This window comes from Achroia grisella, unplaced genomic scaffold, assembly GCF_030625045.1.
Source record: "Achroia grisella isolate CSIRO2021 unplaced genomic scaffold, CSIRO_AGI_Agris_v1 utg544, whole genome shotgun sequence".
Classification (NCBI taxonomy): Eukaryota; Metazoa; Arthropoda; class Insecta; order Lepidoptera; family Pyralidae; genus Achroia; species Achroia grisella.
This window is the reverse complement of record NW_026712929.1, coordinates 1350264-1422352: the sequence shown is the minus strand read 5'-3', so window position 1 is coordinate 1422352 and position 72089 is coordinate 1350264. Positions and strand designations below refer to the sequence as shown.

The 72089-nt window shown below is 30.1% G+C and overlaps 2 protein-coding genes across 2 annotated transcripts; both read left to right on the top strand.

Moving 5' to 3' along the window:
• The first annotated feature begins 34607 nt into the window (after nucleotides 1-34607).
• On the top strand, nucleotides 34608-55243 carry LOC131847829 (lachesin-like). The gene is made up of 11 exons (XM_059197490.1): nucleotides 34608-34840; nucleotides 43069-43128; nucleotides 43763-43866; nucleotides 44170-44377; nucleotides 44903-45058; nucleotides 47505-47633; nucleotides 48305-48442; nucleotides 50685-50849; nucleotides 51252-51326; nucleotides 51612-51695; nucleotides 55047-55243. Exons 1-11 carry the CDS (start codon nucleotides 34771-34773, stop codon nucleotides 55148-55150), a joined length of 1293 nt encoding a protein of 430 aa, XP_059053473.1. The 5' UTR covers nucleotides 34608-34770; the 3' UTR covers nucleotides 55151-55243.
• Nucleotides 55244-64626: 9383 nt separating this feature from the next.
• LOC131847870 (luciferin 4-monooxygenase-like) lies at nucleotides 64627-71257 on the top strand. The gene is made up of 9 exons (XM_059197559.1): nucleotides 64627-64777; nucleotides 65122-65329; nucleotides 65663-65981; nucleotides 66709-66868; nucleotides 67142-67287; nucleotides 67658-67790; nucleotides 67871-68092; nucleotides 68191-68361; nucleotides 71059-71257. Exons 1-9 carry the CDS (start codon nucleotides 64661-64663, stop codon nucleotides 71164-71166), a joined length of 1584 nt encoding a protein of 527 aa, XP_059053542.1. The 5' UTR covers nucleotides 64627-64660; the 3' UTR covers nucleotides 71167-71257.
• The last annotated feature ends 832 nt before the right edge of the window (nucleotides 71258-72089 follow it).

Below are 72089 nucleotides of genomic sequence, written 5' to 3'. Positions count from 1 at the left end.
AATTGTTTTCAAATAATTTCAGAAAGTAGGAAGTTTTCAAGTGTTCTTCCGTATATCATCTGCTGCATAATTACCTCCATAATTCTGTCATTTTATATATTATTGTTACAATTTATTGTACTATTAACTATTCATGCTCTACACATATTATACAAGTATTGTTGGCAATCGTTTTTTGGAAACAAATCCTTAATTAATCAAGTTATAATTATTTGTTTTAAATCTTGTGATGAATTAAAACAAATCTTATTTATTTATCGTAAAGCAAATGTAGAATATGTATATGTAGTAGATACAAAATAATGTGATTCAAACAACACTGTCACGATAATAGCGGCAATATATGTTCGTCGTCGTATGACTATATACCCGTATAATAAAAATACTAGTCGTATCCAGCGGCACTCCCTGTGTGGAATCATGTATACTTATTGATAATGTAGCTTCGTATAGATGAAAGAATTTTAAAATTCGTATAATTTGTCCATTATGAACAAACACAATTAAATATACTTTATTACACAAAATTAATAAAATTTGGACGCTTGTGGATTCATAATATAGAAAAATTCTAACTACCTATAAAGTAGTAATAGTAGCGAATATACATTTCAGAATAAGCTGTTTGCTCATAGTACATCCATGGACCATTGGGAAAATAAAACTCGCCCAAGAAAATAAAATATGGGCTCAAATTTATTCTCGAAGGACTAAGTCCAGGAAAATAAATAATGTAACTCATGTATTAAGTTTTGTAAAATAGATGATGATATTATTATCATTACTTACCTAGTAGATATTTTGTTTTCAATATTCTATGTAATAGGTTAAACAAGTTGAATAAATAATTACTAGTATTGGTATTCTAATTTTAGTTGCTTACATTATGTAGTCTATAATCATGGTTTATTTGAAATCATAAAGTTAATATTGCTTCATATCTATACTACCTGCCTGTGTTAGTTTCATTCGATTGTTCAACTGCAAACGCTACATTGTCAATATTTTATATTTTATAGTTTTAATAAAATGCCTTCATATAATTCTATATTTTTACTATAAAGTTTTTAAAAGTAAAATATTGCATATTGTTGGGAATCAATAGAGCATTGCTGATAATTATAATAAAGTCTAGGCAATGATATCACTCCCAAAACATGCCAACCAAGATGACTGCTCAATTTTATATTAAAAAATATTTTTAGAAGAATGCGGTAAACCATTGCAAAATATTATTCTAGTCTACATTTTATCTACATTATTTGTCAAAAACACAATGAATGTCATAAGTATATATTTCCAATAATAATAAATAGTTTTACGTCACCTAAAAAAGGAAAATCTTTAGAGAGGGGCGAGTGTTCGACGTGTCCATAAAAACTTCAGGGAGCGAACGTGTAAGGAATAAGCGTCGCAGGAACCACAGTGACTGCGGTCATTCTGCTAAACGAAGATCAGAATCGCAAGCTGTTAGCATAGAGATTGCGATCGAATGAAAGCCACCCGAAGTATTCCATCCCGAAATTGAGGGGGTCCCGAATATTGCGGCCCTACGAAACAGCCCCTTTTGACTCTACTAACATTTCGATATGCCACTAAACCGCCGTTTGATTTTTTCCTATATCACAAAATAGAATGTCACTTTACTATACGAATTTACTTATTTTTACAATACACACAGTTTGAAATACTTTTTCAATGGGGAAAAAGCATTAAAGCAAATGAATGATCAATCTATTTAAATATAGGGAAAATGACACATTCAACTGGATGAAAAATATGGGCAGGATTTTTCCCCGAACTCATCGATTGTTTTGTATTGAAAAAACTTTCTTTGTCATTTGATCGATGGCCTCTTGTCCATTAGAAACCTTTTAAAAGTTGTCCTTTGATTTCATTGTATACTTCAGAAATAATCACAAAGTTTTATATATTATTGTAATTTCTGGTATTCCTAGAAAATAAACATACCTCTATTTATTACATAAAATAAAGCATTTCAAGATTACGGTTATACCACTTGTTAGATTTGGATTGGTTTCTTCAAATAAAAATAAACTTGTTAAGTTCTGTTACGAAACATATTTAAATCTAGTATTGTGACGCTTTTCATATGTATATGCTGTATATATATATAAATAAAGATGGCGGTGTTCCGTTCGTGAAGCTAGAGAGGTTGCAGGAGGTGCCAATATATTTCCTGACGCTTGAACGGTCAGGTAATTGTGGCTGAAACTTATCTCAGGGGGCGTACGTGAGCAGAATACCAAACAGACTGTAACTCTTGTACAAATTATAAACTACCTCTTAAATTTATCGCAGACACACTTATTTATTGATAGAAGTGATTGATATGCAGATTCTTTAGATTTATCAAACACGATATTATAACAGTAAGAACATCTTTTTCCAAATATAACTTTATTAAAAAAATACTCACAAAGAAAGAGTCTAGTGAAAGAGGAAATAAGTCACCAAAAGAATTCCTCTTAAAAACATCCGGGCAGGTGTTATATTTTTTCTTTTTAACAAGCCCCCACGAATCTCAGTCGAGTATCAAAGGTTGAAACTGGTGCCTGAGTCTCACTGACGTAGACTTTGTTCGAGTTATTTACTTTAGAGCGCGCTCATTAGCTAAATGACCGTGCTTTATTGAATGAGTAATCAAAGGAACTATGTTACGTTATGGACTCGCTGGGAATTTTGATACGGTTACCTATTTCCCCTGCATGGAAATGAATACAATTTTCAACTACGTAGGTATTTCGAGACAAAGTAGTTGGTGTAAAATGATTTACGTCCCTGACATTTAATCAGCGTTAAAACTGGACTATAGGGGATTCTTACATTTTAGTTGAATAAAAGAAAGTTACAAAATAACGTTTTATTTCTATTTCAAATGCTTAAACAATACAAAATAAAGTATTTTATGTTTCAATTGCATTTTGGAGAATGATATTACAGTACAATTAATTATATACATTTTTATTATTAATCAGCATTTCGTATAATAATTTTACAATCGTCTTTCATTATACATAAATATTATATAGGTATAATGTTAATAGAGAAAACAACCAAAAAAAATGGATGGATTGTACGAAAGATGATAAGTATAAAAGAAGACTAAGCTCAGATATTACGATAGGGATCAGTGAAAGAAGAGAAAACACTACGCTAACCCCAAAATAATGAGATAAATGCAAAGCAATGATGTTGGTGATAGGTATATTGTTATATACGCATACTTAATAGAAGAGAAGTAAAATACAGTGCGTAATTTTTAATTAAACTATTAGCTATAATCATGTAAATACTTTATTATACGCGTATAGATTTTCTTGCTAACTTTTGTATCTATATCCATAACTGCGAATAAGTTAAGTAAACACTGAAAGGCGTTTCGTTACATAAAACCCTGAAGCTGCATCAAAAGTTCGAAGTACCTATGTACTATATATCACGGTCCTATGGTAACAAATAATAAAGTTATTAACAATTTACTTATTTATGGACTGAAACAAAGTTTACTTATTATGACTATTATTGAGTATAAGTGTTACATTGAATTGTTGATATATAGACTGTGAAAATTATATACAATATGGAAAGTGATATTCACGAAAAAACTCATTCATTTGAAGTATTCAGTCTACAGTACACCATATAATATATTAAGTTTTAAAATAATTATTTTATTTCATGCGGTACTTAAAAAAAACTGTACGTTTTAAATATACAAGTTGATATTAAACTTTCCTCACACGTTGTATTTAGAATACTCATATGTGAGAACTGAAAGCTTTTAAAGTAGAACGGAATAGTAGTTGACAAGATAAAGCCGTTCTGACTTATTTTCCTGGAATGCAATGATATCAACAGAGGTGTCAACTTGTACTGCTGCAATAAAACTGGATTTCAATTTTAGCTTTACTAAGTATGATTTGGTAATGCATAGAGCTCAGCGCAGAGGGACACAGTAGAAACAAAACCGATATACGGTTATTCCCTGACAGCTGAGCTCTTAGGTGATTGTGGCGGAAACTTTTATCGTATGTCGAACGTGAGCAAAATAGTGATTCCCGCGAGTTCACCTGTTCACAATGATTCAATTTTCAGCTAGAAATGCCGTGCTTGATACAAAATATGCATCGCAGAACGGTTAATTCGGGCGTCACAGTTTTTTCACATTACGCCACTTTTCATATCCATTCACAATAATTTATCAACCTTCATACATACATATTATATATCTTATCCAGTAAAAATGTAATAATAAAAATCGGATCTATCTGTCTATTTTTTTTTTAAATGTTCGTTTCTATGCGTCGCTTATGTCAATTACGCTTGTAGCACAAGGTATACTCGTGTTACGAGTAGTACTTTATATACTAATAATTGTCTGTGTAATTGACCTAAATGGAAATACATGCTTTATATAGTTCAGTATGCTGCTACATATTACCATTTCCAATGGGTCAGTATCCACGATAGCTTTTAGCTGCCAATACACAAACATACAGGTTTACTATCTATAACACGTCATTTTATACCATAAAATGTGCAAGCTCGTTGTAAAGTATGATGTACAATTCAATTATTACCTTTATTTTCTTATGGAGCTGAATGTATTCAATTTGTTGGTATGAATTAATAATACTATTATTTTTATACTTTCTACCGGACCTTTAATTATTAGGTAGTTCATTAACAAAGACAAAATGTACAATATATTTTGATATGTAATTACTTTTCTTTGATATTAGACATAAACAAATTAAGACAGACAAATGTATACATATTAAATACAATTATCGGTTCCTTTTATCATTTTATAAACCAACCTGTAATTAAGTTCACTAAAATGAAATAATATTAATAGCATTGTCCATCAAAGTTATGTATGTCCAATAGTAAATAATAAATGTTACAGTAGCAATAATCATTTATGTATGTATGAGTAGCATGATTGAAATTAATTAAAAGTATGTATGTGTGTAATAAGCTAATGATGCATTTTTTTAAATAAGTTTTAATATATAAATGCTACTTTACCTAGTAAAATCTCCACATATTCATTCAGTACCAAGTTAAATGCTTGTGAGAAGTAAGTACGAGGTGTACATGCGCAGCACCATAAAAATAGCAAAAGAAAGAGAATGAACCATACATATATATAAAATGAAAAAACATAAAATTGTACAGTATGTTTAATTTTTAAAAACTTTTTGATATTGCATAGATTACTATAATATTATTGATAGAGGTATAAGTACTATAAGTACGACATAGAGGCGCAAATAATAACACTGTAAAACCAACAAACTTTTGATACGATTTTCACAAACATATAAATTATTATATGACAGACCAATATAAATACTTAATCCAACTTTAATTTAAATTTTAATAGATAGATGCACTAGGATGTCAGTAATAATTTATTTATAATTACACAAATAATTAATATTGCTTTTCCTATTATAAATACAGTGTTCTCACTAAGCTGATGAGTTCGTATTAGCACAATTTTACTTAGTTCAGATTGTCCTAGACATGGTCCTTCTTGGATGCTACCATAGATTGAGGAACCTGACTTCGTCTTGATCTTTTTATTCTTCACTAGTGCTCACCCAGCTTATACCGTCAGCGCCGACGTATCGCCTTTAATTCCTGTCTATAATAAAGTTTATTATTGTTGTAGATGTACAGACATGCGAATGTTTTCTCGAAAGAAAATTATAAATGAAATAAATAACTTAATATAGGACTCATCAATGATATTAAATTTAGAATAACTTTAGAAAGAGTTTAGTCTTCACATTTTCTAAAATTTATATTGTATATTATTCGAAACAATAAAACAAAGATCTTTTTTTTTCTTCAAGAAGGAAAAGGCAGTAGCTTATAATACCAGCTTAAGCTTTACCGTTACTTATTCTGTACCTATCCTATGCGATTCCCTCTCACACTTTACAGATTTTATTCAAAATGTAAAAGGAAAATTCTACGACGACAACCCACCTAATGGAAATGTGGTAACAGTCGGCTATAAACATGAACCACAATATGAATATCACATAACATAATGTGACGCCTATGGCACGGTAGGTACTCCTTATGCGTTCGTAATGGATGAGGGGTGAGGGTTACGCTGACATGCCTCTAGGCAGTACATAGTCATATTCTAAACACAACTTCCAATCTTCTTTAAATTACATCCACTTTGAATGATATGTTATGTAATTTTTTGTTTACATAGTACCGTATTGTTTACGTTTTACGATACTGCGTACTAATAGTAAGCTAATGTCCTCCTCATTCAAGGATGAATTTGACATAGATATTTTTAATTTGATGTTTACGTATATTAAAATCAGTTTAGTATATAGTCTGATCACTAGGAGTAAAGTATGAAAAGGTATAAAATGACTATTTTTTTTTCATTAAGTTTATTTTTTTATTATTGTTATTAGATGGCTAAAATTATTACACATAACGTTTATTCTTTTTCAATTATAAATGTATATACCAAATGCTCCCTTAAAAAATTTTGTTTCAATTTACATAAAGTACACAATATAGAATAAGGTTTCTTACGCCTTCACAGCATTACCGCAGAATCAATGTTGATGAAATTTAGTATGCATGTAAATGAAACTTAAAAACAAAATAGGCAACTGGAAGTATAATATTAGTATTATACTTCCAGTTGCATATTTGCCTGTTTCAGCGTGATTAGTCACGCTACGACTAGTACAAGCGGACGTGCTGTGAGAAATACATAGACGAGGTTGTTGTGACACAAATGAAGTTGCGCTGATCAACTAGTTTTCTACAAAAAATCTTTAATTTTATAACAGTCGATTGAAAATGGCATTATTTTATTCTGACGTATTCATATCAGAATTAAAATGATGCTATTTTCCATCAAGAGCATAGCTGTCACATCACTTATAGAATTCATGAATACAGGTACAATGTTGTTTTATAGAAATATAACAAAGTTATAGGACAGGTAAGTGTATATACTATCGACCGTAGCTAACTCAGAACATCTATAATGGCCCCTCGAGCTATCTGCTCAAGCTGTACTCTCAACAAATCTTACATATTGCGATCAAAGGGAGCTCAATCAATACCACCCAATGCAATTTTGTTTTCAGTTTTTATCTTTTATTGTATCGATATAATATTATTTTTTGAACTAAAATATTATAAAGAGCATTTTATAGATACGAGTAAATTGGTTACTATACTTATTAATATTATATGTACATCGTTGTATCTTCGTGTATACAGCTCGTTACTTGAAAAGTATTACAAATCCATTAACAAACCGAGTGTAAAGTCTTTGGAACGTGTTGAAAACAATTTACAAATGAATGTTCGAATGGATCGTGTATCATTACAATATTACAAAACGTAAAGTTATTATATACAGGAGCACATTCGTTGCCATGGAGGTGGCCTGCTTTGTTTCCTACTTCGCAAACTTTGTGCCTTGTTACGATGTTCACTTTGTAGGAAATCGCTATTACAGTTTATGGATTGGCATTCGTTTTCCTTTTGTACTCGCCCAATGAGCATTTCGTTGATGAGATACAAACTTCGCATGGGAATTTTTTGGAGGGTTCCGACTCCCTTCGTGGCCAATGTTGGTATTCTTTAGATTGTTAATACCAGAAAGGTGTTGTTTACGGCGGTGTGGGGATTAAGTGAAGTCGTTAGAGATGTGACAGAGGCCGGGCCGACGGTAGCAAAGGGGAAGCGGCGAGGTGAATAATTGCCGCAATCACTGCCAAGCCAACTAAGCAATGATCAGGAGACTGAGCAGACACCGAAATTATGTTCATTTTTTTCTAAAAATATATTATTTACAAGTTAATTTAATGGTCGTAGATATATTGGTATTTATTTATATTCCAGACTATAAGATGTATGTTTGTTTAATTTTTTTCATTTTTTTAATATTCTATAGTATTAAAAATATTATGGTAACAACGACTACCGAAACCCACTAGAAAAGAGTTTCCTTTGATAATAATAAGAGTCTATAAATTCAGCTTACAAAACGTATGTAAGATACAGGAAGAGATTATTTACGTTTTCAATTTAATTTTTACCTGTTTTTTTATATATATAGTTTTAAATCAGACAAGTGTTAAAATATGGTTGTAATATGAAACACAAGTTTTCATTCAAGAAAAAAATCAGATTCGGTATTTTTTAGTTATTGTAATTTATAACATCTTCTTCTTATTCAATTCGCTCTTATCAGAACGGCCGTGGTCATTATGTAGTAGAGTGATAGGCAGACGTCATCCGTCGTACAAAAGCTCGACATTTCTCCCTATTCGCTGCCATTTTGGTGCAATCGTGAAGTGGGCCGCCTACTGCTGCTTTTACTTGATCGGTCCATCGTATGGGTGATCGTCCACGAGGTCTAGTAGCGTCAACTCTACCCTGTACGACAAGGCGCTCTATGGATGAGTTGTTTTTACGCGAGACGTGACCAAGGAAGGTAAGGATACGCGATTGTGTTAATGTAGATAGACGCTGCTTGATGCTGAGTTCTTCGAGAATGAAAACATTTGTTCTGAATTCAGTCCACGAAATTCTCCGAAGCATTCTCCTCCAGCATCACATTTCTAAAGCGTCTGTCTATCTTTTTCTTTTCAATTTCACGCATGGTCCACGTCTCCGCACCGTACAGAAATATGGGGAACACGAGAGTACGAACTAGCTCGTCTTAGTCTGTTTTGTGATTTTTCGGTTCCTCCATATTTTTCTCAGCTTATCCACAGCGTTTTGCGCCATGCCCATACGTCGAAAAATATTTAAAAAAATAAGTTTTATAATTAAATAAAACAAATTTTATAAATAAATAAAAATCCCCATGCCCAGTTATCTCTGTTGCCTAAAATATTAAGAGTAGGATATAATAGGTAGGTACCTACTTAAACATTAATCAGTTTCTAATAAATATTTTCACTCATGGTATAGATTTTATAGGATACCTTAGAAAGTGTGAATGAAGTAAACACTTAACTGGTTGGTTTACTGTCGTAATGCAGTGCAAGTTTGAGCACGCGGTCAGCCACAGTGCTCAACTCTACCCGCCAAAACTTTAAATGGTTGCAGTTTTAATGTAAGCTCACTGACTTTTCCACGGGTCCATACTACTTTTTCAACGGTGATACGGACATCAAATTATACTTTGAAACTTTAGTAAAATTTCTAGTTTGTTGACTATCCGATTTCGAGCTCAAAGTTTTACAGTACATATCTGGTCGATCTAAAAAAATTTTTGTGTACTTGTTTCTATTTCTGTCGTAGTCTCCAGTGTTGGACACAATAACAAACTAAATTAATTTAATCTATCGTAGAAAGATCAAGAGTCACAGCTCCAAAGTTCACCGTTATAAAAATTTGCTTTTTTCTATAATGGCAAAAAAATGGATCAATATCACATATCGTTGTATGTATGTAAATACATATTAATTTGCTCATTACATCTCTCTTTAATCCTTATTAGATAACATTGTTAAAATAAGACTAGGTGCTGCTACTGCCTTAAGAATGTTTTTTTTTAAATTATAGTAAGAATGAATATATTTACGTACCTACTACGTATGATTATATATGAGTATATTACGTGTTTAACAACTCTATAGGTAAATCTAATTATTTCATACTCAATTTCATTGTTTGAATTTCGATTCGTAAGCTCAATTGTCGTTTCTACGAAAATGTAATTAAATTCATTCAGTTACTTGTCTACACTTGTAATGAATTAATGTACTACAGTAAAGGTAAAAAGTTATGTAATGATGAAGTTAAATCAGCCACATAAGATCATTTTAAAGCACTCTAAAATAAATAGAGAGTGTTCACGAAACGGTCGGTGAGTCAGGAAAGTTGGAAAGTAAATGGTATTAGCATCGTCTAATCACTACCAGGGGAGCCCTCTGTCTAGCGCTCCAAACCGGGCCGGAGCCGTTCCCGTACACTTGCTTGCCCGTTCTGGGAGCTTTCTTGAATGCAAATAAGCATTCGGAACGCCTTTACAACATCGAGACGCTCTTTATTGAACCTGTTCAAGCAGATAAACCTAAGGTTTGGCAAACATTCGCTTTCAACGCACCTCCCCTAATGTGTTCGTCGAGACATTTAGGCATAAAGTTGCACAGAGAAAGTGCGGCCGATGTAAATAAGGATGGAAATTGGAAAAAACATCTATAATGCGGCCGAACTCTGTAGCGAAATCTTATCACGGATAAAGGACAAAAATCAAGAGAAAATGCAAATTCAAGAGGAAAGGCGAACTTAAGCGGAGCTGTAAATGTAATTAGATTTTCAAGTTTACAAAGACAAGAGCGCTCAGGTTGGTAGATTTACTGCTGGCTGACCCACCTCCCTGCGGAGTGCGATAAATGAGACGCCGCGAGGTAGCGATACTAATTATCCTATAGGTAGACGCGTTACACAGGCCGCGTTCTCTCTAAATCTTGTTAGCGGTCTGAGGTGCAATTCTGATAAATGTATTTGCTACGTAAATTAACGTACGAAAGCGCACTTCGTGAGCTTAAATTACCTTTAGAATTTGTACTAATGATGTTTGTTTTCATTGACATTATATTAAAATTAATTATCTTGTTTATTTTACATTATCTATGTATATACGATCAAAATGTAAATTTAAATATCCTCTAGAGGTTCAATATACATATAATGCTGGCATCCACAATGAAAGGATTTTTAGAAATCTCCAGGGACTAGTTTTGTACAAGAGAATACATTTTAGTATAAATAAACATACATGTAACTGATGATTTGTGAAAAATATTTTTTTTATGCCAAGAAAGCAAACTTAGTCATATATTTAATTTCTATTTGAGTTACAAAAGATGAACACAAAATTACACTGGAAGTAGTATGTGAATAGTTAAATAGACAATTAACCAAGTAATATAGCAGTTATTTTAATTAGTAGACTGCATATTAAATATTATTTTCACGATGTACGTATGCAACATTTGTTTAGTTCTGATATTACAATAATGAAATGATATTAATATTATCACATCACGTGTCCTAATACATAATATTGAGAAACCATCGTAACGTATCGTTTGGGGCTGAGTAACGTTCCAGTGAATCTAATAAAATACAGGTTTGCAGAGAGTGCACTGTGGAACTCGTGACCACATCTAGACAATTTATTAGGATTTACGGGTGGAAATGTTTTGGTTCATTTTATAGTTTTCGACAAATCGTTTTTTCTAAAACGCTCTATATAATTTCATTTTATAGTATTTACAAGTTCAGAATTCTATAAATGAATATGATTGTGATTATGCCTCAAACTTTTTAGCCGGGATTTGTATTTGTATTTCACTAATATAAGATAAAAACAAAAAGAAAATTGTAATTTCCACTAATATTGCTATAAATGTACCATTCAAAAATTTTAGTCGAATTATTTATTCGCATTTTATCAAAATGATTTATTTATTAATTCATCTCATTATTTTCAGATTTCTGTTTTATTTTTGGATGATACAATAATAATAATAAACTTCATTAATTCATTTACAGTTTTAAAATATACAATTTTGTAGTCATTATACATATATTTTATTTACATAAATTTAAGATACACTGTTAACATGTCTAAAAATTTCAAATATATGATGTTGAAGTATCTAATATCTGTAAAAATAAATTTACATGATACTTACATAAGTCTCAACACAATATTATGTCACTGCTGTCCTTACTAGGTAATTACAACGTATGAAGAACATTTAGGTACATTCCCTAGGTGAAAATTTTGTTTAATTGTTAAGAGTTACTTACGTTATCTTTGCATTTGAGTTTAGTTTACTCTTTATAGCTCTGAACCTACAAGATTATTCCTAAAGTAATTTTTTATACCATTATATATACAATAATATCTAATGATATGAATAGTAGAAAATGACAAAGAAATTTTCTAAGAGTACGTAAGAATTTCTATATGAAGTAGAAATAATGTTGGAGACGAATATGGTGTATGCGATTTCCAATTATCGATGCGCGCTGAATGTACCGCCAATATTGCAACTCGTATATCGAAAAATATTTTGCTTTAGTTCCTACACTGTTCTGGTTCATATATATAATCTCATATACTATATACGTACTAAAATCTTATGATATTAAAAAAAAATACAAATTTTATTAAATGAAATGGTTCACTGGCAGGTACACCATAAACTCAAAATAAGTAAACCTTTGCTTTATACGCTAGTATATAATGAGAGTACTGCTCATTAGATTGAACTAAACTTAGCATATCAAGTCGAAGAAACTTTTCGCTTATGCATTTCAGAAACGTCTATTTCAGACGACCGCCAGTGATACAATAAAACGAGTGTGCATAAAAGTTTGTGTGGAAGTTTCGCAAAATTTGCTGAACAACATTATGAATATTCACAAACGCTTCAGAATTCTTCACGAAGACGACCTCACGTAATCCGAACTCCGTAATAACAATCAAAGTGACAACAACCGAGATACACTTAGGTAAGACATTTTACAGTTAATTGCGTAGTGGGTTGGAACACGAAAACTTTACAACTAACATAATAATAATATTATAAATGCGAAAGTATATCTATCAGATTGTCTGCTAATTCTCTTTGTATCTGTTCATGAATAAACAGCTGAATGTATCTTAATTAATTTTAGGATGAAGATACGATTGTATTACTACGCCTGCTATATTCGGCTAACTTTTCTTTTTTCCTAAAAAAGTAAACGAAGACGCGGGCAACAGCTAGTAAAATTAATTAAGATATAATTATTTTTTTAAATAATTAAGATATAATTAATTTTAGGATGAAGATACGATTGTATTACTACGCCTGCTATATTCGGCTAACTTTTCTTTTTCCTAAAAAAGTAAACGAAGACGCGGCTGAATGAGCTAGTAAAATTAATTAAGATATAATTAATTTTAGGATGAAGATACGATTGTATTACTACGCCTGATATATACGGCTAACTTTTCTTTTTTCCTAAAAATGTAAATGAAGACGCGGGCAACAGCTAGTACAAGTATAATAAAACAGACAATCTAAGTTAATTATCACAAAAATTTGATATTATAAGTATACCTAATAATACACATATAATAGTTGTTAATATTATAATAGTCTATTCTGTATTTACTGCGCTGTTTGGATATGGGGAATTTCTAATATCACAACACCCAATCCCTTATTAACCCATTTTAACGATCATCTCGTATTCAAAAGATCTTAATTATTCTTTATTGATGATTATAGAATTATACAACTGTCTTTGCTAACGGTATACGTTTAGCGAGGTACCAATGGAAAATGACAAATTTAAATACGAGTGGAGGTCGGGTCAGTACCGGGCTAACCGCGTGTAAATCGATATGAAATTGTACATTGTTAACACCGAGTTTATTACTGAGAATATTACTTCCTAGTTTATATTCTTCGCTTATCTTCTTTCAGTAGATATCTTTACAATAACATTGACCTATAGAAAATAAAAATAAAATTACAATGCTTTGAAGAAAACCTTCATTGATATTCCTTGCATAAAATATTCGAAAAAAGTATTGCTAATAATCCACATGATTACAATGAAAATGTTCAACGACAGAATGTTTACAAACGTGTCGCGTCGCGCAAACAGATAAATTGAGTACAAAATAGTCTACAGTAAAGCGGATATAGTTCTCGCATGAAACAAACAGTCGAGGTTTATGCAAATTGGGCTCCTTTGTATTTTACCGGATTAAAATATAGTGGGAATTAGTTCCGTGTCAGATATCCGGGCAGCGGCTTACTTGATTTTATTGCTCTCTACTTTATTTGAAATACTTCTATCTCCGTTCATTGGTTTAAATGAGAATATATTACCTGGATGGAGTCAAACATAATTGGATTTGTACATTATAATGGTTATAACTTTCAAATAGAATATATCTATAGAAAATGCAAAATGACTTGTTGCGTTATGGTGTGCTAGATGTCATTTTCACCCACGAACAACCGAAAAGTTTAAATTGTTTGGTGCTTTATACAAATAGATTGAGTTTCCTTTCTGTAAAATATATATATATATATATATAACTCGTATTTTCTACTACCTAGTTGATTTTCTAAAATTATATAAAAAAGGAAACAATAGAGCATTATTACACAATATCCTTAGAGTGCATATTAATAGATACACATAAATAATAGATTTTGTGACAAATAGATTTTTAGTAGCTGGAATAATATAATTTGTTTCATTGTGATTGTCTGAAAAATGTCCACTAATAAAAAAAGGTCTATTGAACAATACAAAAATGCTATTCCTTTTGATCCAATATTGCCTCGTTTGTCGTGACATATCGTGTGTAAGAGTAAAGATTTACTATTCAAGTATCATTTAATTTAAATCATTACTATATAGTGGAGCTGCAATAATAATTTAATCCAGTAGCTCGTAAAACAAATTTAAAATTAATGTTCGCATTAAAAAAGTTATTTAAATCTTCACTATTATTCCAAGTTAAAATACGTTGAATGATGCGCCAGCGTCTGCATATTCAAGATAAACCATCCTATCATTAAAAAAATGGTTTTCCTTTCATGGCCTCTATTCACATAAAAGAACCCCTTCGTTATTCAAAGAGACTTTTAGTGTTGGTCCACGAGTCGACCTTATTGAATTGCTCCGGTCTCTTATGTTTCCCATTTCACTTTGGTACCTTCTGTTTTCTAATAAAAGTTTTGAATACTTTATCAGTACCTACTGACAAAAGTCCAAATGAGAATACATATTAAAAAATAATAGTATTTTAAACAACTTGTTAGCTAATACTTTATTAATAGTCACAACCGTAATTTCATCATGGAAATAAGTATTTCTTTTTCTTGAGTTAGATTTGGGCTTAAGCAGGATATTAAACTGAGCTCTCGAAACTAAAAAATAATTGTAAACTGAATTTATTTAAAACTTTGAGCTGGCTGGAAAACGTAACTGAAAATAATCCTGATTTTCCTACATAACATGTATTGAAATCAGTTAATTCATAGTAGGCACCTAGTTTCTAAATGTTAAAATATAGATTACGATTTAAATACACAGTACTCTTATGTTGAAGTTGTTATATACCCGATCTATATATCAGAATTAGTATCTGATTTCGAATGAGGACTATATCATTAGATTTCTAACCGACTATACGGTTATGAGAATACCACTAACTTACTAAATTAATCCAAGAAAAGGCGTTAGGTAGGTTAGTTAGGAAGACTTATTGCTTGTGTAAATCATAACTGTATCTCAGTTACTTACAGTTATATTCAAAGTTAGGGTACTTGTTGAAAACAAAACTTTCGAAGAAAGAATCCATGAACTTGTAAAATATTTGAACGATTTGACGTTACAGCCAAAGTTCGTGGACCTACAAGCGATTTACTTACCTTATAGAAAAAATGTTGGTGTTGTTAACATGACGGTGTTAAAGTAATTTAAGGCCCTATAAACTTTAACAGCTAACGCTATTGACGCTATCCAAAGTTAATCCAATTCCGGAGCAGCGATCGCGGGCCGCTCTATAATAATCTCATCTTCTTAGTCTATTATATATGAATCTTTTGTGTAATTTTATGCTGAAAAAATCGACCACAAACTAGATACCGCCCTTTTATTAGAGAGAGAAAAATAGGTCATTAAGTTAACTGACCATTAATATCGGATGTAACTTTATGAGATAATGAAAAACCAGTGATGTGGACGATTTCTCGAGCTAGGAGCATATTACGTTACATGAGTTAAATTCCGGAACCAATTTCTTTTAAAAATAGTTTAAATCTTAATTATGTAATATTTTAATGTAACGTTAAAATATAAGGAGGTCTTTATACCTCGGTAATCTAGCTATTTAGAACACCGCCTCAATCACGAATTCGATTTTGGCAAATTACAAATATTTGTCAGAATGAGTATGATTATTTGTATTGAACTGGATTTTTTCCTACGTGTGATGTGTTTATTATTTACAAATAAATGTATTAAGTAAAAATTCAGCGTTTATTTGTTAGGGATTAAATAGTGCTGTGTGAACGCTTACGCTTGTTTGTTATTATTATTATTATTATAAAACCAAAATTCGACTAAGTTATACTATTTACGTTGTTAAGCCACCAATTATGTTTATATAATTAATTAATTAATTAAAAAGTTTGTAATAATATATTACTAATTTCTTTATACATTTGGTATATCAATGTTTGGAAAAAATATATACATTAACTCGTTTAGTTAAAAAAAAATACGGAGTAAAGAAAATAGAATTTTGGATCCTAGTAACTATTCATAGATACTGCATTTAAATCAAGTTACTGGAGAACAGCCAAGGAACAAGCGACTAGCCCATCTAGACTTGGTAACATGTAGACTTGAGTGTTGTGATAATGTACGATATATTAAAACATATACTGGAATCATTTGCAAAGTAACTTGACTTAGGTCCATATCTAGGTAAGTCGTAAAGGATATATTAAGCTAATAGCTACAATAACAACTCATGAAATAGCACTAAATACTCGTATATCAAAAAACTTTTTATACTAAATTGATAATATATATAGGTAAAACTGATAAGTGGGATCTACTGAGGACGTTATTGAACATCACATTTTAGAAACTACATATCAAAATCAATTGTTTTTTTTTTCACTCTTGGCTACACCAGTAGGTGGTTGTTGATGGTACTTGTCATAATAATAATGGATTATCAGTTCATTTCCCTCCGCTTGTATTATATATTATTAACAACTACCCCCCACATTGTCTCCATAAACTTTCATTTCACTCTATTTCACCTTTTCCCGATTATTTTTATACAATAAACTATGTTCGTACTTACGATACAATCTATCTTCGTGTCATATTTCATAAATAGCTTATAATAATAATGTATATTTGAATACCTTTAAAATACTGGTCTATTGAATTAAATGATCTGCGGCAAAGAAAGAACGCAGTACCACCCTCGTTATGTTTGCCGTACCTACTTGTCCATTTTACTCGCTTTCAGGAACAAACAAGTTCTTTGTGATTGGAATTTTAAAATTTGTTGAATTATATTTAAAAATATTGTACGTACATCTTCAAATTCTTTAGTGTATTCTAATGAATTTGAAAGTATATATTTCTATTGCTTATTAGATATACTTGAATCTCTTTTATTTTTATATCTGAGCTGAAATTTTTTAACTGGTAGGTACTTTCGATTTTCTAAACATCAAGGAAGGACCACAATATCGGTTTCATTATATTTTGCATTTGTATACGATATCTATATATTTTTAAATACTTTTTAATCGACTATTTCTTTTTAAATAGAACTTTATTCCCTAAGAGATTAAAATTTTAATTAAAATAGTCGTATTTTAATTTTGTCACATCATAATTCGAAAATGGAAAGCTTTGTAGAAAGCGTAGTACTTAATAGTTACTTTATTATCTAAATACATATTTTATAATTGCTAAATGATTCAAATATCTTTCTCAGAATCCTTTTGATAAGCAAATAGGTTATATTTGAAAGGTAATTAACTTCATTATAATTTAGAAAAATTTTGCATTAATATATACAGGCTTCTCAAGATTATTAAGATTTTCTTTCTAAGTTATTATCTTTAAAAAAAAAAGCGAATGAATAATGTAGAATCATATAGAACTATGGTATCTATTATTTTTATATCTGGAAACGTTCATGTTGCTTGTCTCAGGCAGCTCTGCTGGTTTTTTATTTCGTTTTATAAAACATTTTTACATAAACTAACATTTCTCCGTGTTGCTTCTTCTGCGAGTGAATAAAAGTACATAGCGAGCATTCGAGTCTTTAAAGATTTATTAAATGTTTTAATAAAACCTTAATATATGCATGTTTTCAAAATTTGATTCTATGGCGTGTCTTGTCGACTTAATTAAATATACGTATAATTTAATTCATGCTAATTACCTCTTAGGGTGTCTTTAAGAAGTAATACAGAAAAGAGAGAAATGTCAGCCATTTGTATAAATAATTAGCCAGTTAGGTTTCATACCTTCCGGCAATTTACTTAATTAAAAGTCCTCTTTTCTATCTAAAATATATTTTCAAATTTATTATAATATAAAAAAAAGAATACATAAGTTAACTTAGCAGGGACTTAATGAAATTAATAGAAATAAACATACGTAAGTGAATCCAAGAAAATATTCAAAACATTTTCAGAGGATAATTTATATCTATAATATTTAACGAATAATTAAGAAAATATTATTTTTTACAAAGCTCACGACAGTAATCCTTATCTTAACATATAAAAAAAAATAAAAACATGATGTGGCACAAACCTTCCGTTTGTCTGTCAAGGTTTCACGTAAAAACAGTTATGGGTCAATGTATGCTAAATAAATATTAGAATAATTGGCTCCGAATGGGTAAATTAATATTTTTTTAGTAATTTTAACTAGGTCATCTGGCAATTTTAATCAAATTATGATAAAATAGTAGATCGAATTAACTGATTTTTTATTAATTGACGATAATTTATCATTGACAGAAGGCGTTCACAAATGTACATGCGGGTAAAGTCACGGACTCTACTAGTGTTATATAAAATTATAATAAAATTCCATACATAACTCCATGTAATTCAAATATATAAGTTTATTGACACTGTGCCATTGCTGTATCCGGTTGGTGCCTATGTGTCTAGCCAGCTCACATAGCGAGACATGGTTAGCCATAAAACTCAATATGTGCCATCATAAAAAAATATATGTTAATGTTGGCCCATAAAATACTTCGTTATGTGTTTTTTGTATGTGCACAAGATTTAGTAGGCAGCTGAATTATAGATTGATTCAAATGTTATACTATATTAATCTACATTGATATGGACGCAGATAGAGGTATATGTTGTAAATGTCGTATGCTTCGGTACCTCAATCTCACTTACTTCAATGATCAAGCAGCTTGCTTTGTACGCTGTGTTTCAGTTGTGGAGTGATATATAACGAAATTACAAAATAACTGTCATTCATTCACAATTTAAGAGCAACTCTCTTGCCAATTTCCACTATCTTCCATCATGCTCTTTAAATGTTGATACGACAGGACTAAAATTTTGTCATTAATTAGTATTATGCAACTCCCTCCCTAATGCCCTCTTTTTTTCTATTTTTCCCTCAATAATAATTTTCAAATTCTTCGTGCCTTATCAAGTGCCCTAAGGTTTTCCTCGTCTATTTATATTGTTCTATAGTATTCAATATCTTCCTTTTTCTTTCACCCTGTTTAGTACTTCTTTATTTCTTACTTTATCTTTCCAACTAATTCTTTCCACTGACATCTTAATTCGCAGGAATGGAATGCATGAGTACGTCACATCTCCGTGGTGCTGGATAATGTATATATGCGACGGTTACCATTACCATCAGGTGGGCTGTTATTGTTGTGTGAGATTGTTTACCATTCCAACTACGTAAATATTGAACAATAAAAACCTTAATATTTACAACTAATTGCTAAAATAATATTAGTTAAGTATTCCTTTTGTTTAATTTCAGAGGTAGTTAGAAGAAGTAAAATTATTTTTCTATGATGTATTGGAGTTATCAGGTTTTTGTAATTACTAAAAGAATAACTTTTAATGGCGTAAATTGCTAAGCTATTAAAGACTAGGTAATAAACAACGACATACTACACTTCTAGACGAGGTAAAGATAAACTTAGGTACATATGTATAATAATACAGCAGTCATCTATTCTATATTTATACTATACTAATAGGTAGATACTGACATATTTATGTATATCAGTATCTACCTATTAAAATTTTATCTATATATAAGTCATACAACAATGAGTAACAAACGAGAAACAAATATTGTTCTTAACTATACATATCGTATAAAGAAGCAACACATATAGGTACAGTAACAAATTTACTTAAAGTCACTAATTGCTTGTGAATAAACCGTGAGAGTTATATTTATTGACGCTAATGTTTTACTAGAGATATTGAGCACGAAGTTACTAAACGAATGACGTAAAAGTATTCAAAAGAATTTTAAATGTATTTAGCATTCATCTCCAAATACACTTAAGAAACGTCAAGTTTTCGATAATTATTGTTTGTATTATCAGAGTAAAAGGTACTTATCAGGTTTTTACTTGACTTCAAATTGAATGTTTAAATAACCTTTAGCTTGTTTGGTATTTTAAATTGTTATTGCTTACTACTACTGTCAACAGATCACCGGTTATCACATCATTCATCATTTAAGAACAACACAAGTAAATTATTTAAATCCCTAAAAATCTTACAAATGTTACTTCATATAAACATGTTGAACTGGTTAATTTAGTCAATAAATTGCGTTAGACAATATACATATAATAGGAATATAATAAATATATAACTCTAGACAATGAGCACAATGCCATTTAGTCCCACGGTAAGCAGATCTTGTGTTACGGGTACTGGACTAGCTTTAGACCCAGGGTTAGAGTTGAGAGAGTTAATTAAGTTATTACATGTATACCCGTAAATAGGTACCTAGATACCTATTACTCATGTGGATTATAGACGCGTATGTTTGGTATTTTATTTCTCCTAGCACTGCTCAAGAAGTCGGAACATTTATATGCTACTGTTATACTTAGATATAACTACCACAACATATTAACAATATTTTGGAATTTATTATATTATTAGGAATTATCGCATTATAACATTAAAATATGGAAATCCCAGGGTTGGCCACTCATTTTGAATTCTGGTATTGTCGGATTATTTGTAACTGCAATAGTAACTGAGCTGTCTAGTTAGCTTGTCGTATTGCGAAGATAATTTGAAGTTTGGTATAATCATTGACCCGGTAGTGATATTGACTCCTATAAATGTGGACTTATAAATTTATCCAGACTGACAGCCACGTACTTGAACCTTCAGCTTTATGCGACTTGACGTTCTGCATACAAATTAATCCATCACGGATTCCATATAAAAAATATTAAGCAAATAATAATTCGTATTTATATACAAACGGTGACGAAAAAGAAATGGGTATGTGAAATTAAGTTTAATATAATGACAGAATATAATTTATTAACTCAGCTATTATCTTTTGTCTTTCTTTCACAGTGCTCTATAATTTTAACATGTTCATAATTACGTAATTATAACATACGTGTCAAATGTAATGAGTTACAGAACTGAAATGTAACAACTGAATAGACTTAATTATAACAAATAACAAAGTATTTTTTTAATGCTTAATGCTTAATAATAATGATATAAAATAAATACTTTTACATATTTCAATGCAAATAAATAAATCTTGCTATTGTTTTCACTAATAAATAATTATAACGGAGTAAGTTATTCAAATAAAGGAATAACTTAAAAACATTTACATTAGCGGGGACAGCAAGGAAACTCGCATTTTTCGCACTAAATCCAAACAACACAGAACACGCAGTTAGTGTCCGTGACGAGCGTGAATGAATGGCATCGCATTTTTCTCGCTAACACCGCGTCGCCTTCGCAATAAAACATTCATGAATTCAGAATGTTACTACTCAGTACCGCATGGATGGGGAGGAAGATGCTTTCAAATCTGTAAAAAAGTATTATTCGGCTACTGATTTAATATTTAAATTAAAGCTTCATATAAATAAATAATAATAAACTAAACCTGGACAATTAACACAAAGCCACCACGCTAAGCAGAGCTTGTGTTATGGACCGATACAAAAAATCATAGTCATAAATACAAATGTTTCTACCGTGTGAGGAATCGAATTGGAAGCAATGCGGTGTGATAGACCGCTAGACCACCGAAGCCTTCAAATGCTATTATTTTTCGTTAAATAAACGTAATATATATATGTATGTATCACAGCGTATGAAAGTACCTAAATGGATACAGTGTTTCAAACCTTCATAGTGAGATTGCTCCGCCACCGAGGGAAGTGCGGCGAACTATGCACGGCTCAGTAACGGAATGTGGACAATTTCATAAAAGCTCTTCAAGCAAGACATTTACCTTGATAAGCGCGAAAGCTAATAAATTCTAATACGCTGATGAAATAAAGACTTTTATAACAGAGTAATATACAAATATTTATTATTATAGTTTGTATAGTTTCATCATAATGGATGGTTATATCTACTGATACAGAAGTTAAAGATAATATTTGTGTTGCTCATATTTTTTCAAGGTCTGAAAATAAATATGACTGATAGACAATAAAATTATTATTGCTCCAAATTTAATAGTACATTGATTCTGACCTTTTTTAATTAGCGTTCATATTCTATCAGTTAGGCCACAGATAACATAATATTACATATAAGCATGCATATAGCGTTAATGTTTAGCACATTTAACTAGGTATAATAATAGCTTTTGAAATAATATATTAGTTTTAAGTATTGGCAAAATCTATTTATTATTCATTTTTACAATTACATGTATTATGTCAATTACCGGGAAAGTATTTATATGTACAATAACATCCTACATATATATATATATGGTATGGTACTCGGAAATTTATAGTAGAATTATATTGTTGTTATTTGGTAAGAGATATGTAACTTACGAGAGTTTGTTCTTAAGAGTGTTAGATCGCAGTGATATCTATGAATGTTCAGAATCAGAAAAAGAAATATCCATTTAGAATAAGCGTTTTCAACGCAAACATGTTTAGACGTCAGATTTATGTTTTCTGATCCATCTGCCGTGCCGTCTCGCATAATATTGCGGACGGACTTGGAAAATAATAAAGGCGGGCAGATAAGGTTTTCATCTGTTTCAGAGAAAACAGTACAATTGAGCGGGACAATTTTATTTGCATCTTTCCTAACAAAATATAAATTAGTTGTTACAACATTGGTGATGTCGGGAAAAGTTAAACAGGCACTGGAGTCACTAATGTCACTGTGTTAGTAGTAACCAAAAATACATTGATATATATAGTATTATTTTTTTACATGATGAGTCATTGATCCCAACTGCGCTAACGGTTAATGCTGAAGAGGTTATAGAGGAGGATTATAAAATAAGGATGATGTCAGACCAGTTAGCTTGGCGTCAGTTATGGTGGCGAATGAAGTGGAGCGGTTACCAGGTGAGGACCAACTAGAGTTCGATCTTATTGGGTACGTTGCTAACATTTATTCGTATTTTTAGTTATCAACATTCGAAATAATAAAATGCACGTTGTTTGTGTAAATAAATAAAATTTTCATAGAACTATTCGTAAGAAGATTAAAGCCAAATATCTACGTATCGTAAAACAAGTACAACGAAATAATAAAAATAGGTTTCAGCGTCGCAACTTTCTTCGGGCAGCGAAGCGGGAAGAGGAACCAATTTCTGAGCCGATGCGGAGCGTTTTGTTGGAAATAGCTTTCCTTCAATCTGCATTTTCTTGCTGATTTACCAACTTTCATACAGAACGAGAACTTTCTGCGATACCTAACGGATGGAACTTTGGTTGACTCGGCGCATTAAATCATTATTAAAATAGCAGTCCGCTCGAATTTACCAGAGTTGAAAAATATATAAATTTTATATATAGAATTATACGGCATGCTAGTATTTTTATAAAATATTGTTATACATAGGTAAAGAAATTTTCGTATTCATATTTATGTCCTTACTTAGGTACATCTATATAACCGTATTTAAATGACAATGAAACTCAGTATTTAAATCCGTTGCGTGGTATAAAGGACAGAACGGACTATGACGGATAACGATTTTTTATGATATTTACTCTTTCAAACCTCTGTTGAAATATAAAAATTATTGGTACAAAGGTTCATATATCTATTTTTGTAATAAGTAGAATGTAAAATACATTGTTAATAAAATAATAATATTATTATTATGATTTCTATCCAGTATGTATATTGGAATCTGCTTTAGTACTAGACCAGACCAGTATAAAGAATATTTATTTTTACAAATTAATAAAATCAAGTTCAGGTATTATTTATTAAGTACAATTAATTCCATCAAAAAGCACAAAGTATTATAATACTTATAGCCAAGAAAATTAATATCATGTACTTAGTTGTACAATACATGATCAAAGAGTCTCTATCTCAGTCTCAGAACAATACATTGTTCTAATATCTCAGTACTGTGCTGCATAGCGTATATACTAGCTACATAACAGTAGTATGTACTGTTAGCGCTGTTCATCTGACAGATCCCATAATATTGCCACAGATACGTTAAGCACCTGCAAAAAATATACAGAGAAAATAATACATAACTGTTGGCGATCCACCCCTGCAAAACCTTTTTATATTTCTGTTATACTTTTTGCAAAAATGTAATATAAAAATTGAAAATTAATATAATATAATAGAATAATTTTGTAAATCATGTTATAATAGACTTTGTTTATATTTTTTGCAATTAATTAATCTACACACATCTCTTTCATTTAATTAAATGTATTTAATACTGCAAGTATACTTAAAATGCCACTCTGTAGCAAGCGCCTAGAAAGAGAATATTAGCATAGTATTACCTTGTTGACCTAGCTCGGTATATAGTTGTAATTTGAATTTTTCATCATTTAAATTGCTGCATTCGGCTTCACTTTATTACTATATCTTCTTGTCTGTTATCCCAGATAGGGTCAATTGGTGGTATTAGAGATATTATCGACAGTCGTCATTGTGGACTTATGAAAAACGTGATACTTGACTTACCTACTTTTCGTTGGGTATAAAATCCAATGCCACAGAGAACAAGTCTACCGTAGTAACCGAGATAAATTTGGTTTATTGTCGGTTATTTCATTATAGAAGAGTAAATGAGAAATATAAATTGATGAACTTTTGTATGGGCCAGATATCAAATGAAATCCATAACTTTTAGTCTTAACTTTTATTTAAGATTGACAATTTTAAGCGACACCTACAGATTGTTGGTTTCGATTAGAATTGTACCTCACAAAAAATTGAAGTATTAATATAAATGTAGACGGTGAATAAACTTTTATTTTAGTCGTTATACATATAATAAAATCGTAAATGAACGTAATGTGTAGCTTCCACGCTTACATGCGTCGCGGGCGCATATAGTAATAAGTAAAACTTCAAGTTTCATTGCTCTAATTTCCTCCAGGCATGCCGTTACTTTGGTTGTTACTTCAGTAACGTAAAAAAGTGTTACAACTACGAACATAACGCAAACAAATGTAAAAAATATAAATAAAATAAAAGCATGTTTTTATTTTTTTAAATGTTACTTTGTATGTTCTGAAATCTCGAAGGGAACGCGCTCTAAATGAAGGCCAATTTTATGTTGACATCAAATGAAACAGCTAAGGGAAGTGTTACATCATGCATGCTCAAGAGCACGTATTGGTCAGTACACTCGTAAAGTCCAAGTTCGATTACGTACACGAGTGGGTCGCCATAAATTAACTGCCGCCGGGTCTCGGTCACGTGATGAGAATACTTTTAAATCTGATATGCTCTTTTTGAATAGATATTTTGTTTATTAACTGACAGTCCAATTAAAGTTATGCAATCATATAGAACTGATTCAAACAGATACCAAAATATTAACAGAATTGTTTGAAGAGTGGTGTAGTTGTTGCAAATTAGAACATTTTGTTATATTTTATAGCAATAGATACGTTTATCTTTTGTAAATTTCTTTCAACCTTGTCTTGCATTATGGTTCCCAATTACCTACGATAATATCATTTTGTCTGGAAATATACAGGTATATAAAGACGGGTAAGTTTAATTTGTTAGATATCCAAGCGATTGTTTGTTACAGAAAGCTAAATATACAAAATTTCGGTGGTCAATTTCTTGCTGATTCTGCTAATATTAGCGCTACCTATGTTATAGTTGATATTCGTTTAATCATTAATTTTAATGCATATTTATTATATCTCTACCTTTAATTGAAAAGTATGCTACTATTCGGGTTACCAATGTCGTATCTTCTTCTTAAGTACATAATTCCGGTAACCATTTGGTGCATTATACATAGTCATTATAATATGCATGTGTAAAAACTAAAAGTAAATATATATATCAATTCAAATTATAATAATATAATTATGATAATAATAAGTGTGGTATACGTCCACAAATAGTAACAAACCAGTTAAAGCTAAGAAAATGAATAATAATGCTCTAATTAATACTGTAATTATTTATATAAAAAAACATATATTCAAAAGAGCAACACACAAGATTCTTGCTCATTCTTCTTGTGATGAATCTGCATTCCGAATGAGTGGTAAAATAAAAATATGACTATTCAAAAGTGCTTGTAATGAGTTTATTTGAATAAAGGTTATTTCTTTTTCTATTTCGAATAAAAGTAGAGTAATTTTTTAAGATATTCAATAAACATTCTCCAGAAATATAAGCTTTCTCATATTACAGCTAAAATTTATTATTAATTCTAATAATATAAGTTTTATCGCCCATAAATAATACGAATTAGTTGTTCCATTAAGTGTGAAAAGGAATCAATTTTTTAAACGCAGCGCTCATTCCAGCCACTTCCCGTGGTAAATCAGCTAATGGCTTGGACGTGACGAGAATCTGTCGCAAACCTCAAAGGAAAAAGCCGCTAAGTATGAAAATGAAGTTTCGAAAGCCAAATTACTTTTAGTTGATGTTCAACAGGTATCAATCTAAAGTTTGGAGTTATTGCTAAAATTTGTGATGCGATAAATCAGATTAATTACAGTCAATCGATTGATAGATGTGAATTTTGAATAATTAACCTTCCAATGCCTATTCCTGAATACGCCTATTACTGAAAACATATATGTCTGTAAAAACCAAATGTAAGCATAAAATTTGACGTCAAGGCATATTTACATGCAGCATAACACATAGAGTTGGTGTATACATATTACACGCAATGCACGTCTATCCTACGCAAGTTCACAGCTGATACAACACAGAATTTACCCAGACAAAATCTTCCTCATTTTGCATTTCATTGCACGAAGAATATTTTTTACTACGAGTAATAATTTTACTACGATTAAAAAATATTCGTGTAAAAAATAATAGTTTGCGTGCCTGCCTTTGGTATAGTAATATATGTATGTATAAATTACAGTTATACTTAGTTTAACACTACTATACTTATTTTATTAAAAGTAATGATTACAGTTTTTTTTTGTAATGAATATACTAATCTGACTGACTGAAAAATGCTGTATTAATTTTAAAGTATTATTGTTACATTTACAAATTGTATCAACGTACGAGTATAATATATATTGTAGGTATGTGACTAAAAAAATTAGAGATCTCTACAGTAAATGCGTCTATGAGAAATCAGGGCTGGCTGCTACTACTAAAGCATTTATCTAAATCCCAACAATACGCTTTTCAGCACTTAAAATAATATATTACCTCGGAATGTAATTATTCTGCAGTCTTAATTTAAGCTTTAATGAAATATGAACAATATTTAATTAAGTTATTAATGTAAAATGTCAGTATCGGAAACAGATTACATTTATTTTATACCGCATTGTAGTGATCAATATTATAGATGTTTTTAAAACGGAACTATCTGATGCGTATTTTTATTTATAAGTATGGGTTACAAACTCTGATAATAGTGATTACATGAATAGTTAATAACAATAATGTTAATAGCGTTATGTAATAAAAAAATATTATAGTTCTCTGATGTTCTGAGAAAAGAAAAGATAACTAGCTAATAGCAATCGTATAAACACGATCAGTTACTAAATGATAAAAATACTTTAAATAAAATACAGTAGGTATAATTAGTAAATCACGGGATATTACCACGTTTTATTTTTGTTGAGTTCACGGGTAAAAAAACACAGTTTACCCGTGATCATGTCCGATGAAACACTGCCGAAATATCGGGAACTCAACAAAAATAAAACGTGGTAAGATCCCGTGATTTACTAATTATACTTATAAATAATGACCGCGTCAAACTTAAAACAGTATATAAAATACAGTAGGTACTGAAAAATTTTAACGATATTTATATCCTTATTTATACCTTACAATCTATCAACTTGTCGTTCAAATATCAGATCCTTGTATCAGGTGTTAGGTGTGACGTTTAACGTTGAAAAGTGTCAATTTAAATGTGTACTACTAAAAGTGAAGCAGCATATCGACCGTCTTAGGAAGAAAGAATGGCTAATGGATTTTTAGTTGGAAGTATATTTATACAAATTACAAACAATTTATAAATTAAAAAAAGTAAGTAAATAATAGAGTCACTTTAATTGTAGGATTGTAGTCATGATTATAGGCTAAAGGATAACAAAACTGTTAAAATCTTATAGATATATATTATTTTATTTTTAATTAATTTATTTACTAAAGATTTTTTTAGAGACATTTAGTCCAAACAGCAGAGCTGTTCGTTGGCAACATATAGCTCAGTTTTCTTAATATTAATACTTACCTACAGAATCACCTATACACATTCGATTTTCGAATTTGGTTTATTGCCACGATTATTTTTCGCATACTTATGTATAGAGTATATATTATTTTAGTGCAGTTCAATTTGCGCAATATGTGTAGCTTCATACATATTGTGCGAAAAATTGCACGTGATATGCGTGATCTGGATCGTATCAAACCATCAAGTTTTTTTTACTTTGTCACGTTCACTTGCTATTGATTCTTGTCCATGCAAGCAGCGTTTTCATACACAGTTGATGAAGAAGAAATGGTGTATGATCATTTTATTGTAAACATTTTAACTAGCTGTTGCCTAATATGAAATGTCCAAAAGTAACTGTATTTTTTTTTGCCTAATAAGAAATGTCAAAAAGTATGTATTAACTATTTTTTTAATTTAATAAGATTTTCTGACTACTAACAGTCAATCAAGATAAATTATTTTATAGCTAAGTATAGACAAGATGTACAGCTTGAAGATACAAGAGCCACAAATGAGCGAGAATCAATGACACGTAGAATTGTGTTGTTTGCCTTCAAACTATGCCGTGTAGATATAATAAATAACATATTAATTAAAAACAGCTGCTTGCGAGGAGCTAGTTCTACTTCATTTATTCATGTAGATCATTTTAGCCACTGATGAATATCAAATTTTTTGTATTGATACTTTTTTCACTACCGTCTTCCCAATTGTTATTTTTATTATCAAGAAATTCTGAGGCACGTGAATATAAACACGACCTCAGTCAGTCTGCTTGCTGCAATAACGGACACTTTGAGATATTATTATTACATAGCATACTCATGGAGGTGATAAATAAACTTTGCTGTTTTTAAATATGTACTTTTAATTACTCTTTTTGTCCTATGTTTATTTGTTACTTTTGTCAATCTTGCTATTTGGCAGTTTGTATTCAAAAGCACTTAAACAAAGATTATTTCTATATCTATTTATGACTGACATATGTATAATATTACATTTAAAAATAACAAAATCATTCTTTTCAGAAACCAGAATTTTAATTTGTTTAGTCCATTTTACAGTTACATGTCGGAACGCGGCAAACTTAAACCGCTTAGTTCAATGTGAGATGTTTGGGACTAACTGAAACGGAAACTTTAGTTTAAACGATGTTGAAGATTGACTTCTGAGAATCTATACATGTTGTGGTAGACCGATAAATTGTTTATTATTAAAATACAAACGTTGCATCATTTATAACATATAAAAAAATCAGAGCGATCTAGGTTATTCTTAATTGATACTATTATTCCATTACTCTATCTATTAACATTTGATTGATTGATTTGATATGTGAATGAGCTGAAAAAAATATTAGAAATATACGAATTTGTTTGACAAGAATAGCATAGTACACTTATTTGAAACGAGTTCAAAACGATTTTAAAAATGCAAATCAATTCGTGAATGTGCTATAAAACTAACGTAAAAACTGTTAGCATGACTGGAATATAAGGTATGTAACAAAAACAATTTTCAGAAATATAACAGGCGAAATTTGGGCATGTCAAAGGTTGCATTTACATATATATCCTACACCTTCATAGTCGGCAATGCCTATTTTTATGTAATTTTAATAATATTAAAGATAACTTACCTTTTGTTTCAGTTGTCTTCATCGCTTATATACCTATATGAATAGTATCACAGAAATTACATTATCATGTGATATCATACTCATGCGTTGCTATTTCAGAGGACTCTTATACTGTAATTTCATTAGCTAATCTCACCCAACAACTGAAATACAACTTACAAAACGGGTTGATTTATTGTAGAAATGCATATTATTATGTAGATAAGACTAAGATATACCGACGTAGACGATTTTTTATCATCTACCTCTGATTACCCCATCTTAGATAACATTCGTAACAGTATGTTATATTCTCTTCCAATAAATAATCTAGTAGATATCCAAGAAATCCGACTCTGTAATACGTACTGCCTAATATTGCTTACTGACTTAGAGCTTAATTATTTAACATTCAAAAGCCTGAACTTGAATGTAGCCGCAGTTCTGGTAAAATTTCTGAGAACTTGGTTTGAAACAACGAAAGTATCTATGAGCCGTATGAAAGTAAAATCATGTGACCTAAATGAAAAACTTACTTTATTATCGCAGCGCCTTTTCCACAATCTGGTCGACGTATATATCTACCTTTATGACGATAATCCAAATTTGCAAATGCTACTAGTAATATTTTAGAATACAATAGTATTTAATTTTAATTGTTGTATATTTTCAACGTCATTACGTTGAAAATATACAGAAAGAAAGAATAATGGGGATGCTACAAATATAACAAGTAATGAACTCATCCTATATTCTCTTCTCCTCTTTGAAACACTCAATATAAAACCCATTACTATGCTGTACGCCACGTACGTAATCACATTTCGCGGTTTTGAATTGATGAAAATGAACATGGACACGTCGTGTTTGTGTATTTTAATCCTACGTACCTGTCGATATTTCCTTTTATATTATAATCATGCATTTGTTTTGTAAACAAGATATTTATTATAAATATATATATAATTCAGTGCACTTCTGATTTCAAATACCTAATAGGCGAATAGCTGGCAGAAAGTATAAAAGAACGACATCAATGAACTTGTAGTTTATAGTAGTAAATTGCGAATAAGATATCTCTTTAAGCATATGCATTGTTGCACAAAACAACGCTAAAGAGATGATGCGGATTGGTCGTAACAAATGTCGTTATCCTACATTCAGGGGTCGATAAACCGCGTAACGGCGGCGTCGCGGCTACGCGGCTTCTACGCGGCGGCGACGCGACGGCTGACCTCCGATCCATTACTTGATCAGCACACACCACTCCGAAAGAATGGCTTATACTCATAAATTTTCTTGTATTCTATCTACTTAGTGTTTGGGTGATTTATGCAAGTCATTGCCCGATATTGTTCAGCACATACGTATTGATTGAATTACAGCTTCGACTTTAATTTTTGTAGACTGACGGAAGCTCCGTATGTTCTATGATGATATAATTAATTTTATTGTGTTTTTTTTATTATTGGATATTATTATCTAGTATCCGCAGTACACAAATATGAAATGTATATCGTAAGTGTTAATTAGTACTAAAGACTACATTTGAGAATGAACGAATGGTATTTTAGGTAAGACATACATATGTATATAGGTACGTATACTAAAAGTTTATCATTTTAGTTACATGTATTACAAATAAAAACATCCATGTACTATGAAAACGTAAAACATATTACGCTTTACTTATTATTGTCAGCAAAATGTTCACAGAATTTGCTGTTTTTGATATTCTCAATATAAACATTTCCCGTTGATAAGGGTACTTGAGTGGAGCATAGGGGTCAGTTGCATTTAAGTCGCATACTCACTAGGGTTATCGCAGTACAAAAATCGTGCGTCAAACGATAGATAACTTCGAATAAATGTTTTTAATAGACATGTAAACATTGATATTTAACGTAGTTAATGTTTTCGATCTTCGCTCATTTTATTATCGGATAGATTTGTACAACTATATTGACTGTATATAATGATATACAATAAAACAGTCCAGTGTAGTTTTCTATATGTATTTTCTCAAGATGTCATGTCCATTTGTACGCGATAATTTCAGAAACAGCGTAAATCAGATAGCCCTTTCTGAATTCACCGCGCACTAACGGCTTAGCATTTTCTAAATATATTTTTGTACGCTCATAACGGGAGATAGAGTCGAAATAGGTCCAGTTGTATTCAGTTTACCCTTATAAAAATAAATACATATATATATTTTCATTTATATGTATTTATTTCTACAAGGGCAAATCATTTTTTTAGTAGATACAACAGTAGACTATTACTGAAAAATATTATTAAGCAAATGAATATAATAACAAAACTCAATTATTTGTGTTAAAAAAAATAGTACTACCACTATGTATCCACATACTTATCGTAACATAGGTTTTTTGGCAACACACAATTTCATACTAAGTTATAAGTGTACAATATACATTACAAAAGCACTACCGCGATGCAGTGGTTTAGCGCAAACAGTATCTGGAGGGTTTAAAGTGTCGGACTGCTTCGCCGTGCATGATATCGCAATAACGAGATACATTATACATCCTCACTCTCGTTATGTACAATACATGGATAATTTGCCAAGAATACCTACATATTGAGATTCACTGGTAACCGCCAATTTAATAGACAGACATTGTTAAGCAGTTACGTACATAACAATATTAATATCGATTTAGTTGAGAACAGTAGGTCGCCATAACTCGAATCGAAATCAATCCCAAGTCGATTCAACCTCAAGGAAAATGTAATATTCAGAGGATGTCTTACTTCTTATCATGTTTCACTAACTTGTCTCAACCTACAACCTAAACACATGTTACAAAGTAAGCTGTTAGTTGGCTGTATAGTATACAATAGGCGAGACTAGGTATTCAAGTAGTAGAGGTCTTTTTCTTTCAAAGTCTACTTCGATCTATCTGAGACTAGTCGGTTGGTCTAGATGAATATTATACAAAACATTACCTCGGTACATGTATACCAATAAAAATAACCTGCAAACATATATACATATTTAAGTTTAATTTGGGGTTAATGAACTGAACACGTAACATGAACAAACGAATACGGCAACGGAGAAGCTCCTTATTATAATTAATTGAAAAAATAGGAAAATTAAAATATTTAATAAAGTTACTACAGTGAAATAAATATTTCATCTTTATTTCATTCAGATATAGTGCGTATTATGTTAGTAAATAAATTATATAACAAATACCTACGATTATACGTTACATTATTACTTACCTAAATCAATGTGAGATGTGTGGCGTTTTGAATTTGATGACAAGATTTCGGTATAAAATAAAAAACGCAAACAGTATCTGGAGTAAAAAACAATGCAGTAAATTTGAATACTACGATTTAATAAGAAATCTTCCTATATGAATCTGTTTATTGCAATAATAGTAATTTTATTGTGGCAGAGGTGTGTATCTAATCCTTTGTTTGTAATATAAAAACACCGAAATTAGGTTAATAAGTAATCTAATGCTAAAACGAACTATAAACATACAACTAAATATAAATACATATATACAAATATATATATTCAAATAATATACATACATATAAATATTATACAAAGATATAAAATAACTCACTATACTAAATGTAATAAGTAACTGAGAGAAAGTAAAATTTAAATAAGTTATTAAAGACGGCTGAGAATTCAACATTACGTATGGAGGGTTTCAGTGAGGTCCACTCTACAGGCACACAGCCTGTACAGAGAAGGATTTGGAAAAATAAAAAGTGGTATGAGTGGGAGTTTTCAATAGAACGTTGTCTGCATTTCGCAAATTACTATTGTGTTCGCAAATTACCTCACCAATACATGTAAAACTTTCAATATAAATGCTTAATTAAATTTACTCAAGATATAAAATTAAATTTTACACACTATTATTTCTATTTATTCATGAGAAAATATTTTTCCCTAGGCTACAAGTTTTCGTTTTTTGTTTAATGTCCGGAAAGGGAAAAATGCAAATTTTCATTTTACATTCTATTCATGTAAAGGAATGCAATTAATAAGTTAGCAATGAGCTCTTATAAACTTTAATATAGAAACATATTTACTTGAACGTACGTAGGTAGGTTTACATAAAAATTAAATTTACCTATCTATGGCTGTCCATGTTTCAATGAAATATGTATAAACGGTTTGAAACAGTATAAAATAAAGATTTATGAAATATGCATACATAAACCAAATACCTGTATTTGCATACGTTCAATTTATCGGATGTTTGTTCCGAATATTTCAGCGGCGACCGAGCGTCTCTCTACAAAGGGCGCCATTATTTAGTTATTCGTCTTTTGTCTTATTTTATTATGTCGGTATTGAGTCGCGGCAATAAAGACTAGCGAGACGGCTTGTCTGCTTGTTCTGGGTTTCTTCGCCCTTGTTTATCTGCCTGGGGTAGTTAGTAGCGGAGTGGTGAGTGGGCTGAGTGCGGAGTAGCGCCCCGCGGCAGTGCCTCTGAAACTCGCCCCGAGATGGGACGCACGCCCGCTATCCCCGTAGTGTCATACGTTCGATCACGATTTCACAGGTGAACCGGAATAAACAAAAAACTACTGTCATCTAATGTAATTACGACAAAATGACTGTTTTTATACATTTATATTATGTGATATGGATAGCGTTCCTGACCGCTTGGTGCAGTACGACAGGTGAGTTGATAGTACAATTAGCATTTTTATTGAGTGCCTCGACAACTTGTAAAAACTTTTTATATGAAATTGGAAATTTGTTTTCTTTGTTATAACATTAATAAATTATACATTTAAGTACTCTTTTAGTTAACCAAATCTGATACAATAGTAGAATTTATGTGCTATATTTAATTCAGTTTCACAAATAAAATTTATATGTTAAATATAAAGCAATACAAAATTATGTAATACTAAACCAACGACGTGTTAATTTAAGCTTTTGTCTGAAAGAAATTAAGTTAATAGGTCAAACAATGCGTCAATCAGTACTTAATTTTGAGGACTTTAATGGACAATAATTTATTCATTGGTAGGTGTGCTAATATATATATAGACATTATTATTTTATCTATATTAATAAGTAGGAGCTTCAATGTATATTGCATAGAATTTAATTTCATTGTAGTATAAGATTTGATGCTTTCTTCGAAACACGGTAACAAATCTATAATTCTATTGCACGAGTGTGACATGTAACCGCGACACTAAATATTAAATACAGTAAATAATTATAAATTATCTAAAGTAATTCTATATAGAAATAATTATCTATATAACTCAAAAAATACTTAATCTACACTTTACATATATACATATAGCTAGATTATTAGTATTATTATTCTTAACAAGGACTATAATATACTACAATATATACTATATTGTAGAAAATAAGGAAATCTGTCATAATTGCACGCATGTGATGATGGTGTGAAGACGGGTAGCCCAACAGTATTACATATATTCCATGAACTATGGAAAGTAACTAATTATAATATGTTTCGTAATAACTTTAAAACACGTTTATCTATTTTTCCTAATATTCTGTAGTTGGGAACATTCACACGATCGATTGTATCTTATAAATAATACAAGCAATTAGTAGTGGGTGAGCTATAAATTACTCAACTAGGTACATTCTGCATATAAAAATAATAATATCGTATACCATAGCGATATAGGAGACAGTGTGAAAACAAACTGATTTTACTCTGAATACGATTAATGTCTTAGTACGTGCTTAGACTTGATAATTTACCTGTTAGATTTTTGTTAATTTAAACAACTGTTCTTTAATATAAAAAAAGCCATCTGACTATAATGGAGGCATATGAGAGGGAGAGTTGCTTTTTCATTCCAGATTTAGATCGATATAAAATAAAATCGTGAATCCGAGTTTCTGCAGGAATATTAGGAGTATGAACGAACGATTACTATGAATAAGGGATTAACGCGTTAATATAAGATTTTAGTTTTCTCCTAAATATTCTTTCCGTACACAATGAGACTAAATTGGGCAAAATACATAGTTAAGAAAGTTATTTGTGAAAATAAACAGATTTTTTTATTATTTTAATAGCGTTAGAGCAGCGAGTTTTCGTTTAGATTTTTTTAGGAATGTCCTCATTAAGTACCAATATTAGAGACGCGCATTGCCACTGTATCTTTCAAAAAAAAGTGAAAAACACTTCAATATTTTAATACATTTTCCGAACCCAAATGCATTACCAAGTTAAGAGGATTCCCAAACTGCTGTAGCATAATTCAGTTAACAAGGGGAAGAAGAAAGAATCACAAACAACGGACGGGGGTCGAGAGCGTGACGCATCGGCGGAAATCCGCCACCGCCGTCTCCCGGCAACCGTGACAGTTATCGATGTATTCTGTCTAAGCAATAAATATAATTAATAAGGACCCGACCAATGTGGGCTTAGTTCCAGTTATTTCCAACGCAAAATGTCTATATCGTATTATATTTCATTTTGTTGATTTGCATAGCAACTTAGTTCTTATATTTTATGATTATTGTTATGAAATAATTGTTAGTTTCGGTCTGGGTGTTTTCTATGTATATTACATATGAAACACACGAAATATATATATCCGCTGTGTAATACAAACTAAGAGTAACTTAGGACCAAATGATTCTGTGTGAATTGTCCTAAGATATTCTTATTATTCTTCTTCTATTTCGAATTGACATATAAACTAGAAATGAGGCAAAGCACGTAAAGTAATAAGTATACATAAAAAAATATATTTAAGTAATTAAACAAAATAAAAATATTCAACATTTTTGAATTTTTGCTGATTCATGAGATCAATCGAAAATCTCAATTGTTCCTAAAATGCGACATATGTATTTAATCAAAATATTTACCCTCATTATCTATACTTCGCCGTCTAATCGGAAGTTCATTTATGCATTTACGATAGAACTCTGGGCGATCTAGATTGAAAATCAATTCACGAGTTGGGGCTGCTTCACAGCCTGTTTCGTCATCACTGTTCGAAGTTCGGCACAGTAAACTTCTGCTATTATTGCTTGACCACATCTAAGAAAATATTAATAATTCCTTTTTTTATTGGTAAGCTTTGCTTTAGGGCGCTGTTGCGGCGTTCGGCTTAGGGTCAGCCATTGCGTTTTTCGCTTACGATTTCATAAAGATTCCATTTTCTTCATATGTCACAATTCGATAAAATATTCCTTCATTTCTGTACCTATTCAACAAGGCAATACAAATTTCAACATGGATTTCTTTGTGCATATCAGTCACATCATGAGACATTTATTTATTGCCAATTAATCGATATTGTAGATAAGGTAACGTTAAACCTTGCCGCTAATTCCTGGATAGTTTGACTCAGATCGGCTTCCACCATCTTCTTCATTTCAGCGTTATTCACCTGTGTTGGCGGTCTTCCACGTGGTTCATTCTTAAAGTCAAAGTTTCCATTGCGAAAGTGTTTGAACCAAAAATGCATGGTGCATGCATGCATTGCAATGCATTCATTAGCAGTCTCCTCGCAAGCGTTGATATTGCGAGCCGTTTCTGCCGCGTTAGTTCCGCGTTGTAATAAAGGACTCGGATTTTCGAAGTATCCATCTTTCACGTCTAAGCTGAATAAATAAAAAACAACTGAAAGACGTAAATTGAATGTTTCTCATTTATTAAAATAATAATCTCCTATGTATCCAGTGAAAAAAGTTTCACTCGAAAATATCACATCATGAAGGTTTTATGTCAATTCAAAATATCTATTACTACAGATTGGCAATTTCATACTTTAACCCATATTATTTACTTATTAAATATGCTAATATGATAAATTTGCTAATTACAATGATGCATACAGAGTTAAACTTTGATATGAAACCATAAAATTGTTAGGTTTCATTTAAATTTAAACTTGTAAATTTTTATATTCATTTTGAATCAGAAACAGGTTATAGTGAAACTAAATTAATTTAATAATTGAAACTAGAATGCATTTTATTGATTATCATCTAAACTTGTTTCTTATTTTTGGATTTGTTATCTTTGTTTTTTTTTAGATTATAAATACAAATGGTTTTTTTGTTTATTTTATTCAGCAAATTATAACTAAGTTGACATTAATACAATCGGACTGTTATTTTAGTCCGAATAGTTAACTACTAGCCTAAATTGGTATTTATACCTAATATAAATATATAGGCAGTATAAAAAAAATGTGTGAAAAATAATATTATAGAAATAGCATGGTATCTCTATGATATATTTTTTATAAACAGTATAGAGTTCGGTTGTCAGTAAAATGTATAAAAATGAATATATAATACCTGTGTTATGGTTATCTTACAAAGACATTTGTAGATAGTAGACTTTTTAGTGACATGAGTACAAAACTGTAATTAAAATTCATGATGGATTATTATAATTATATTTTAAAGGTAGCAAATAATTATTCATTGCACTATTTATTTTAAATTAAAATCAATAATTGTACTTCTTAATAACTGTTAAAAATATCAAATTTAAACGTAGATTAACAAAAACGCTGGTCTGATAATTTAAGCTAGGATTAACAAAAATAGAACTTAAATGAGAACAGCGTTATTACCAAAGTTAGTGTGTACATTTGCAAATTTTCCTAACTATCCACTTGAACACTAAAAATATTTTAATAGATCTCGATATAGATGGTGGGTATAAAAAATTGGATTTCTAGAATACCAATTTTCGAAGTTTATAATTACTGTTGAAATTAAAAACATGATACTTTGTATAAACATATAACGGATTTGAGTATTCATTTCGATTATATTATTTCATTCATATTAAAAGCGTTGTAATTTAACGTCAACTTGCGAATCGAAAACTCTAATATAGAATTTTTTTTTTTGTGATTAATAATGGAATTGTACTTTTTTGAGTATTTTGTATGGACACTATGGACACATAGAAAAGAATATGAAATCATGAATTTAGTTTTTTACTGCGACGTAACTATATTGGTAAGAATTAACTATACAATTTAAGCCAGTAGTTATTAAACTGGCATCACTAATTGTAATGTATTTTACAATATTACAAATAAGAAGGCCAGTCACCATTTAACTTTTAATGTTTTAATTTATTTTCACCTTCATTTACACCTACCATGTGATGACAAAGAAAAACAATTTGTGTATATTACACTGAGTTGTTAGCATATAATGGATATTTGATTGTGATTTTATAACTTACGTAACCATGTTATAGTACACAATAATAGTCTAATGATTCAATAAACGTAAAATACCATAGTAGATATAAAGTTTTCACTAATAGTACACCAATTGTATTGTAGAAATACCATTTAGGTACTTTTATAATGCATTTACAATGAAGCTAATCCTATCTTCCATATTTTGCAATAGTGGTTAGTTGTTTTATTATATTAGGTGTTTCTTAGCGACTTAATATATGTGAAACTATTTTAATACTATTGTTTCTAAATTCCGTAATAATTTCATATTAATACACTGAGGTAGACATTGTACAGATCTGCAAGCATGGTCACCTCGATCTCATTCATTTCAGCTGCCAAGCAACTTTCTAAGTAAGAAGTGTTTTAATCAGAGTAAAAATGTCTATAGCATGTATACAATATGAGAATGTATAAGCATTACAGTAAATCCTTCGAAATAGCTTATTTTCCATTTCAACTATACAAAACATAAGGAAATTTCCTAGGTTCATTTTCAGACTAGGTCATTGATGTATTATGTACGATATAGGTAGGTCAGGTTTCGTGATAAGACAGAGAGTACGTACGACGTACCCAGCTACCAAAGAATATCTTTATAACATTATTCTTTTTTATTTAGCTAGCAAGAATTTGTAAATTTACATTACCAATATTGAAACATATGTAAAAGCGATATCTACTCGTATTTTGTATTTTTACTTCTCTTGATTGCTGACGATGTTAGAGCTCACCAAATTTTTTAATTCATAAGATTTCAATGTATTCCTGTATACACATTACAAGGATACTTTTATTACACTGGTGGTAGCCCAGTGTCGATTATAATAAAAAATACAAAAACATTATTTGAACTAGAAATAACAAATATATTTATATACAATAGAATTATATTTTAATAATAAACAAAATAGTACATAGGTACATACATACATAATACAATATACATATTCCGTTTCAAATACATGATAGTCTGCCTAATGTTTTTTTAATGATTTAATTTATTTCCTATACATAATTTAAAAAAATATATTAACATCTGCACTCCTTCTCTTTACAGATATTTGTAGTTTATACTTAGTTTTGTCAAAAATATTTTTTGTGCTCATACAATGTCATGCTCCTCTGTCCATTCAACTTACAAAGTTTTTGCTTCTCGTATTAATATAATTGTTTGTATTTTATTAGGTCATTGTAAACTTCACTGTCAATTCAGAGTTGAGATATCCAATCCCTGCAGTTTACACAATATCTGACTTTTTGTTGTGAAGCTAAATCGGGTGGTACCAAGTTTTGTGACGGTTTAAAGTGTCTTTTATACTGTGTCTAATATTATTTAAGTTAACATTTAAATAACATTCGAAACTTAGTAAATTTCCCGCTATCCCGCGTCACGTAAAACAAAACTTTTCTTAAATTGGTTTTAAGGTTGTAAAACTTTTTTCATAAATCAATTCACCGTAATAGCAGAGCGCGTCTTTAATTTATTTAAATTATCTTTGTTAAACTTACTTAATATTTTTACTACCTTGCTAAATTGGAACAAGAACTGAATTGTCCTTTCCTCATATAATTTAAATAATTATTATTCATCTTTACATAATATAAAACAAACTCGCTGCCTCTGTCTGTCCGCTCACATCTTTTTAATTGCGCAACGGATTGTAATCCAGTTTTCAGATATAGAAATAAATAGACTGAATCAAGAGGAAGGTGTGTTAAATATACATGTGAAAATGCGAATACATAGTTCCAATGAATTATGTAAATAACATTTATTAATATATATTTATATAAATAATAATGTATTTTTTAACGTATCTTTTACGGTATTTATAAATCCAAGGATATTTAAAATGATTACGTCGTTAATAAAAGTTGATATAGATCACACTTCAATATTACTTATAGTCAGATCGTTGATATCTGTGTGATCTATAATGTGTTTATTGTGTTTTAAATATTGTTGTATTCCAATGTAATTGTCTATAATAGGGCCCCTCCTCAATGCTACTAGAATTCAATCCACTTACGAACAAGTTGGCAATTGGTCTAGAAGCGTGTTTACCCTCGCAACTGACCCCGTGTCAACAGAGCTTGGGAAGTTGCGAGCATCCCTTTACATCGAGCCACGAATTATCATTACAATTCTACTGTGGCATATTAACAAATTGAATATTGCTATTGAAAATAAGATAAATATAAAATAATTCTCTTTGTTTTTTATATACCCTATACAATATAGGCTTAATTACAAGTAGTATACAATATAGAACATTTAAAACAATGCAATAGAGTTTGAGTAAACCTGCATGTACGTGCCATAGCAATACAAATTGGCTTGGAGATCAGTGAGGAGAATCACTCAAGGAGCAAAACATTATTTTATAACAGATTTTCAGCTATGTCATATAACTATTGTTAAATAAAACTATTATTCATTAAAATATTAAATAGCTACACTTAACTGGCGGCGCTGCCCATGTGAAATGGAACCTATAGTACTTGCTGATAACGTAGCTGTCTGTAGATGAAAGTTTTTTTAAATCGGATAAGTATCATTGCATCATTTATTACAAATGAATAAAAAAAAGTATATTCTCTTTATAAATTGGTTTTGATTTAAAAATAATTATGAGGTTGAGACATCTATATCCTGCATATTATATTTTTCAGTAGTCGTTTACACACAGAAGTTTGATTAATTTAATATAATAAAATAATAATTGAAACGTACATATCCAATTAAATGGTTAAAAGATATTTTTTAAAGAAATAAACTACGAGATACATAATTACCACTGAACGTGATAACTCGAATGATGAATTTATACACATAAGCTAGTATTCACTGTACTTCACCCATAGATATATTACCAATTGAACGTCACGCATTTGACAGTCGCAATAAATGGCTTCCAACTGCGAGCACGCCACTGCTATCACCATAATTTGATACGTCATCACCGCATCCACGGAGCGTAGTCGAGAGCGTCAATTATTCATAACTCCAGGCCGATAATGGAACAATCCTGTCGCAGAAGCGGAGAGAGCCTGTCATCGCTAGACGTAATGGCATACGCTTCTCTCGACAAAAACCTATCCTAGTTAATGTAGCGAAGGGACGACAGCGACAATTAATGTGCATTCGCCGTTTGGGATACATTAACAGTATACAACATACGTTAACCCTTTTAATTTTTTTTACCTTCTAAATTTGTTAACCGTCAACACGATTTGTCCTGGGAATGGTGTAACAGTAATTAAAATAAATTTGTGGTACCTTATAAAAGATAATAGGATAAGATAGATATATGACATAATATAATATTACATCCATATTATTTTTATTAAACCGAAATCATATATCTTTATTTTGTAATCTCTGAGCGACAGATCTCGGGTTAATTTTGGTTGAAAGGATCTATATTAAATTTTATAAATTCTAAAACGGATAGAAACAATTCGGAGTTTAATATTTATCATTACTATTATGTATCATCGTTAAATAATAATAGATATTATTTTCTGTATGAATGGAATTTCTTTAAAACTCCTTATATTTATCCAATTTGTGTGGTATTATTTGTTTCTTTAAAATATACTGCTATACTTAGTAATAATACATTTACGAAAGTTTAGTATGACATTTACTAAAATGGAGATATTGATTTCAGGTCGTGAATTAACCAGTGGGCAAAATGTAGTCTCAGTAGCACCTATAGAAGTTCCAGATGGTAAGCGTTCATTTATTAACAAATTATTATATATTCACTACTAACGGAAACTTGCTTTATCATATTCTATGATGATGCAGACTATCGACAGATATCGTTGACATTTCGGCTGCTGGTTTTATGTAGATAATTGTAATAAAAAGTCACATATTTGCCTTTAGAAATCAGCATCTTGGAATACAGGAAGTATTCCACTAGACATAGAATGTTTAATTTACTCTGTTCTCATAATTGTATTAAAAATTTGTTAATATTTCTAGAATTATTATACTTTTTTTTTGTACAACTAACAGCAATCACTTTTAAACTTTTAGAGGTATTAGGTATAGCAATATTTGTAAATACAATTTTTACCTATAGTTATTTTGTAAGCGGGAAAGTGCTCGTATGTCTAATTCTCGTTGATAGTGACATTTATCACGCCCGTCGTTTGTTGGCGTATCTTTGTCGGAATCGCCACCAGTAAATCTAGTCACTGCCAATACTCTGTGACTGTTCCCGACGGCACTAGACACGCTGGCACCAAAAATTACCCCACCATGACATGTTTGTTGGCTCCGCCCGATCGATCTAAAAGTTTCAGTAGGTAAACATGTTTACAAGTTGCCCGCATAAAACAAACATTTCTTTTCAGAATCTATGTACCCAAGGTTTGCTGAACCTATACCAAACGTCACAGTTACGATCGGCAGGGACGCTTTATTAGCGTGCGTCGTCGATAACCTAAGAGGCTTCAAGGTATTAAATTTTAAATACACTATGACTATATTATGAATGTGGTTCTTAGTTTCCTAACTTGTAGGGAAATAATAATAATAACAATAAAATTAGGTCTATATTCATATCTTGTAAGTTATCTATGTATTTACTTTAAATAAGCATAAGGAATAAAAATATTGAGAATAGATTTTTTTTTATACATATACTGACACATTTATACCACGTATAGGTATAGGCCCACGCAAATAACTTTGTACAATCCAACCTAAGTAGTTTCCTAATAAATTAAGTCATGAAATAATTACACATAATTTCTCATAGGTGGCCTGGGTGCGGATGGATACACAGACAATTCTGAGTATCCACCATAATATAATAACACAGAACCCGCGTATCAGCCTGTCGTACAACGACCATCGCTCCTGGTACCTTCATATCAAGAACGTGCAAGAGGTGGACCGCGGCTGGTACATGTGTCAAGTGAACACAGATCCTATGCGCTCCAGAAAAGGATATTTACAAGTAGTAGGCGAGTTGAAATAAATGCTTTTATTTATACTCCGCTTTAAGTTGAACCTGTATCTCATTTACATCAGCCACTCATAAATTAATTGGCAATAATTTATGAATGGCTGATGTAAATGAGATACAGGTTCAACTTAAAGTGAAGTTCTAGACCAAACATTGCACCCGTAGTCACTATTGGATTTCATTGCAGTGCTAACAGTCATGAATTTCATTAAAAAAAATTATTTTTGATAGTATTTAAAAATTTCATTCAAATCAATCTTTAACAGTTTGGTATAAAACACTATCGATCTGAATTCTATTTGGTACAAAAGTGATCTAATATTTTTTATAGCAACGATATTTATATGAATTTCTCCATTATATATATTCCAATATATTTTGTTTTTTCTGTTTCTGTTTACAGAGAATTTCTTTTATAAATTAGTACATGTATTATATATGGAGACTCAATGACTTTAAATTGTAAATTTACAAAAGGTACCTACATCATAATTTACTTATCCGCCCTGATTGGTTTGTATAGTACCTCCATCAATCATCGACAATATGACGTCAACGGATATGGTGGTACGTGAAGGCTCGGATGTAACCTTGGTGTGTCGTGCATCTGGATACCCGGAACCTTATGTAATGTGGAGGCGGGAGGACGGGCAAGATTTTAATTATAACGGCGAATCAGGTATTTATTGATCACACATAAAAGTAATTATATTTTATCAGGATATCGGAGCATGTGTATCATATTAAATACATACCGGAATATTGTATCAGCAAACATATGAGTTATCGGAACGTTAAATCTATTTGGTGTATTAGTAACAGTACCGGAAGTTAACGCTGTACAATGTTCCGGTTTATTTTTATGTGTTTAACTTTCCCTACCTGCAGCTATATGGATTCATTGTAGATTTCTTGTATACATTAATACGTACCTGTTTTTTTTACTTTTGATACTTGATGAATTACATCATGCAACTAAATTAAAAGAAAAGTTTCGTGTTTATTTTAGTTATAGAATACAAAATTGATTAAGAAGCAGAGGTAGTATATATTTACTAACTAATTAAATTACTATTATACATAATAGAATATATTTCTTTATTAAAATGATATTTGTAACAGGTTCATTTAATTGTTTCGCAAAATTTTGTTAGTAACAAAATTGTCAATTACACTTTATGTATACCAACTAAGTCTGTTTTGGACAGACATTTTGATATTAGTTTACACTGTCTTACGGAGTATACAATGACTCCTTTAATTTACATCACGACAATACAACAGAACTTTAGCTATTTTAATGCGACATAACTTAAATATGAAACGTTAAAAAATATAAATTCCTCGTGCATAATTTTAAATAAACTAATTAAAAATATTGAATGCAATTAGTATAAAATTTACGAGTATGTGGAAAACGAAACTGATTAAAACGTGTTGATTACTTTCTCAGCGAGTATGATTAATATTTTCCGCGGCAAAATTTTGAATAATTATAAATGTACTTTTTTATTAGTAAACTGTATTTGATATCGTGCGGTACATAGTATATTTATCGCTTTATCTGATAAATAGTTGGCAATAGTAATTTACATGATATATTTTCACGTATGACAATTTTTAAAAGTGCCTATATACTCTACATGTGTTCTCAGTAGTTTTTGATATATTAAATAGAATATTTTCATAAGATACTCTATTTAATATATCAAGTGAGTTTACATGTCTGTGGCCTTTGTTTGTAACTTTTATCAATTTATTTTAAGATTAAGAATATATCATACGATTACCTATATACTTACATATATTAACAAAATTTACTATTAAAAAATTTATTAAAAAAGTGGTTTTGTATATCCTTGTTTATTTTGCTCGTACACTGTATTCGTATAGTAGTCCAAAAACGCTATTAAAGTGCTGTCCATAGTAAATAAATAGGACAATGTAAAATACAATAACAATACACATAAATACAATATGTAAGTAACAAGTTTAAAAGTTACAACTTCAGTATTTATCCAAAACATAAAGAAACTCTTTGAAATATATATTTGATCTACATCACGCTAACGAAGCTTAACACCAGACGATTACTATTACGTCTACGACATGAACATTGTATAAAAAATATATCACATTCGTACGAAAGCTAAGCTGACCCCGAAGAGAGGCATTTTAAAGTAAACCTTATCTTAATAGAAAAAGGTTTAATATGGTCTAATTTTATATCAAACCTAATAGTTGCATGCGCTAGAATTCAAGCAGCATTTTATTCAGATTGACTTTCAGCTGGCTCGCTCAAACTATTTTTCTTTTTGTATCACGTGTACTGATTGCAACAAGGAACCAAAATATACAGGTTTTTTTGTTAAATATATTCATACTACATAACTTCTATTAATTCAGGAGAACCTCTCTGAATAAAGGAGTTTCTTGTAAAGTTATACGGTATACTCCTGACATGTTATACTCCTCCTTTACTACTCCTTTTATATTTCTCAAAATAAAATGTTAACTAAAAGGGATGCAAGTTTTATTATGGCACATTCCCTTTTTACTTTAGTGGTATAAAGTGAAGTATAATTTAAAAAAAGATAGTGTACAGTACAGACATGTACCTCCTGCAGAGTTATTAAAGATATATTCGTAGATAACGTATTGAGAGACATTTTACACGATTTTGGTTGCTGTGACCATTATTATCATTCATATTGTCCTTTATCATCCAGTTCTAAACATAGTCATTTCCCGAAAGCTATAATAAGAATGATAATTAAAATCATTCACAGCATCATGATTATCATTATTACCTCGAGGTAACAATCTGCTAAGCGCGTGAATTAAACCGACACCGAGAAAACTACGTGTATCAATTTGCGTTCCTGACGGACTTTCCCATGAAAGAACAACCGACAACAAATCAAACATTACTTCAAGTGTACGCAGAGAAATGTGCGCAGTTTAAGAGTTTGCTTTCACCGTGACAATGCTTCTTACTTCCTCATCTGGGGTAACAGTCGTGAAACTATATTTATTTATATTATTTATATAGTAGTTGCATTAATTTAATTAAATATTAACAATGTGGTGTGAAAACAATACATACAATTTGTTTGTTTTAACAGTGAGCGTAGTGGATGGTGAAACCTTGACTATAACGAAGGTGTCCCGTTTACACATGGGAGCATACCTGTGTATAGCGTCTAACGGTGTTCCGCCATCGATTAGTAAACGGATCATGCTCATGGTTCAGTGTGAGTAACTACATAATTACAGTGGTGTAATGTACATACAACTAATTGGTGGGCTTGCGTTAATAAAAACAGACATCTAGAATTAATTTATTCATATGAATATAATACCTAATTTAACTACTAAATGCAATGCTGGCTAGGATCTCAGATATTGTATGAGGAAGACTGAGATTAAGTTTGATCTATACTACAATGCATAACAAGAAACAACTTATTTATTCACTTTTCCTGTTCATTTAATTTACGTTTGTATAAAATAATACCTATAACTATTTAGGATTTAATGACTAATATAGGGAAACTTTATACTTATTGATATGTATGTAGCATATTTTAATAATCGTTTATTTATTTGGTATGCTTTCCAAAATTAGGTTTTATCTGATAGTCGTCTCAAGAAAAATTCTGTATTATGTGGTTGGTAATGTTTAGATAGAAATCTGTACAGAGAAGCCAACATAATCTGTCAACATTATTTTTATTATAACTTATAAGATGTTCATAAAAATTCAAAATAGAACCTACGTTCAATAATATATTCAATAGCATATCATATTAAAGGTAATTTTAAGATGTAACATGTTAAAATTATATTTATATAACTATATTTTGGTTTACGAGATCTATTGGATACAATATGTTTTCTATTGACAATATTATTTCTCTAATAGTTCCACCGATGCTGTCAATTCCAAATCAATTAGAAGGAGCCTATATAGGACAAGACGTAACATTGGAGTGTCATACCGAAGCTTTTCCTTCTTCTATCAACTATTGGACTACAGACCGAGGAGATATGATAATTTCCGGTGAGATTTTCATCATAAAATTTATATTTATTAGTTTACGAAATGTCAATTATAATAGATATAATTCGGGTAAAATCAATTATTACAAACTAATAAAAATGGCAGTTTCTTTAGAATTTAATATAAATTTTACTACGTACATTATTTAATATTATTCATTGTTATTTAAATTGCACATTTATGGAGAATTTTCTATAAATAAACTGGAAACTAAATGTTACTGAAGTAAACATTATGAAAATGTTTACTTCAATAACATTTAGTTAACAAATCATTAGAGCCTTTCCGAGATTATATACATAAATCTATTATAAAGGACAGGAAATTTACGTGCTCTAATCTGTCTGTTAAATATACATATATGAATGCGTCATTTTGCTATTGTACTATAACGAATATTGCTCTCGTACAGTGATAAATCTTTGCTCTTTGTTAGTTCTTTATTACACATTGGCAATTCCAGCAAGACTCATGATCACAAACTGATAATATAGAATAATTACGATAATGTATGATAATGTATAATATTTACATACTATAGATAGGCAAGTGTAGTATAAATTTCAAGTTCAACATTTCAATATAATAATTTATAGAAAACAACATACGCCACACTGAAGAATATTTACGGATAAGTCGATACAAAAATAGTAATGTAGGAATAGGCCTACGCAATACCTTTCAATCAATTATATAATTACCTATGTATCAAATAATAGGAATATAAAATAAACACACATTTAAACATACAACATTATATGTAATCATTGAAATATTTATTAGTGGACATTGTTAAAATAAATGTCCATAATTGTATGTTTCTTTCACGTTTTTGGTACCTTCGCATACATATTCATAAAAAACGTTACAACCCACACATTTTTTCGATACCTAAATACATTGAGTAAATCAATTATCATCATCAATCAAATCATTCAACAAATATTATTAATGAAGCACCAATAAGTCATATTTACAAAGTACCTACATCCAGGTACTGAATAATATACATAACACTATTTAATATCAACTAGTTGAGTAAATAACATGTGTTCCAGTCAAGTTGGAAGTCGATAGCATCACTGATTTATAGCTTCATAATGAAAATAGTTCGTCCATTCAATTCAAATGTCCTCTATGTTGCGAGAATACAGGATATTGTTCTGTAATAAAAACCTTCACGTTTCATTTAAACAAGTTTATATGGAATCAACAAGGCTTTGTTGATGTACTTATCTCAAAAGTAAAGTCTTAGTATGCGTATACATGCAAGTAAAATATAATGATTATGTAAGTTAGTAGTCATACATAATTGACGGCCTCGATGGTCTAGCTTTACTTCCGATGGTTGCGGGTTCGATTCCTCACATAGTATAAACAATTTGTATTCGTGATTATGATTGTTCGTATCAGTCTGGATATTTTCTATGTATATTATAGAAGTATGTATTTAAAAAAATGTCTAAGTATTTATATCAGTTGTCTAGAACCATTAACATAGGCTCTACTTAGCTGGGATTATATGGCGTTGTGCGGATTGTTCAAGGAGATACATTATATATAGCATAGCAACACTAGCGTCCCGTCCCGGCTTCGCAGGAATCCATTCCAAATCTTTGAATTTCTCGTCTTGTTCTATACTAAAATACGTATGTATTAGACATATAAACCTTACTCTGTCTTCAACCTATGTCTCACACATTTCAATCGTCAAGCAACTTGCTTTGTAAGATATCTTTTGATTTAAGGGTCAGAATCAGCAAAATTGCAATGACATGTTAGTCCTTTGAAATGGCTACGCATGACTGATGCCGTTATATAATGACATGATATCCGTACCCCTGTTCATGTACATACAGACATATATATAGACGACAATTATTACTTACTATCCGGTGGACCGTTAACGCGTGTGTCCTTCCATTTACAAAATACCAAATGTTATAAATCCTTAAGTATGGAAATACGTGTTAATGTTACTCATTATATTTGAATTAAACAAGCTACATACATAAACATTGTCTTATATTAACACATTCGGATGGACCGAGGATCAAGTCAAAATCCCTGGAAGGCGTTGGATGCCTTTGTCAGTAGTCTTCCAGGCTGAAATGACGATGATCAACACATTCGAGTTTTAAAGTGACTTATGAGTCACATCCGAAAAATCTTTGAAAAAAGCAAGTGATGAATTACAAGTACAATAATAGCAGTAACAAAAACAGTTTTTATATTTAAGTAGAAATGGAAATTGTAGGTGGTAAATATGAAGCGTTCCCAATGGACAGCGGCTACAACAAGTTCATGATGCTCAAGATACGGAACATCACAAAGGAGGACTTCGGATTTTACAAATGCATAGCAAAAAATTCCCTTGGAGAGACAGACGGAATTATTAAATTGGATGGTAATATTTTTAAAGTTAATATTGTACTATGATCTAAAATTATTAGAGGTTGTGTTTATCAACTTATTCAAATATCTTTTAGGTTAAAAGTTATCGCATTTTAAAATCTGTTATATATAACAAACATTAAATATATGTATAATACCGATACTTATATCTAAATATTAGTAATTTATCAGTTTTAATAAAAAAATTTAATAAAAGTTTTAATTTAAATCTCTGGAATGGGAATGGTATTGTGTCATGTTACAATCACGGAATGTCCTTGGTGTTTGTAAGCAACTAGGCGACTTATAGTCCGAGTTACACAAAAAAAAACCTCACTTGGTTTTAGGTTTTAATAATATTTAGTTTGTGAGAATGAAACTTATTTCTAGTTACATAAATTACTTGCTATTACAGAAATACCAGCACCGCCATCGGCATTTACGACTACACCAAAACCAGTACTAGATAATCAGACAATTAAGAAAAAAGGTATTTTCACTTTATTTATTTCTTGCTTCACGTAAAACTACTAATTACTACAAAATTAATTCTTTATGAATTAATAGATATGCTTCCTTTTTTATTTTATTATATATTAAGAAACTAGATAATATTTATAAGACACAAAATTCTGTTATGCTCAAAATGTTACTGTACTATGTAAATATAAAACAATCACCTGTTGCTTTCAATTAAATTATTGTTATTTATAAGTTTCTTTTAAGTTGTGACAATGTGAAGAAAAATTACATAATTAACATTTTGATCATACAGGTCAACATCAGATCACACAAGCAAATGAAGCAATCAGTTCGAATTTCCAGGGAGGGGCATACATCGAACAAAGAAATACTTTCGGTAAATATTGATATTGTAAATTTAGTTCATAAATAATATTCATTATATCAAATAAAGATACAAAACTATATTGTATACATGTAAAGATACTAGTAATATATCAGTAAGGAAAATTCATTAATCACACGCGATTGTTGTCAGCACAGAGTACTACAGAGAGTCATTAATAATATTGATTAAATTTATTATTCGAAAGCTTTGTATATCAATAATTTACCATATAATTCGAAAAGATCTGAGTAGTTTGAAGTTAGTATTCGATTGACACAAAAAGTTCCGAAAAAACATTGAAATTTATACCTCGTGTGACTCTTACATTGGCTCTAGCATGTTTTCGTAATTTTCACTTTAATTAGAATATTCGACAATAGCTCTAATTGTGAAATTTCATCTTGAGAATATCTATTTAAAATTTTTAAATATATTTATATAAAATGCTACATTATGTATTGTGCAGCCAAATGCGATGGAAATATGTTTGTTAATGTTTTATCTTTGTTTTGTTTCTCCAGAATAGTGTTATTATAATTAATTAGCTTTTCCGCACAACTTATCTCTGTTACACAATGCCCCTTTTTGCAACAGCTTTCATTGATGCTTTATTCCTAATAGTCAAAGTCTGATATAGTTGCCCCCTTGATGTATGCTATCCAACACAAAAATGATTTTCTAAATCTGATTACTAGTACCAGAGAATACACATCTTTCTTCTTAATATTATATATGTATCTCTTCATGATATTAGTAGTTATAGAATTATGTAGCCTACTTCTATTATTATTTTGCCAATACACACGCAACCAATGAAATATTGTCTATAATCTTAATCGAAAATGCATGTCTACGCTTGACATTTATATGACCGACGTTGTATTTATATTTTGTAGTAATATAAAAAAACAACAAGACATACGATAAGAAATAAGCAATACAGTGGCATGAACGCACGCTGAGAGTTCAAAGTTTATCCGATGAAACTATCTCAATAAATGCTTGATCGTCTGTTCCAAACTCAATGTTAGTGACATTGAATTTCTGTAATACAAAACTTTATATGTGATGGTGCCTTGCTTGTCTATTGCCTATTTCGTCCATAAAGTAACCAAACCAAAACAAGCAAATCACTAACCTATTAGATTGTGCATTGTGGTGCTCTTTAAGGTAATCTTGTATGGTCTTGTGTTCAAATTTGTGATATCTTATAAATATCTTCGTACCAATAAAGGATGTAAAACGTAGGTTTTAAGAAGAGTAATATATTATGAGTGACAAAATATCTAATGATTTTTGTTTGTCAACATTAAAAGTTCCAGTTACAATAAACTCGCAATCCGTTCACACAAATATAAAACAATATTAATATCTATTAAGATCATTGTGCCTATATAAACTATTCAATAATATAAAGAGCATGGTGGCCCTTACATACATAGTTTGCAAGCTTTCTAAGCATTCCCATGCTCTTCTAAGATTGTTAATAATCTTAGCATGAACACCCAAAACCGTCGGTTATGGTTGTAACAAGTTAATCCAAGTTACAAGGGTTTTGAGTGCTTTGAAGTTTACCAGTTTATAGGCAGAACTCTCGATCACTCATAATCCACTAATCGCACGGTTTCAGGGTTTCAATAGTTATATCATTTCCATATCTCGACTTTTATATATGGCCACCTTGGAGATATATGATGGCTGTTAATTTTTCAATAGAGAAACTTCATGAAAAATGAAGGCCGTTCATATCTCTTCAAGGTATATAGAAGTTATAAAATATAAATATAAATATTTCACAACTACAAATAACGTGTATATTGGCCAATATTTCTAATAAGATTGACTTCAGTAGGAACTACAAAAATCAAGCTATAATAATACAATGCACAACATAAGGCATATATGGATATATGGGACAGTAATTAATATATATATTGAGGTGTCGCTTCATGAATTTTGTAGTAATTTTATTTACATATGTAAATAATACAAGAAAAATATTCGGAGACCGGAAATTTATTTCAAGTATTATAAAGAAGTAGATTTAAAATAAAATTGTATAGGAACAGAACTATGTATAAACATAAATACAAACTTAGAATATAGTAACATTTGTGATTAGCCTGTTACAACAAATTTGAATAGGACATTTAACCTATAGACACTGATAATAACATATATGTTACCATGCATCATTATTATTTTATTTGAATAGCAAGTATTCTGTACATTTTAAACGTAGACATTTTCATAGAAATTCGTGTAGATAATTATGAAATTGAGGGGACACCTCTATGTATTTCATTATTAATGAATTATATAATAATTATAATAAAACCCACCAAACGCACAAAAATACTATAATTAGACAGTTGTTTTACTTTTGAACAAGGCCACAAAAATTAAAATAATGTAGTATCTAATATAACAGTAATAAACAGTTTGTATATGGATATTACATATAACAATTAAAATTGTAGATAATTGATTTGGGTATCAATTTTCTAAGATATAGTCTAACATATGCTACAGGCATGAATGTCAGTGTACATTCACAGTCTTCTTGATATACAGGATGTACAGTAAAGCCAACACATAGTTACATTACAGTCTTGATATGATAACGTGATGTCTAGCGTGATGTAGGTGACATTTATTTTCCGTGATTTAAAAAAACTTGATGAGAAATTCTTAAGCTTTCTTCTCTTATCTTATATCTCTTATCCCTTTCTTTCTTTATAAATAGGATTCAAATACTCCATGATAGGTCTGGTGCTCGACACATGTAATTTTCCATATTAAGATTATTATATCTCACGTATATATGTATCACGTTCACCCTATGAACAACATCCTTCTACCTTGAATAGTCTTTCTTAGTGAATTATTCTTAGTCTGTTACTATACTATACTGATACCTTAGTAGTTCATTTAATCCGCACTCTACACTTTCGGAATACATTGATTATCTGTGTCAATAGCATCACTTTAAGTGTATCTATGGGTGAAAGACAATGTTAAAATTTAATACGGTAATCGGCAGTTCTTGCATATATTCAATTTAATTATTATTATTTAGTTCGATCAGATTATTGTTGGTGTTATCATATAATTACAGGGTTTAGATATGGTGAGCTCTTAAAATATAACTTGTTTTTGATGCTCTTTTCTTTAAGTTGTTAGCATAACAATAAACTTATAGAACCGCATCGCGATGCTATAATAAATGGTTTAATATTCATGAACTACAATAGTTTATTTGAAGCAGCGTAAACCTGCTTATAAAGTGCTTTAATATTAAACAGCGTAGAGCAGCTGAGGTATTCAAGATGTTACTTATTAAAATACTCTTTGTTACAGGTTACGAGGATGACAATAGTTCAGCAAATGTACAAAAAACGAATCCATTAATAACGTTTTTCTTCTGTTACTCATTATTAATAAGACTTTATTTGTATTCGTGATAATCAATAATTGTTTTATATAAATGAATCTGTGATTTTGTTTTCATAACAAAAAAGTTCCTTTTTTAAATATGATTGACATTGATTTGTCATTCCTTACATATTCGACGATAACTATTATCGTCGAATATACTAGCAGATATTCGAAATGAAGGAAATCATTTTAAAAACATTACTTGTAAATATTGTATGTCATAAACATTACTTGTAATTTATTTGTATTTATTTATTCGGTCTATTAATTTGTATTCTTAGCGAAACGATATTTGTATACCAATTTTCTACTACATCGATTTTGTAAAAAGTTGCCTAATTAGAATGTTAATATTTGGTATACTTACTTATATAGATATAGCTATATTATATAGCTATACTTACATGTCCAACACGATATTTGTGTAGGTATTATACGTATTTCAAACTATTAGATGAACGTATTTTTATACACTAATGTATAAAATACGTAAACCAACTTTCTGTGCTTTAGTACCTAGATATTTCTGATTATTTTTCATTGACAATTGTAAACTCAAATAATTGTTTATTGAACTGTTACTTAATTTTATTTTGCTGTAAATATTAGATCTTAGTAATTACCGTCGATACCTTTGAGTAAACAGACTTTTGTAATAGTATAATTTATCTAACTGCTACAAAATGAAACTGCCAAATAAAATGTGTAAATTGAAATAAATTGATGCTTAAAATTTTAATTGTTTTATTAATTGCCTATCTTTGCTGCTTAATTTTAAATTAGAACTGATGAGATTTATTAAAAGTACTTTATAGTTGTTAGGTTCTTAAAAACGCAGATAGAAAAACAGGTTGATTTGTAAAGTTGCAAGACATACAAGAATGTATTTAAGCTGTACCTATTAAATTTGATTAAAATTGACACAGTCATATAAGCAGATAAAAAGACACGCTATTGTACATTTAGAATGTTAAAACTAATCAAATAATATAATAATTAATAGGTAATAATTATGTTTTATGGATTCGTATTCTGACTATAATGGGTGCTGCAATTAGCCTTATCTATACATATAAATAAATTTGGAGTGTCTGTTTCTAATATTAAAATAACCATTTTTTACTATATGCATATGCTTATAAGTATAAAAATATTTCAAAATATTTTTTTTACAATTTCTGTCTGTCTGTCTGTTTATTCCGACTAATCACTGAAATGGCTGGACCGATTTTAAAGGTAAGAATGTATTACATTAGGCTAAAGGTTATATTATATTTTAGAAAAATTCTCTAATTAACTATTTTTTAAATTCTACGCGGACGAAGTCGCGGGAGCAGCTAGTATAAAATATAATTCTTTACATAATAGATGTAGAATTTATCGGTACATCGATTACCGCCTGCAAATTTACTTTCCTAGCCTTTACCAACAACTGATTTTAAGAGCTAAAAGATAACTACTAGTGTTTGCGCTGGCTTTTTGCAAAGCGGAGGGCTACTAGGAAATATACCCTTATAGGGGTTTTTTTAATCTGGAAACTTTGTAGGCAAAATGTTTTAGGTTAAGTGTCTTTACTTATTACGAATTTGAGACTTGTAGTTCTAAAGAGAGAGAGATTACAATAGCATATACAATAACTTAACATTCGTAAGGCTGGTTGGTTTCCAAAGTTTTAAAAACCCAAAACCTATAAATTTCAATGACGGTTGCAGGTAACTAAAACAAAAGTATTTTTATAAGCGTCTACGCTTTGCATCCTATATGGATTCCAGGCGCTCCGATTTAAATGGAAGAAGAAAATGAAAAAACTATGTTCGATCAATATATAATATTCTAGATTCAAATAATATATTCTTGAATTAAAATGTATAAATATTCCATTCCCACGAAGAAATTTTAGTATACATCATGTAGGGTCATTTATTAGACTATACTATATCTACTAGAATAAAAATATATGTACTTAGTATAAAAAAAGAGCTCGCTTCATAATATTAAATTACGTGGGAATATATTCTTAAATCTTAGCAAATGAAATGGTAGGCAAATGATGTCACACGCGAGCCTAGTTCAAAATAAATTAGGTGTTTATAAATGTTACGATTTTCATTATGTTGAATAGTAAAGTAGTTTCTCAGTTTTCTATCTAATTAAAAGCTAAAGATGAAACAATGTGTGAAAAGTAGATACTTGCATCTCAATCGGTATGGCAACAAAGTACATTGGCCTTAACTGTTCCAACAAATCGATATTCTTACTAAGTAATTTAATACATTCGAGTTTTATGCTAGTGAATTCACAGTGGAATAGAACGAAGGTGGCAATCTTTTCCAATGGTACAATTACCGGCTATAGTATACTTAATATCTATATTGAATATAAAATGACCAATCCCTCGCATATCCATATATTATAGTAACTTTTAGGAGCCCGTAGTCAAACAGTTTAAACCTAGTGAGCGATAAACATCTGTTATCATATTCATTCTTTCAATAATTTTTATTGTGAATAGATTTTTTAAGTTTTAATAGGTATAATTTCTGTGCTGTTAATTTGTAGAATTTATCAGATATGCACAATACAATTAAACCATTATTCAAATAATCGTTATTCAATTACGTTCAAGTAACGTTTTTCTAAAATTCAGCGGAATAACCGACATAGTTAGAAAACTTTGACAGTAGATTCACAAATTGGTTATTTGAATAAAGGTTTAATTGTATTGTGCATTAATATTAAATTGTATTGTGCATAATTAAATTATTTAATTATTAAATGAATCTTCTTACTTTTTCATATAAATAAAATATATTAGACTAGCTGTTCCCGCGACTTCGTCCGCGTGGAATTTAACTTTTGTTTTTCTAAAATAAAAGTAGCCTAAGTTACTCCTTATTACATCAGCTACCTGCCAAAAAAAAGTTCCGTCAAAATCGGTCCGGCCATTTCAGAAATTACCCGAAATAAACTGTAAGACAGACAAAAATTGTAAAAAATCTTATTTTGGTGTATGTACCGTATTTATATTCATATATGCATGTAGTAAAAAACGGTTATTTCAATATTACAAACAGACACTCCAATTATATTTATATGTATAGATGTATAGTTTATTAGAAAATATCTTATAAATATACAATCAAATTAAACTTAATAACCTAAAGCAACAATAAAATACGTAGGTATTATTATCCAACACACACTTGGCTGTTTTTAACACCGTTGCACGGTGACTACAATGTCTACTTAGACAAATTGACTAGTTATTAAAGTGAAATTGCATTAAATTGCTAATAATTTCTTGTAGCCTTCCTATATGATGTAATTACTTTGTTGCTATTGTAATTATACGGCCTTGTGAATTTCAATTAATTTTATCCTATAAGGTAATGTTATAAAGGCGAAGGTTTATAATAGTAGGATATTTGATGTTGGTCTTCCATGTAAAAATCAATGATATATTTAATGAGATATAGGCTTTTATATTAAATTATAGAATGTATATGATCGCATTTTAGTTTATTGCAAATGAATTGTGGTATATCTACCACATTTCACATGCGATACCGTTAATGCTTTGAAGTATTTGGCTTAGCCGTTTAGCACACCCAGGTGATGTAGCTCTGTATGGTTACAGGATATGATTCCTGTGAGTAAAAACACATAAATATAAATATTTGTATTCATCTGTTTTTTTATTGATATTCTGTATGAATTTATAAAAAAAATACTAATATTAAAATTTAAGTATTTCTGTTGTTTAGGACTCATAACATAAATTCTGCTTAGCTTGAGACTAGATATTTTTATATATTTCGTATGTGCATTAGTGTTAACGTGGCCAAACCATGACCAAAGTGACGTACCGTCGTTAGTGTCATTTTTTTGTAATTTGGTCTGCTGTTTGTTATACGCCTACACACGGGATTCAAATCAGGCGGTCTATCAGAGCAGTAATGGTGGAGGTAAAGCGGGCATTTAGAAGAAACCGGCTGTGATTTAGCTACACGACGAGTAGATCTAGTAAGCATGCCAGAGCATTCGTCAATACTGTTCCCACAATGATCCTGATTTTAGTATTATGTGCAGCCCGTGTTAATCTTATAGAAATTTTGTAAATTTTAATAATTTGACAATTAGTCTTTGCTATTATAACAAAATATATGTAGGTATATATATATATATTTCAGGTTGAAGGCAAAAATATGATTTTTTAGTTATAATAAGCGCCGTAATATATATATTTATGATTAAAATTGAATTAACTCTTATTATATATTATTATATGTCCCCAAACTTCTAAGTAAGGTAATGACGCTAATTTGGGCTAGTTATGTATTGCTATTGTTTTAGAAAATACGTTTTCTAAAACAATAGCAATACATAACTAGCCCAAATGTGGCTGATGTATACTTATATTAACATCACCACGCCTGCCAAATCCAATTACGTTATACGTTATTGCTATTCTCGATAATAATCTACCAGTCTACAGCTGTTATCGATACGCTGAATATTCCAAACAACTTTTAGAAGCCATAAACTCTCTGTTGTTACGCCTCCGCCTACCTCCTCCACCTGTCTCTCATCGTATCGAAACATCTCAAATAAACAAGAACACCCTAAATCTTACTTCAATCGTAATAATTACTGAGTTCACGTTCCAAATCTTTACTGATCTATAAAAATAATAATCAAAATCTGTAGACAGTATATACACAGTCATAATAACGAGGTACGTAGGTAATTTGGTTATGGAGAGTTCTATAAAAGGAGGATAAAATCTATTGTTATCATACAGATTAGCTAATGTAGTTCGATGAACCTGTCTCTAGATATTATTGCCTTCATCTGTGTGGTCTTCTACGGCATTTTGAGGATAAATGTAATACTAGAAGAGTACAGTAACCGTTTACCATCAGATGGGCCGTATGCCACTGTAGTATAACAAAGGTAGTCATAGCATTAGTAAAGGAATACAACTTATAAAATTATCTAATAATAATCCGAAACGATATAGTTCTACTGATAATAATGATAAAAAATAATTGATCTTAATAATTTATAAGGATTATTCAAACATTCGTGACGAATTAATACGTAGTTGTAAAATCATGTAGCAACTAGCCACAAAAAGAGTAGTAAAAAATAATAATGACTCAAACGATTTTAGAATTGTCATTAAAGTAAATAATTATGTGATGTGTATGAATGTGTGATAAAACACTGTGCATATATGCTAATGTATTACTTTATTTTGTACATTTATTTACTTGATGAAACTATGATAATATTTCAAGGGGGACACGGTGAATAGCCTGATAACGTATTCTAACAAGCGACATACGATAATCTGGTGTACTGTTATTTTCATGTAAACAAAACAAAATGTAAGATTAAATTTTAACTCTTATATCTAGGCTTGTACGAAGGTAATTACTAATGTGAACGTGATATTCTTACTAGTTATTCTTGCAGCAAGTCTACCAAGTCTAGCAAGATAAGCATCTGATCACTACTACTGATTCATTTTAATATATTACATATTTAGTATTTTGACTCAACAGTCAATAATAGCAAATCAATAGTCAATAATCCAATAGTACCAAATAACAAGAATGCAATTAAGCATTCTTGTTATTTGGTACTATTGGACTACTTAAATTTTGTCTAGAAGAATGTAAAGATATACAACTTTCATTATTAACAAAAAGTAAATAAAGTATTCGTCACAGCTCGTTCTTCTTGGAGGAAAATACATTTCTAATGATTGGTACATTAAAAAGTGTGTCTGTGTAGAAGTCCTGAAATTTAAGTTTATTTGAATATAGATTATTTCTATTTTATTTCATAGGCTATACGTTAAATTACCATGATGTGTGTTTGGACGGGAAGTTCAGACCGTGTTTTGTTTTTGTTATACGTACGATATATATGATGTAACTTAGCGAAGAAACAAAGGCTTACTAGATTTGTAATACCAGCGATAACATAGTTCTATTTATTTCTAGAACAAAGTTTGTCTATTCATGAATATAATATTACGGTCTCATCTATTTCTACTGCCAAATACCTTATGGCTATATTTCATTTTTTACATTTCCAAGTTTGATATATTTATCGTACCATAATTACCCATTGATTTTGTAAATATTAATTTCTTTTCAAAAACTGTAGATATTATATGGCTATATTAGCGTACTATTGTAATAACCAATAGCTTTCTTTCGCTCAATGGCATTCACATAGTTCGTAGATATAACACCATAGTACCCAGAAACGGCGACACATGAGGGGTATAATAATAATAGTAGTAATATCCCCAGGACAATTGACATTGTGTCATGCAGTTAAACAGAGCTTGTGTAATGGGTATTAGACAAGTGAAATAAATACTTACATATATTTCTTTGTAAATACAAACATAATGTACATAAAAAACACCCACACTGATACAAACAATAATACTTATGGTTACAAATGTTTGCACCACACGAGGAATCGAATGCGGAAGCGGCCTACCAACCGGTAGACCACCGAGGCCGTCAAACCATGGCTTCCACCTCACAAGGTGAAGTCTATGGTATTCTTCGTGTATATATGGGATGATCGTCGCTTTTAAGGAGGAGGAAGACTTGCTTTTTTGCCATTTCAGTCATATAATACTATATGTATGCATATATATCTGATTATAGCGTATACACACTCCCCATTTACTAGGTACTTTAGATATTGATTTAGTAAATTACTAGTTGTGTTGTCCATTCTGTCACTAACATATTGAAACTATTATTAATCATAATTATAATGTATAATGCAGTCTAAATCGTAGTCAACAATTAATTTGCGTGGTGTACCTATGTATGTGTGTATGTATATAATTACTATAATTGTCTAATCTGGTGATGATATCATATGAAAACTAAGTTTAGCATGCTCATATACTGCTTGATTGCAAATGAATATCAATTTATTTTTCTTCAATTTAGTTGTTAACTCTCAATTTATCCTATGTAGATTGCGCAGAAGACATTAATTTACACCTATCTGTATATTAATTCATATTATAAACCAAATTATACTTTTAGTTTAAAAACTATCTCGAATTCTATTACCTTGAAAATCCAAGCAACTAACAAGGTATATTAATTAAAAAATAATTATCCAAGTTCATTGGATGAATTATTAATAAGTATCGATTGATGGCTATTATTTATTAAATAGTCTTGTTTACGTTCATTAAAGTTCTTTTTTTTATCTTTAGACATATATATATATATATATGTACATTATATTGAATTATAATGTCTTCTAATATACATAGTGTATTAACCTTATGTTTTATGGCTTAGTAATATTTCTTAACAGATAAACTTATCTGTTAAATATTACTAGGCTAAGATGAACGTACACTACTAGTACTAATTTATAGCCATATCACGAGATCTCCTGCGCACACGGTTATAGGCTGTCGGTGCACCATTGGAGATTTGGTCGAGTTCTGTCTCGTCAGATCTGTTACCCCATCGTGGTAAATTCACCAAAAATTTTTCACGATGGTTTCCAGGGGGAACCACCTGAAGGTCGACCTGCCATGATGCATTGCTAGCAATAGGTTCATTAGTCTCCACATTACTTACAGCCTTCTGATCCTCTCTATACACAGGTTGTAGTTAAGAATGCTAGGCCTGAATTTGTCAATGAGTACCTTAAGTATATGAGGCAATTTGTGAAACCGGTTAATTCCCACGTCAATCGAAAATTGCATCGTCGTAGTCTACTCGGTTGCGAACTTATCAAACTATACTATAGCTTCTTAGTGAAATTATCACAGTAATAAGATACATAGTCTTCATGATCTATATACATGTTGTTTCTGTTTCTTCGGAATTTTGAGTCCTCAAACCAATTCTTGCAATATGAAATCATATCGTTAATTGAGTATTTTGTCATTAGCTTTTCATTGCAAATAATACTTCAATTTCCTGTAATTTTACATGATTGCTTAATATAACTTTTACAAATTTAATAATAAGTACTTGGTTAAACCGTTTATGTCGTTTTAATTTAATTTAATTATAATTTCTTGCGAAACAAACTATAGTCATATTATTTACGAAACTGTACACAAATGAACAACTGTTAAGTCTACATTACCAAATTTGTTTGCACTTATTTGTAGCGTAATGTATGATTTGCTTGTGAAATCATCGCGCAGCTATAGTCTCTTCAATTAATGTCATGTAAAATTTTAAGTACATTTCATAAAAGGTTAAACTGGGAAGTACCTTGTAGTGTAGTTCATTATTCCATGCTACCAATGCTAATGATTTTAGAATTCATTTAAATTAACAACTCGTACACAACTTCTGAAGAAAGGGTAATTTACGATGCCTATAATGAAGGCAGCTTTATTCAATATTTAGTTTTCTAGAAAAATAATCATAAATAATGTTTAAATAGCAAATTATAGAGAAAAAACACTAAAAGAGTAATTGGTACTTACAATGATACCATAAATAAATAGTAAAATACATTTATGAAAAATAGAATAAAATGGGAATATATAATGATCTTAATAGGGTGTACGACTAAATGAAAAAGTAGCCTATATTATTATATTGTTTACTACATTGTTATTTATGTTACGTGAAGTTAGTTACAAATAACAAACTCACACATTCATAACTTATAATAATAGTAACATTAGTATGACAACTTTGTAATGGCTTCAGTTCGCAAAGATCAATATTGTAATATTGGTGCATCTATACACATACTGGATAAAAATAAATGGCATTATTAGACAGAAGAAAGCCATGAATTCACCTTGTGCTTTAATTTATCGCTTACTGTCGAGACAATAGTTCTAAGTAGAATCCTTAAAGTACACGTTGCTTGACTTTTGGAGCATGCAACGAATGCGATTACATTGAAATATGATGAAAATAAACTTTACGTAACAGTTATAAGGTTTCTTTTGAGACAGCCATGTAAATCAGTCGAAACAGCTCTAAGATCCAGATTTCCAGTACATTTGCTAAGCGTTTAACTTTTTAGTCATATAAATAAACTACATACCTACTTGTTTTAAATATATAATTTACTATAAATTATATTAATTACATTTATTATTTCATTTTTAATTTTATTAATATTATTTTTAAGTATTTAAGTTTTTAATTTTTAACTATATTGGGTATATCAATCATAATTTTCCACAAATCAACTGTCAGATAGTTATAAATATAGTAAGTAATTACTTACTATTTATACAATAGCCCATTATTAATTACCAATAAGTATAAATACATATTGTATAGTAAACATAACTTTCGATAAATTAGGATAATGCTCTTATAAACTAGGTATTATTCCACGAGGAAATGCTTCACTAAAATGACACAGTGCTTCCAAGAATATAGCATAAAATTAAAACTCACATCACATGAAGTGATATATAATAGCATTACACTGCGTTAACGCTATCCATTACATTCTTTGCTACTAATAGAGTGAGGTGTCTCGTTATCACTATGTTCTATGACTCTCGTTATATTTACGGTGATCAGAATGTTGAAGTACCGGCCCATTTGAATTTCGGTAAATATATATTGGAGCGGTTACGGTTAATGAACAAGGAAGTAGCACTGGTAAGTTTTTAACAATATAATATTGCTATGTTGTTAACTATTTAATTTTTGTTTTAATGGTTATTTATTTATTTATTAATAAAATTAGAAATTGGATAAATGTAGAAATAATAATAATGAAGTAATTATTAGATTCAAAATTCTTTATTTCATATGTTATTCTATACAATTGTAGAAGACTCCTTTTAAGCATAAAGATGTTCCTGTGCAGTAGGCTTCAATCTTCCATAGCTTATATCATAACTTTTGAAAAATGTTTCTAATTTATTTATATTATTCAATAGATAAAAACATATTTCCATTGTATATTGTATACTTTTTTAATTTTAAGTTTTCCTTTTTAGGAAAATGGAGATACACATGAAGTGCTTACGTATAAGGAGTTAACTGATTTTGCAGTTAATTTGTCAGTATCTCTAGCATCAATTGGTGTCAAGAAAGGTGACATTGTTGCTGTGGGGGCTGAAAAACGCTTGGAATTCGTACCAAGTGTCCTTGCTATAATATTCACGGGGGCAACTTACACTCCATATGATTTAAAGAGTGGTAGAGGTAAGAATATCTTGTAATTTTTTTTTTCTAATTTATATTGTATAAAACATTATAATGAATGTTCTGTTACAGAGTAATATTATATTTAAATATTATCTGTAATAATAACAATTTTTAGGGTAATGTTTAATTTTGATTAATTTTGATGAAAATGTATATAGATTTATGATATGAAAGAAAATATTTAACTAAGAGACATTTAGGTATATATAAGTTGTGCTGTTATAAATGATACACATCTACTTAACATAACTATAGGCATTTTTAGTATTTACTAAATAGTGTGATATATTTTAATAATATTCTGTAAGTAATATTACTTTATATTTTTAGCTATACTAAAGCATAAATTGAGCATAACAAAACCAAAATATTTTATATGTAGCAACCTATTCTGGGAGTCTTATAAAGATATTTTGAGTGAATTTGATTGCATAAAATACTTTATTACATTGGACGAAGCAGTGGACAATTTAATTTCTGTTAAATCTATGATCACATCTAAAGCTGAAGTAAGTGACTTTGAGCCACCAGCAATAGTTCAAGGTCAAACTGATGTTGCATTCATTCTGTACTCATCTGGTACTACGGGTATGCCAAAAGGAGTTCAATTAACACATTTGAATTGTATTCTCAACAGTTTACCCAATGAGTAAGTTATTCATCTTTTCGTTTCTTACTATAGATTTAGTTCCATGTTGACAACACATATTTGTTGCATAATATGACCTTTTTATGTGAAGTTACTCGAGACTTGCCCTTTACATATATGAAGTACCTACAGTCATGTGGTAATTACTACAGCGACATGGCTATAGCGATAATTTTAGCGTACTGCTTGCGATGCAAACATTTATTTTCATAAGTATGATTGTTTATACTGATCTAGTTGTTTTATCTGAATAATGTAGTAAAAAAAATAATTTAAATATTTCTGTGGCTGTGTAGTAACACCGATAGCCCTATGTGCCTGGATGAACTAGATGGTTCTATTTAAATTGTTCAGTGTTATAAAAAAAATACAACTTCATGACATTGTATGAGCGACAAATTATTCATATCTCAATTTCTCATTCATTTGGAATTTAACTTAATTGAACTATTAGAAATACATAGTTTAATATTGTATTACGGCACAAAAATCGTGAAATCAATTTAATAATTCTGTGTCAATAACCTTGAATCGACTTTGTTTAGTAATATTTCTTATATTACAATTTTTATGAGTCCCAACAAATACCTAATTCAGTTAAGTAACTAACCATATCTAAAACCATAATTATCAAATTTGTTGACATTATGTTACTGACAATAGTGCCGATAACAGTAAATAAATATAAATTAGGTGATAAATATTTACCAAAATATATTTGTTCCAGTTTCAATGATCCCTCGCTACACACTGCTTTCGTTTTTGGAGAGTGGTATCATAATTATGATACTTTTATGACGTACAAATTTCTTTCCGCCGGTAAAAAAGTGGTATACGTTAACGATCCTACTCTGCCAGTATTTCTAAAATGTGTCGACGAATGCAAGGTATGAATGTCATTTATGTTACAACGATTCTCACAATTACCGTAATATATACCTACGTCGTGCTAATGATTTTCTAGAAATTATGACTTTATAATTGGTACTTGATAATTAATTAACCGCTATATTTATAGAAAGTATCTTTGCCTTTAGAAAGCTCTTCTGAGACAAATTACATATATGTAATAGCGGATATTTTTTGTAATTTGTCACAAAATCTATGATTTCTATTTCTTTGATTATTATGTTCACCTATTGTTACATAATTTCTTTTAGGTTGATGTAGCATTCTTAGTTCCGTCACTTGTCGGATTTTGCTCAAAAGCAGAAAATTTGGAAAAGTACAATTTAGAATCTCTGAAAATAATTTACTCGCGGTCATCTCCGCTACATAGCAAAACAATCGAAAATGTCAAAAAGAGGTAAGTCACTTTCTATCATTTAGTAATGTACCTGCTTAGGTTTCAGTTTTCAGCTGCATTGATAAACGAAGAAAAGATATAAAAATATTTATAATTAATATCAGTATCTAATTTATTAATAATGTATAGTTTTTGCATATTGCTAATATTGTGTGAATTTATTAATAACTTACTTAAATAAATAGTCCCTATATTTTTCAAACCCAAACATCATAGACATATTAAAACATACTAGTAAAATTGTAATTAGTGCATAAAAAATTTGTAACACATATTCTCGATAGCCGAAATTCAATTTCGCCTGCTCTCGATAAATTCTAAATCAAATATGTATATCAACGCAAATACCTTTTTTTCTATTTCGGTATAGGTTTCCCAGCTTACAAAGCATCTTACAAGGCTACGGCATGACTGAATGTGGTGAGCCTACCTCTGAAACCTGGGGTACGAAAGGCCCAAAGCCTGGCAGCGTCGGAATGGCATCTCCCGGCCTAATAATAAAGGTATATAAAGAGAATTATTACTTTAATTTATTAATGAAACCAACATAGGTTACTTTACTTATTTTTTTTTATTTATTTAGGTAGTAGATCCACAAACGAACAAGATTCTCGGTCCAAACCAGCGTGGGGAGATCCGAACAACAGGCTCAGTTCTTATGAAAGGCTACATGGGCATTGAGCCTTCAACGTATCTAGACGAAGAGAACTTTTTCAAAACTGGTGACTTAGGATATTACGATCTCGACAAATATTTCCATATCGTGGATAGATTTAAGGACATTATTGTCTATGATGGCTATAAGGTAATAATATTCGAAGATTTGTCTACGCCTAATATATATTTTTAAAGGTAACCCAAATGAAATGTTTATTATTAAAACATATTTTCTCTTATATGAAGGTTGCTCCGTTAGAATTGGAGTCAATATTATTGGCTCATCCAGGTGTTCGTGAAGCTGCAGTAATAGGGAAGCCAGTACCTGACTACGGAGAGGAACCCACGGCGTTCGTCGTGAAACAAAATGGAACGACCGTCACTGAGAAGGAATTAGTCGACTACGTGGGTAATGAGGTAATTATTTGACTATTTACTATTTTCTACCTAGCTATTAATATAAACAGGATACAACTGAATATTAGAGAAAGAGATTTCTATGATGACCACATAAATAATGTATTTGCTTTAAAAGAATTGATATGTAAGAATTATTTGGTTTATGAGGGTGCTCATAATTGAACAAATCATTATAATAATATCAAATCAGTATCATGAATGTAATTTTTGTACTAACCCATGCAAAATATGTATTTGCAGTCATCACATGACAATGTGTGATATCCGTGGTGTTAAACAATACATCATTACCTTTATCATCTACATACATACACTGGTATTTTTTATTTATGTAGTAGTATGTATGTAGATGATAGATGGCTCTTACCATTAGATAAGCCATCTTATTTGCCATGTGTTATTTTTTTGAGTTGTGTCATTCCAATGTGATGAAAAAAATATTAGTTTATTTGTTTGATATTTCAACTATTCGACTAATCATCATGACATTTGGTATTAACATTGCTCTATTACGAAGCATAATTTAGAAATACCTACTCATCAATTAATTAATCATTCATCACAAACTCTGTAACAATTTATACATTCTATATCAGATATATAAACTTTTTGAAACTTAGAAGTACCTTTGTTTACCTTAAAGGACCTGAGAATATAAAAACACCGCTTTATACGAATTATAATAAGATTTGGTTTGTATAACTCGCCGACTTTAATAGCCCTCTCGCGTTATGACCGTAATATAAACAGATTAGTACATTTTCATCAGTTAGTTATACAAAATAAATAATAATATTATGTATATACGTTCATGTAAATTCGCTTTTTTAAAGCCTGGCATGTGATGGATAGGGCTTGTAATTAAATTTATAGTACATATTCATAACAATTATGTCTATTCTTTTTTATATGTAGTTTAAAGGAAGCGTTTACATAAGTATTCATAAAAAGACTTGACCAATTGATCTATTAACGTAAAATGATTTTTCATTTTATCTACATAGAAATAAGAAAATTATAAAGCGAGTCCCATGTCGATTAACTATGGATTTTCGCGAATGTCTAAAAAAAGCTACTCAATGGATTTTCGTGCGGTTTTCATACATCTACAGAGTTATTTCTATGGAGGATTTAAGTGTAGGTATGATTTATTTAGGTATTGTGAAAATGATTTGAAACACCCATGCAAAGCCGAGTAAAACAGCTAGAATATAATATTTCTTATCCTTATTTTCTATAATTAATTTTATAATATTAGAATTTAAAAAAGAGTAATCCGATTTCGCTTGGGGAAAATCAAGGTAAATAAATATCTACCTACCCAGGTATAATCTAGAATGAGTATTTTTTTAGATATTCATTATTCAATTTAAGTCACATATATATAATATTGAATATATATATCTACATAAACTAACAATAATTGCCTGTAAGAATAATCATTGTATTGATATAGCCAACAGCGTTACAATTTATTTACATTAAAGTATGTTTAAAATTAAAGCATAATTAATTAACACAAAGTATGTAGTATTGGCTTGCGCTAAAACAAAATAACAAAATAGGAAATCAACGAATCAAACTGAACACATAAAAAAAAAAATGAATTAAATAAATGATTGAATAAATGAGTGTGGAAGCTATACATCTCCATATAATATATACTACACACAATGATGCGCATGTGATGGATAGGGCATAAGGCGTTATTGACCAATTGATCTATTAACGGATTTTTCAGAAAAAAAGCTTCAATGGATTTTCGTGCGGTTTTCAACACCCATGCACCGAGCGTACTAGACTATAGAATTTAAAAAAGAGTATCCGATTTCGTTGGGGAAAATTAAATAAATATCGCTTTAATATATATAATATTGAATATATATATATCACAATAATCGTGTGTAACTGTCACTTATATATTTAACAATTTTTTTTCGATCAATGTGCCTTTTGTGTGAAATTGCATATTGGTATACCGAGGAATTCTAGTTTTGAGGCACGGCGAGGTATTGTGCCGTGTGCGGCGCGACGGTGTACGGTAAGACACGGCAGCTATCCTCGCAGTCAAAACGACCACGTACGATATCGTGGAGTAGACACATATCCAACACTTTACGTCTATCTTCTAGTGTGAGAAGACCATGCCGATGGCAGTCCTCATTATAAGAGGTAGAGGACACACGAAGCCGATAATTGAGATGATTTACAAATATCCTCTTATTTATTTTTGTAAAAAACATTTTATTATTGTAAAAAACAATATTTTAATTATTACATAAAAATGGTTTTATTTTATTGCCTCTTTGTTTGGCAAATATGGATTAGTAACAATATTAAACTACACATAACCTACATAATTACAGAAATAGATATACATAATGCAGTCATTTATAGTCCATAATACACCTAATAAAAGAAAGGTAGTAACAAAAAATTAAAAAGAAAAATTTAATAAAAAAGTTTTAAACGAAGTAAGTAATGATGATATTTTTACATAATTTTATCCGTGACTTCGTCTCCTTGATATGGCTATACTGATTAACTGGAATATAAAGTTGTATAAATAAGTATATCTACAGTATATTCTAAATTAGTTACTGGTTATATCTAATATTGACATTTCGATAATATATCAGTAACCTCGGGCGCTTCTATTACACTCTTGTAAATTTTTCTTTATTTTCTTATCAGGTTGCTCCGTATATGCAGCTTAAGGGTGGGGTCATATTCCTGGAGGAAATTCCAAGGAATACAAGAGGGAAAATTCTACGTCGACAGCTAAGAGAAATTTTTAATTAAATTTATAAATATAAAAAATAATTTTAATTTGAAAGATATTCGATTTAATTAATGTATTGTTTTATTTTTTAGTATTTTAAAAGGTGTATAAATGCCCATATATTAAATTATATATTATTTTGTGTGTATTTTATTTTATTTTCTACATATTATATCAAGCATATGTAGAAGGCATATATCCTGACTTTTCATCTTTAAATTTACTTGATAGTTAAGGCTGTACTTATATATTGAAGAATTCGTTAACGATAATAATGTTTTTATAGAAAAACTTTAAATCTATAGCTGATTACTTATATATTACGATCTGTATATTTATATATGCATCTATTAAAAAGATATTATTTTTTGTGATGAATCTGCATTCCGAATGAGTGGTAATTTTTTAAAAGTGATATAGTGCCTTATATATTTTTTGATATGCAGATTTTATTTTTTATAGAATTTTTTATAGATATAGTGCCTTATATATTTTTTAACATATGTCATTTATATTAGGGCACCTCCAACAATCTTTCTTTGCACCACTCTTGACTGGTAGATAAGTGCCGTAAGGTTTTTAGTCTGCCATTTGTACACTTTATTTTTGTGTATTGAAGTTATGTAAATAAATAAAAAATATTATGAATGGAGAAGTAAATCTTGTAAGAAGTAAGTAATTTTTGTAATGGCATATATTATAATATATACAAACTCTTCACTACTTACATGACTACAACTTTGTACAATATTACAAAATCGAAATATATGTGGAAGAGACGAATGTCAAAATAACCATACACGGACTCACACAGAGCAAGACCTAGTTTGGTTCACAGACGGGTCCAAAATAGGAGTAAGTAAATATGATGTAAGATGTGGAATATGCGGTCTAAAACCCGAAATCTGCAACTATATAGTATAGGCTTAATAAAATACGCCTC

Excerpts from the sequence above, each read along its gene's own strand:
- LOC131847829 (XM_059197490.1), top strand. The coding sequence starts at position 34,771 with ATGACTGTTTTTATACATTTATATTATGTGATATGGATAGCGTTCCTG. Across the intron at positions 43,129-43,762 it reads ACCTATAGAAGTTCCAGATG|AATCTATGTACCCAAGGTTT; the intron begins GTAAGCGTTCAT and ends ATTTCTTTTCAG. Across the intron at positions 45,059-47,504 it reads TAATTATAACGGCGAATCAG|TGAGCGTAGTGGATGGTGAA; the intron begins GTATTTATTGAT and ends TTGTTTTAACAG.
- LOC131847870 (XM_059197559.1), top strand. The coding sequence starts at position 64,661 with ATGTTCTATGACTCTCGTTATATTTACGGTGATCAGAATGTTGAAGTA. Across the intron at positions 65,982-66,708 it reads CTCAACAGTTTACCCAATGA|TTTCAATGATCCCTCGCTAC; the intron begins GTAAGTTATTCA and ends TATTTGTTCCAG. Across the intron at positions 67,791-67,870 it reads CTCCCGGCCTAATAATAAAG|GTAGTAGATCCACAAACGAA; the intron begins GTATATAAAGAG and ends TTATTTATTTAG.